Source organism: Petromyzon marinus, unplaced genomic scaffold (assembly GCF_048934315.1).
Source record: "Petromyzon marinus isolate PM22_M1 ecotype Great Lakes invasive population unplaced genomic scaffold, UKy_Petmar_22M1.pri1.0 PM_G_Scaffold_97, whole genome shotgun sequence".
NCBI lineage: Eukaryota > Metazoa > Chordata > Hyperoartia > Petromyzontiformes > Petromyzontidae > Petromyzon > Petromyzon marinus.
In genome coordinates, this window is record NW_027423054.1 from 61,868 (window position 1) to 133,956 (window position 72,089).

At 46.3% G+C, this 72,089-nt stretch overlaps 2 protein-coding genes and 1 long non-coding RNA gene across 3 annotated transcripts; all 3 read right to left on the bottom strand.

Moving 5' to 3' along the window:
- Positions 1-3,505: 3,505 nt before the first annotated feature.
- Positions 3,506-30,330, bottom strand: LOC142922463 (uncharacterized). Its single transcript, XM_076063271.1, has 13 exons — positions 30,245-30,330; positions 26,868-27,037; positions 21,069-21,122; positions 20,612-20,748; positions 19,798-19,854; positions 19,477-19,575; positions 16,382-16,448; positions 11,251-11,424; positions 10,333-10,386; positions 9,796-9,932; positions 8,261-8,317; positions 7,760-7,844; positions 3,506-3,571 (listed from the first exon to the last, which is right to left on the bottom strand). The coding sequence occupies exons 2-13, from the start codon at positions 27,033-27,035 to the stop codon at positions 3,506-3,508; spliced, it is 1,155 nt and encodes a 384-aa protein (XP_075919386.1). The 5' UTR covers positions 27,036-27,037; positions 30,245-30,330.
- A 16,283-nt stretch (positions 30,331-46,613) lies between these two features.
- On the bottom strand, positions 46,614-50,392 carry LOC142922455 (uncharacterized). The gene is made up of 3 exons (XR_012940061.1): positions 49,939-50,392; positions 49,260-49,341; positions 46,614-48,064 (listed from the first exon to the last, which is right to left on the bottom strand). It is a non-coding gene; the product is annotated as an uncharacterized LOC142922455 (long non-coding RNA).
- A 5,927-nt stretch (positions 50,393-56,319) lies between these two features.
- Positions 56,320-62,529, bottom strand: LOC142922464 (gap junction gamma-1 protein-like). The gene is made up of 3 exons (XM_076063272.1): positions 62,122-62,529; positions 61,511-61,972; positions 56,320-56,755 (listed from the first exon to the last, which is right to left on the bottom strand). The coding sequence occupies exons 1-3, from the start codon at positions 62,421-62,423 to the stop codon at positions 56,320-56,322; spliced, it is 1,200 nt and encodes a 399-aa protein (XP_075919387.1). The 5' UTR covers positions 62,424-62,529.
- Between the last annotated feature and the right edge of the window lie 9,560 nt (positions 62,530-72,089).

Consider the following 72,089-nt stretch of genomic DNA (forward strand, 5'->3'; position numbering starts at 1 on the left):
GAGGTGTTGGTCCTACCGTGTTTAAGGTCTGCTTTATGTTCACGAATGCGGTCCAAGATATGGCGTTTGGTTTCTCCAATGTAACTACTACCACAGAGGCAACTTAGTTTGTAGACACCAGGGTATTGTATGTCCGGAATCACATCTTTTACAGACGGAACCAGATCACGGATTTTATGTAATGTGTTGAAACGGACCTGGATCTTGTGTTTATTCAAGATTTTGGAGATCTTTTTTGTGATCCCAGCAATGTAGGGTAAAGTGATGGTTTTGAAAGGCTCCTCAAGAGGGTTCTTCTTCATGGTTTGAGTGATAGCTTTGCGGATTGTATAGTCGGAGTAACCATTAGCCCTAAGAGCTTGGTGTACGTGCTTGAGTTCACTGCTTATGTGTTCCTGGTCGGATATGCATTGGGCTCTATGATACAGAGTCTTGATGAGAGAATTCTTCTGTGATGGATGGTGGTGGGAATCCGGTTTCAGATAAGCATCCGTATGGGTAGCTTTCCTGTAGACAGAGTGGCTCATTGAACCATCAGGTCTCTTTTTAATTAGGACATCCAAAAAAGGTATCTTGCCATCTATTTCGACTTCCATGGTAAATCTGATGGCTGGGTGTATGGAATTGATGTGGTCGAAGAATTGGTCTAGAGCAGGCCGGCCATGTGGCCAGATGACAAAAGTGTCATCCACGTACCTCTTCCATAAGGTTGGGCGCAGAGTGGCAGTCTGGATGGCGTCAGTCTCAAATTTCTCCATGAAAATGTTAGCTATAACTGGAGAAAGGGGGGAGCCCATTGGGGTGCCCTCAGTTTGTTTGTAGAAAGTTCCATTCCAAGTGAAGTATGTATTGGTTAAACAGTGTCTCACCAGGGGGGGTACCTCAGTGTTTAGTCCTTGATGAACCAAGTCTTCAATGATTGCAATGATGTCAGGTACAGGAACCTTGGTGAATAAGGAAACTACATCAAAACTGACAAGCAGGTCGTCTGGGGACAGGGAAATACCCTTGATTGTTGATACCAGGTGAGTAGAATTTTGTACCGCAGAGGTGGTCTTTCCAGTGAAAGGACGCAGGATTTCAGACAAAAAACGAGCTAGTTTGTAGGTGGGGGAGCTGATAGTAGAGACTATGGGACGAAGAGGTGTATCAACTTTATGTATTTTTGGTAAGCCGTATAATCTTGGTGGCCTGGCAGCAGAAGGTTTCAACGAAAACTGTTTAGATTGATCAATTAATGCGGTTGAATCAGAAATTATTTTGTTGGTTTGTGTGACGAGGCTGTTGGTGGGATCTCTTTTTATTTTTGTATAACTACCATCGTCGAGTAATTCTTTAATTTTGTTGTTGTATTCTATTTTATCCATGATTACAGTAGCATTGCCTTTGTCAGCTGAGAGAACTACAATATCATTCCTCTTTTTTAATTTATATAATTCAAAACGCTCATCTTTGCTGAGGTTGCTAGCTGGCATCTTAGCGTTTTTGAGGGTTGCAGCGATTTCAGATCTTGCTACGTCTGCAGCGATGTGACCCAGGCCCCTGAGAGCAACGTCTACTTGGGCAATTATATCATTAACTGGTATGTGTTTAGGTGTGACTGCAAAGTTTAGACCTTTAGCTAAAACGGATTTCAGACCATCGGAAATAGAACTGTTACTGCGATTAATTACGACTTTATTAACGTCTAACTTTTTGGTGTGTGGGTCCGGTCTTTTGTTGAAGAGGAGGTTAAATTTGGAAATCAGGTTTTCCTTACATTTGGTCGACATAGTAGCAGCTGAAGAGGCAGTCATATTGTCTACATGTTCCCAATCCGATGTGGACATTATTGCCGTCAATGATAAGTGTGATTTGTAGAGTGTCTTGTCTAACTGATCTAGTTCTGTGCGTATAAGTCTGATTTTTTCTGAGATAAGAGCTAAGCTAGTTTTGAAAAGAATTCGTTTCGCATTAGAAGAAGTTACAGTAGCAGAGGTGAGTGTAAATGCGATTGGTATTACCCCAGAGTCGCGGCATCTCTTCAGGAAGGTGAGAGACTCGATCAGCTGAGCTTTCTTATCCCGGAGTTTGTTGAAGGATCTTAAAGTTATGTGAAAACCCTCCCCGTAGAGGCGATTAAATTTTGATTTAAAGCTTTCGTGACTGCAGTAATTCATATTCTTAGTTTTTTCGGTAAAGTCACGTTGAAGAGAAACAACAAAATAACAAAATATATATAAAACACCACCGTCCATCACAGAAGAATTCTCTCATCAAGACTCTGTATCATAGAGCCCAATGCATATCCGACCAGGAACACATAAGCAGTGAACTCAAGCACGTACACCAAGCTCTTAGGGCTAATGGTTACTCCGACTATACAATCCGCAAAGCTATCACTCAAACCATGAAGAAGAACCCTCTTGAGGAGCCTTTCAAAACCATCACTTTACCCTACATTGCTGGGATCACAAAAAAGATCTCCAAAATCTTGAATAAACACAAGATCCAGGTCCGTTTCAACACATTACATAAAATCCGTGATCTGGTTCCGTCTGTAAAAGATGTGATTCCGGACATACAATACCCTGGTGTCTACAAACTAAGTTGCCTCTGTGGTAGTAGTTACATTGGAGAAACCAAACGCCATATCTCGGACCGCATTCGTGAACATAAAGCAGACCTTAAACACGGTAGGACCAACACCTCGGCCGTAGCAGATCATTGTTCTAATTCAGTAGGCTCACATGCCATTGACTTTTCCAAGACGGAGGTTCTTTGTAAGCCATCTGGCTTCCATGAGAGATTCGTTCATGAGGCTATCCACATATACAAGCACAGAGACAATTTCAACCGAGAAGATGGATTCTATCTTAGCAATCATTGGAAAGATTTGATAAATCATTTCAGTTCTTGATTGATTGTTCACGCTTACAGTGGCTTTCAGACAGCATACATAAAAACAAATTTCGTCTCCCCCCTCCTCTTTTCAAAAAATAGATGGACTAGTCCTGGGCAAACTGCCAATCGTTGCGCGTGACGCAAACGTTATTATTTTATATATATATATATAAATAAATAAATATGCCGTTTTCGAAATAAATTTATGCAAACCGACACACCTGATGATGACCGTTTGAGTTATGGTCGAAACGTCGTGAGAATTTTTTATTGTTTTATATATATTTTGTTATTTTGTTGTTTCTCTTCAACGTGACTTTACCGAAAAAACTAAGAATATGAATTACTGCAGTCACGAAAGCTTTAAATCAAAATTTAAATTCACGTACAATTTGTCAATCAATTCCATAAAAAAAATACGAAGTATTTTCTTGCTTACATAAAAAGCATCGAGTGACTCTCATCACCAATGCCAGCAACCAAACAAGGTGAAATTTCCACATTCCCATAATGGGGGGCTACGTTTGTTCACAGGATGAAAACTTTTCAATCATCATCTGCAGCAGCAGCTATGCCCAAATAACCCAGAATGTACCCGATCTAGTCAAATCCTGGAAGATAATCAGGTTTTAACTTGGATGTTGCTGGCGCAGTGCTGACCACACGCATAGCAGGTTGGCATGGGCAGCTGCAGGGGTGCAAGGTGGTCAGCTGAAGGATCCATTGTTGTACTGTACTTATATGCTCTACTCGCACTTGTGCCCATCCATTGTGTCCCGCTTTCTGTCTCGCAGCGAAATTCCCAACGTGTGCGATTGTTACATTTGATTTGTCAGTGAGTTCCGTTCCTGATCATTGTTTCAGATCACTCGCAAGACAATTGAGAGATGGACATTGGAAGGCCTTCCAGAAGCGGATAGAGAATGACTTTGATGATAAGTCATTTGACTCTCAATTCTATTTCACATTTGCTTGGTTATGGTATTTACTAAAATGCAAAATAACCCTCGAAGCTTTGTTTATCATTCAAATAATTTGAAACGAGCATGTAACCAAGATTTTGCTGCATATTGTTTTATTTGCATGTTTCATTTATAGGCTGCTATATACTGGTGGGGAGGTGGAAAGGGAGAAGTGGGGGGGGGGATTGGGAGGATTTGTGTGCTGGGGGGTGGGCAGAAGCTTGTGCAAGCTGTTTTTTCTACATAACTCAATTTACTTTCTTTCATTTGTCAAACTTGCAACATTTAAATTGTTGATTTAAAGCTTTCGTGACTGCAGGGATTCATATTCTTGGTTCTTTCGGTAAAGTCACCACCACGTAGAAGGGAAGACAATAAAATAATAGAGAATTTTATTGTTTTATATTTTTATTATTTTATTGTTTCCCTTCTAGCGAGAATTTTATTGTTTTATATTTTTATTATTTGATTGTTTCCCTTCTACGTGACTTTACCGAAAGAACCAAGAATTTGCAACATTTAGTTGATATACTAAGCGACCTCTCGCGGTCTTTACATAACGTCTTGACATGTAACCTACTCCGATCATTTGTCCCCAAGTTAAAATCGCCCTAAATGCATGGAAATAATTTGACACAGCACCCACGACCACTGAAAATAAGAATGCTTGATTAAAGCACTGATGTGCGTTTATTGTTGTAACTGTTGACGATGAAAAAAGAAGCAATCCGAGCACAAAGCAACACATGGATGCACATGCAATCAGGGAATCATGTCGCAGCTCCGATTATAGCACGGTTGGCTACGTACGGTGTGAAAGACGTTCTCCACGCATACTAAATTTAATTTCACATTTGTAACGTATTTGTTGCGCAAGGTGAAAAAAATATTAACAGATGTGCACACGTATGTATTAGAATGTGAATCAATTATTGCATTATCCAGTTCATATCATGTACTCGGCAATGACACACAATGTTTGCTTTGTGATTGTATATTATGGATATTTTTTGGTCTATAATACGGTATCTTCCTCCACATTTTCAATAAGCTAAGCAATGAGAGATCAGCACATATAAATAATTAAAAGATCATTGTTTACCCAAGCTCATATTTAGTGTATCGTGATGTTGATGAAGATATATTATTGTTGTTACATGCAAGTGCTGTTGCTGAACAACTGAGAGATCAAAACAATGTCAATTAGCAAATTAATCTCCTGAACAACACCATATGATGGGACCAGAATTATTTGTAAAGTAACCATTGTTAACAGGCATGGCAGTCAAAGAATGTAACGCATCAGTTGGGAGATGGAGCAATGAAATCAGCTCGTGTGCAGGTCATAGTTGGATTATTACATCATAGCATCGTCAAAGGTGGTGGGTTGGGGAGGCCTCCATTCATTGACCATGGCTGATGATGATGACGATGATGATATATAAAGGTGTCTCAGTTTTATTTTTGTATTATTTTCCATTTAAAAAAGTAAATACTGCATATCAACATTGTCGTCGTCATCATCATCAAGTAACATAGTATTGTATTTCTAAATCATTATGGTGATGTAAAAATAACACTTCTGCTGCACAGGAAAATTGTGTGAATTGCTCAATGCAACCTATGAACAAAAATGCATCTTGGAAAAACGCTTTGAACCTGGTAGAATATAATTAGAGACCAAAGCATCCCACAAGGAAAAATGCATTCTTATAAAATGGGATTAGCAATGATTTTTAGCCAAGGAATTTTATTTCACTCAAGAGCTTACTTATCCGGTGACAGGTACAGTGAGGGAAAAAAGTATTTGATTCCTTGCTGATTTTGTACGTTTGCTCACTGATAAAGAAATTATCAGTCTATAATTTTAATGGTAGGTGTATTTGAACAGTGAGAGACAGAAAAACAACAAAAAAATCCAGAAAAACGCATGTTAATGTTATAAATTAATTTGCATTTTAATGAGGGAAATAAGTATTTGACCCCCTCTCAATTAGAAAGATTTTTGGCTCCCAGGTGTCTTTTATACAGGTAACGAGCTGCGATTAGGAGCACACTCTTAAAGGGAGTGCTCCTAATCCCAGCTTGTTACCTGTATAAAAGACACCTGTCCACAGAAGCAATCAATCAATCAGATTCCAAACTCTCCACCATGGCCAAGACCAAAGAGCTCTCCAAGGATGTCAGGGACAAGATTGTAGACCTACACAAGGCTGGAATGGGCTACAAGACCATTGCCAAGCAGCTTGGTGAGAAGGTGACAACAGTTGGTGCGATTATTCGCAAACGGAAGAAACACAAAAGAACTGTCAATCTCCCTCGGCCTGGGGCTCCATGCAAGTTCTCACCTCGTGGAGTTGCAATGATCATGAGAACGGTGAGGAATCAGCCCAGAACTACACGGGAGGATCTTGTCAATGATCTCAAGGCAGCTGGGACCACAGTCACCAAGAAAACAATTGGTAACACACTATGCCGTGAAGGAAATCCTGCATCGCCCGCAAGTCCCCCTGCTCAAGAAAGCACATATACATGACCATCTGAAGTTTGCCAATGAACGTCTGAATGATTCAGAGGACAACTGGGTGAAAGTGTTGTGGTAAGATGAGACCAAAATGGAGCTCTTTGGCATCAACTCAACTCGCCGTGTTTGGAGGAGGAGGAATGCTGCCTATGACCCCAAGAACACCATCCCCACCGTCAAACATGGAGGTGGAAACATTATGCTTTGGGGGTGTTTTTCTGCTAAGGGGACAGAACAACTTCACTGCATCAAAGGGACGATGGACGGGGCCATGTACCGTCAAATTTTGGGTGAGAACCTCCTTCCCTCAGCCAGGGCATTGAAAATGGGTCGTGGATGGGTATTCCAGCATGACAATGACCCAAAACACACGGCCAAGGCAACAAAGGAGTGGCTCAAGAAGAAGCACATTAAGGTCCTGGAGTGGCCTAGCCAGTCTCCAGACCTTAATCCCATAGAACATCTGTGGAGGGAGCTGAAGGTTCGAGTTGCCAAACGTCAGCCTCGAAACCTTAATGACTTGGAGAAGATCTGCAAAGAGTGGCACAAAATCCCTCCTGAGATGTGTGCAAATCTGGTGGCCAACTACAAGAAACATCTGACCTCTGTGATTGCCAACAAGGGTTTTGCCACCAAGTACTAAGTCATGTTTTGCAGAGGGGTCAAATACTTATTTCCCTCATAAAAATGCAAATACATTTATTACATTTTTGAAATGCTTTTTTTCTGGATTTTGTTGTTGTTATTCTGTCTCTCACTGTTCAAATAAACCTACCATTAAAATTATAGACTGACCATTTTTTTGTCAGTGGGCAAACGTACAAAATCAGCAGGGGATCAAATACTTTTATCCCTCACTGTACATTGTTATTAAAGGCAATGCATCCTATTGTTATAGTTACATTGTTATTGAAGACAATTCATCATATTGTTATAGTTACATTGTTATTTAAGACAATGTATCCTAGTGTTATAGTTACAATGTTATTGAAGACAATGGATCATATTGTTATAGTTACATTGTTATTGAAGACAATTCATCATATTGTAATAGTTACATTGTTATTGAAGACAATGCAACCTATTGTAATAGTTACATTGTTATTGAAGACAATGTATCCTAGTGTTATAGTTACATTGTTATTAAAGGCAATGCATCATATTGTTACAGTTACATTGTTATTAAAGACAATGCATCCTAGTGTAATAGTTACATTGTTATTGAAGACAATGCATCATATTGTTATTATCAGAGCCATGTGTGTTTGCATGTTCACCCATTCACCCACCACTCACCCACGCACTTAGTCACCCACCATCGCCCCACTCTCCCCCCACTCTCCCCCCACCCTCCCCCCACTCTCCCCCCACTCTCCCCCCCCACCCCCACTCTCAGCTTCTTCTCCTTAGCGATTCTCTCCGCCCTGAGCGCTGCCACCTGGACAGGTGACAGCGGCGTCTCGTAGCTGATACCGCTGCAACAACATCAACAACATCAACAACACCATCAATAACATGAACAACATCAAAAACACCATCAACAACACTATCAATACCATCAACAACATCAACAACATCAACACCATAAACAACACTATCAATAGCATCAACACCATCAACACGATCAACAACATCAAAACCATCAACAACACCATCAACAACACCATCAACAACATCAACACCATAAACAACACCATCAATACCATCATCAACACCATCAACACCATCATCAACACCATCAACACCATCATCAACACCATCAACACCATCATCAACACCATCAACACCATCATCAACACCATCATCAACACCATCAACACCATCATCAACACCATCATCAACACCATCAACACCATCACCATCATCACCATCAGCGGTGTGGGGTGCTCACCTCTCCGACGGCACCGACACGTGCTTGGGATTCTTCTGGAAGAGATTTGTCCCCAACCTGAAAAGAGCGCAGCACACACACACACAGTCACACACACACAAAGTCACACACACGCACGCAGACACACACACACACACGCACGCAGACACACACACATGCACAGACACACACACGCACGCACGCAGACGCACACACGCACGCACGCAGACACACACACATGCACAGACACACACGCACACGCACGCAGACACACACACATGCACAGACACACGCACGCAGACACACACACATGCACAGACACACACACACACGCACGCAGACACACACACATGCACAGACACACACGCACGCACGCAGACACACGCACACGCACGCAGACACACACACATGCACAGACACACACGGCACGCAGATTCACAGACATGCACAGACACACGCACGCACGCACGCAGACACACACACACGTAGACACACGCACGCGCACGCACGCACACGTAGACACACGCACGCGCACGCACGCACAGGCGACGTCAGAGGGGGCGGGTGAGTGAGTGGATGAGCGGGTGGGTGGGTGAGTTTGTGGGTGAGTGAGTGGGTGAGTGGGCGAGTGAGTGGGTGAGTGGGTGAGTGAGTGGGTGGGTAGGCGAGTGAGTGGGTGAGTGAGTGGGTGGGTGAGTGGGTGGAAGAGTGTGTGTGTGGGTGGGTGGGCGGGTGAGTGGGCGGGTGAGTGAGTGGATGAGTGAGTGAGTGGGTGGGTGGGTGAGTGGGTGGGTGAGTGGGTGAGTGAGTGGGTGGGTGGGTGAGTGGGTGAGTGAGTGGGTGGGTGGGTGAGTGGGTGGGTGGGTGGGTGAGTGGGTAGGTGAGTGGGTGGGTGAGTGAGTGAGTGGGTGAGTGAGTGGGTGGGTGGGTAGGCGAGTGAGTGGGTGAGTGAGTGGGTGGGTGAGTGGGTGGAAGAGTGTGTGTGTGGGTGGGTGGGCGAGTGGGTGGAAGAGTGTGTGTGTGGGTGGGTGGGCGAGTGAATGGGTGAGTGAGTGGGTGGGTGGGTGAGTGGGCGGGTGAGTGAGTGGATGAGTGATTGAGTGGGTGGATGAGTGGGTGAGTGGATGAGTGAGTGAGTGGGTGGGTGAGTGGGTGAGTGTGTGGGTGGGTGGGCGAGTGAGTGAGTGAGTGGGTGGGTGAGTGGGTGGGTGAGTGGGTGAGTGAGTGGGTGGGTGGGTGAGTGGGTGAGTGAGTGGGTGAGTGGGTGGGTGGGTGAGTGGGTAGGTGAGTGGGTGGGTGAGTTGGTGAGTGAGTGAGTGGGCAGGTGAGTGAGTGGGTGGGTGAGTGAGTGGGTGGGTGGGTGAGTGAGTGGGTGAGTAAGTGAGTGGGTGAGTGAGTGAGTGGGTGGGTGAGTGAGTGGGTGAGTGAGTGGGTGGGTGAGTGAGTGGATGAGTAAGTGAGTGGGTGAGTGAGTGGGTCGGTGAGTGAGTGAGTGAGCGGGTGAGTGAGTGAGTGGGTGAGCGAGTGAGTGGGTGGGTGAGCGTGCGGGCACCCACACGGGTTTGAGTGACATCCTGCGCTTGGCAGCGCTGCTCCGCGCCAGCTCAAACTTGGCAGAGAAGAGCTCCGTCTGAGCCGTGTGCTCGTCCTGCGCGAAGATCTGGCTGGTGCACAGCGGCTGCCTGCTCTTCGTCTACGCGGGGAGGGAGGGGAGGGAGGGGGAGGGAGGGAAGCAGTCAAATGATCATCACCACCACCACCATGAGACCCACTACAGCCATCATCATCGCCGCCATCATCATCACCACCACCATGAGACCCACTACAGCCATCATCATCGCCGCCATCATCATCACCACCACCACCATCACCATGAGACCCCCTTAGCTCACCTGCTCACCCGCTCACTCGCCTACTCACCGGCTCACCCGAGGCTCGCTCGCCCGCTCACCCACCCACCCACCCGCTCACCCACTCACCCACCCACCCGCTTGCCCGCCTGCCCACTCACCCACCCATCCGCTCACCCACCCACTCGCCCACTCACCCACCCGCTCACCCACTCACCAGCGGCTCGCTCACCAGCCACTCACCTTGTAGACGCCTTTGGTCTTCTGCTTCTTCTTGGGGTGGAAGTCGTGGAGGAGCTGGGGGAGACATTGAAGGCACGAAGACGGTCAGCAGCTCACCACCACCGTCACCATGGTGATGGTGAGCTCACCACCACCATGGTGACAGTCAGCTCACCATCACCGTCAGCTCACCATCACCATGGTGACAGTCAGCTCACCATCACCGTCAGCTCACCATCAGTATGGTGACAGTCAGCTCGCCACCACCGTCACCATGGTGACAGTCAGCTCACCATCACCGTCACCATGGTGACAGTCAGCTCACCATCACCGTCACCATGGTGACAGTCAGCTCACCATCACCGTCACCATGGTGACAGTCAGCTCACCATCACCGTCAGCTCACCATCACTATGGTGACAGTCAGCTCACCACCACCGTCACCATGGTAACAGTCAGCTCACCATCACCATCACCACGGTGACAGTCAGCTCGTCACCACCATCACCGTCACCACGGTGACAGCTCACCATCACCGTCACCACCACCACTGTCACCATGGTGATAGTCAGCTCACCCACTCACTCACCCAGCCACCCATTCACCCATTCACCCACCCACCAACCCACTTACCCACCCACCCCCCCACCCAGCCACCCACTCACCCACTCACTAACCCACCCACTCACTCACCCACCCACTCACCAAACCACCCACCCACCCATCCACGCCTCACTCACTCACCCACGCAGCCACCCACCCACCCACCCACTCACCTATGCACCCACTCACTCACCCAGCCACCCACTCACTCACTCACTAACCCACCAACCTACCCACTCACCCATTCACCCACCAACCCACTTACCCACCCACCCCCCCACTAGCCACCCACACACCCACTCACTTACCCACCCACCCCCCCACCCAGCCACCCACCTTGCCCTCCTCGCGTGGCACCACAACGGCCTCGTAGCGCGAGCGGCAGTGCTTGGGTGAGCGGTAGACGCGGCTCACCACGTTCACCACATCGCTCACCAGCTCCCAGTTGGGGGTGTGCGCCGGGGACACCAGGGCCAGGTTCAGCGGCAGCTCCAGCAGCTGCTGGATCGCCTGGTGAGGAGACACGGAGGGAGGGGGGGGTTGGTGGGTGGGTGAGTAGTTGGGTGAGTGCGTGGGTGAGTGGGTGGGTGAGTGGGTGAGTGAGTGGGTGGGTGGGTGAGTGAGTGGGTGGGTGAGTGGGTGGGTGGGTGAGTGGGTGAGTGGGTGGGTGAGTAGTTGGGTGAGTGGGTTGGTGGGTGAGTGAGTGGGTGAGTGGGTGGGTGGGTGAGTGGGTGAGTGGGTTGGTGGATGAGTAGTTGGGTTGGTGGGTGAGTGGGTGGGTGAGTGAGTGGGTGGGTGGGTGAGTGGGTGAGTGGGTGGGTGAGTGGGTGGGTGGGTGAGTGAGTAGTTGGGTGGGTGAGTGGGTGGGTGGGTGAGTGGGTGGGTGGGTGAGTGGGTAAGTTTGTGTGCGTGTGTGTCTGTGGTCCGGCATGCCTAAACAGCTTTTGTTCTGCCGGATAGAGGGGGCTAAACGGGCACGGCCCGGGCCAGAGAAGAGATGGAGTGACATGGTACAGGAGGACGTGGAGCTGAGTGGACTTGCCGATGACTGGTACCAGTAGTTTCAAGATCGGATACGTTGTTGAAAGTGGTTGTGCAATTGGCGGTTTGGAGTGTCCGTCTAAGGCAGTGGTTCTTAACCTGGGTTCGATCGAACCCCAGGGGTTCGGTGAGTCGATCTCAGGGGTTCGGCAGAGCCCCCGCCACGGAGGTCCGGACACACTTGAATTATTGTGTAAATTTGTGATGACACACACGGCCCACTTGGCCATCACTGGCTGCAGATGATCATGCTACACTGCTTGGCCAATCAGCGCTGCGGGGAATTTAGTGCGTACTCAGTAGTCAACGTGTGACTGTTGTTGTCGTACGTCGTGTGATTTCTTTAATATTTTATCCATACTAACTATGTCGGGCAAAAGAAGAAAGTGGTCGGACGAATATGTACAACATGGATTCTCATGTATCACGGAACGTGATGGGAGTGAGCGTCCTATCTGCATGATTTGCAACGCCAAGTTGAGCAACTCTAGTCTTGCACCGGCAAAACTAAAGGAACACTTCTTGAAGCTGCATGGAGACGGGGAATACAAGAACACAACACTTGCTGAATTCAGGGTGAAGAGAGCCAGATTCGATGAAAAGGCCACTCTGCCTGCTCTTGGATTTGTACCTGTTAACAAACCGATCCTAACAGCATCGTACGAAGTTGCTTACCTGATCGCAAAGCAGGGCAATCCACACACCATTGGTGAACCACTTGTGAAACCAGCTGCATTAAAGATGGCGAATCTGATACTCGGAACAGCGGCCGAAGGTAAATTATCCCAAATTCCCCTTTCAAATGACACCGTCAGTGACAGAATAGAAGACATGAGTAAAGACATCTTGGCTCAAGTAGTCGCGGATCTGATTTCAAGCCCGGCAAAATTCAGCCTTCAACTCGACGAAACCACAGACGTTTCTGATCTAAGCCAGCTTGCTGTTTTTGTACGCTATGTGAAAGACGACATGATAAAAGAAGAGTTTTTATTTTGTAAGCCTCTTACAACAACAACGAAGGCAGCCGATGTGAAGAAGCTTGTGGATGACTTCTTCAGAGACAACAATCTTTCATGGGATATGGTTTCTGCAGTTTGTACGGACGGAGCTCCAGTCATGCTGGGAAGAAAGTCTGGTTTTGGTGCGCTAGTAAAGGCCGATGCACCACACATCATTGTGACGCATTGTATTCTGCACAGGCATGCGTTGGCAACAAAAACCTTACCTCCAAAAATGGCAGAAGTATTAAAAACTGTGGTGGAATGTGTGAACTATGTGCGAAAAAGTGCTCTGAGGCACCGCATCTTCAGTGAGCTGTGTAAAGAAATGGGCTCTGAATTTGAGGTACTTCTGCTCCATTCTAATATTCGGTGGTTATCCCGGGGACAGGTGCTGAATCGTGTTTTTGCCATGCGTGTGGAATTAGCCCTGTTTTTGCAAGAGCACCAACACTGCCATGCAGATTGCTTCAAAAATCCTGAGTTCATTCTCATTTTAGCGTACATGGCTGATATATTCGCAGCTCTCAATCATCTCAATCAGCAGATGCAGGGTGGTGGAGTCAATATCATGGAAGCGGAAGAACACCTGAAGGCTTTTCAAAAAAAGCTACCATTATGGAAACGACGAACAGAGAACAATAACTTCGCAAACTTCCCGCTTCTGGACGACTGTGCAAGTAAGATCGAAGATGTGTCTGGAATCGGAAATATTTCTGTATCCACGGAACTGAAGCAAACAATTGCCACGCACTTAGATGAGCTTGCAAAGTCTCTCGACGGATATTTCCCTACAAGAGAGTCATATCCAGCATGGGTGAGACAGCCGTTCACGTTTGCTGTTGAAACAGCAGATGTCAATGATGAATTCCTCGACGAAATCATTGAAATTCAGCAGAGCCAGGTTCAACAGCAACTCTTCAGAACAACAACGCTCTCAACGTTTTGGTGTCGACAAATGAACAAGTATCCAGTTATTGCTAAGAAAGCCCTGGATTTTTTATACCATTTGTTACAACATATCTTTGTGAGCAATCCTTTTCGAGGATGCTGGACATAAAAACGAAGAAAAGGAACAGACTTTGTTGTGAAAATGACATGAGAGTGGCACTTGCCAAGGTGAAGCCACGCATATCTGAACTGATCTCTCAAAGGCAACAGCAGAAGTCACATTGATTTCCAGGTATGTAATTTGTTGTGAGTTTATGCATTGTGTTGGTTTTATTCTTTGAACAAGGTAATGTTCATGCACGGCTCATTTTGTGTACCAGTAAAAAACATATCTACGTCTTGAATTTGAAAAAAATCACATTTTATTTTTCACTAAAGAGGGGTTCGGTGAATGCGCATATGAAACTGGTGGGGTTCGGTACCTCCAACAAGGTTAAGAACCACTGGTCTAAGGCTTTGATGGTCTTCCAAAGTTTTGATGAGTTTTGGTGGTGTTCAAAAGATTCGACAAACTCGTGCCAGCGTTCCCTGTTTTGGCTTGATTGATTAGCGTTGTGATTTCAATATTGAAGGCCGGGAGGATTTGTGGTGATGTAGGATTGTTTGTCCTAATGGTGTTCCGTTGGTTTATTAGCGTTGAGGCTTGTTTAGGGAGGCAGGGAAGGTGTTGCTTGCAGCAACCCCCCAGCGACGGTGTGCTTGGTGGTAGTCGCGATGATGTTTCTGAAATTCTTTTCAGAGTTATTTGGGGATGTGTGGCTATGGTTGATGTTGTCGGTGAATAATTATTCTGAACCATAAGTGAAAAGTGGCCAGTTTCCTTTTTTAAAGTTGTAATACAAGCGGTTTTTAGGATTTAAATGTAGATTTAAAGCTTCCGTGACTGCAGGGATTCATATTCTTGGTTCTCTCGGTAAAGTCACCACCACGTAGAAGGGAAACAATAAAATAATAAAAATATTTTTAAAAAATCATTCTCACAACATTTGCAATCATCATTAAAAAAACGCCACTTTTTTTTTTCAAAATCTTCTCGCTGTGGATTTCACACCTGCCGATGATTGCATGTTTGTTTAGCAATCGAAACGTCGTGAGAATTTTATTGTTTTATTATTTTATTATTTCTCTTCTACGTGACTTTACCGAAAGCATCGAGTGAACGGTTTTTAGGAGTTTGTGAATGTTTGGCGGCATTGAGGGTCAACGCAATAGGTGGGCGGTCGGCTCCAAGGGCCTCAAAAAGACTCGCCAGTCGATTGATGAAAGGAGTTTTCCTGACGCTATTGAAGGGCAAGGTGATGACGGAACTCTGGTTTGATTCTTTTCATCGAGTACCCCATAAGGGGAGCCGTTCAAGATACCAGCAATGAGGTCGCCACGTGCATCGGGGAGGGGAAGACTGCGGCCTTTTTTTGCGGGCGTCGAAATCTCCAATAACAATTGAGTCGTCGTTTGGTAAAAGTCGATATATATTGAACTCATAGTTGCGAGGGCAAGACCTCGTCGCCGAGATGTAGACGTTGATTACGGTGAGCGGGCCCAGACGGGATTTGATACGGTGATATCAGAATGAGGCATTGGGATTTTAATATCTTCAAATTGAATGCTGTCGTGGATGAGGTAAAGGGAGACCGCCACCGGCTGTTGGTCGGTCTCTCTTACGGAGGAAAGTGACATTTTGTAAGTCGGGGCACGCGAGAAGTGGATTTTAATTTTGTTTCTTTGATGGCGGCTACGTCAATGGAGTTATCTTGTAGGAAGGTGCAGAGTTCAAGAGATTTGTCGTTGACGCCGTCGATGTTTTGGTCGAAGGATTTTAAGGTCGTTTTTGTCGTGGACGTTTCGTGTTGTGGTTGTGCAAGGTGGAGTTGTTGGACTGGACAATTTGCAGAACCGGCCGGAATTTGAGCTGGGGATGCGGGCTAAAGCAGCGCAGCGTTTGCGTTACGAAGCTTTGCAAACCGTCGCGTTGGATGGAATTTGCATTGACGTTCATGCCGCAGCCGCCACAAGGGAAAGACGGGGCCTGGATTAAAATCGACGTCCCCGGCAATAATGAGAAGCCAGCTCCAGCATGCGGGGAGGCCTGGGCTGGCTGGCGAAGTTGCCATGTTTCGATTTAAAGCTTTCGTGACTGCAAGGATTCATCTTCTTTGGTTCTTTCGGTAAAGTCACGTAGAATGAGAATAAAATAATAAATTGATAAAATAAATGAGAATTTTATTGTGTTATTTTATTTTACCAAATTTATTATTTTATTCTCATTCTACGTGACTTTACCACAAGAACCCAAGAAGAAGTTGCCATCAGCAAGTGCTTTAGTAGCACTTGGGCGTCTCCACTTGGAACAAGCGACAACACCGCAGTGGTGGTTGTTGTCGAGTGGGTGGGTGGCCTAAACCCCTAAACCTTAACCGTGATGTAAACCCTTAAACCCTCCCCACCTCACCCACCACCCTCACCCCCCACCGCGTCACCTGTAGCAGGGCCCAGTCCTCGTTGACAAGCCACTGCGGCTGGTCGGCGGTGAGATCCGGCGGCGTCCTATTGTCATGGTTACATTGTTATTAAAGACAATGCATCCTATTGTTATGGTTACATTGTTATTAAAGACAATGCATCATATTGTTATAGTTACATTGTTATTGAAGACAATGCATCGTATTGTTATGGTTACATTGTTATTAAAGACAATGCATTCTATTGTTATAGTTACATTGTTATTGAAGACAATGCATCCTATTGTTATAGTTACATTGTTATTAAAGCCAATGCATCCTGTTGTTATGGTTACATTGTTATTAAAGACAATGCATCCTGTTGTTATGGTTACATTGTTATTAAAGAGAATGCATCCTATTGTTATAGTTACATTGTTATTAAAGACAATGTATCATATTGTCGTAGTTACATTGTTATTAAAGACAATGCATCCCGTTATTATAGTTACATTGTTATTAAAGACAGTGCATCCTATTGTTATGGTTACATTGTTATTAAAGACAATGCATCCTATTGTTATAGTTACATTGTTATTAAAGACAATGCATCCTGTTGTTATAGCTACATTGTTATCAAAGACAATGCATCCTATTGTTATGGTTACATTGTTATTAAAGACAATGTATCATATTGTTATGGTTACATTGTTATTAAAGACAATGTATCATATTGTTATAGTTACAATTTATCAATTTATTATTTTATTCTCATTCTACGTGACTTTACCGAAAAATCAAAGAAGATATAGTTACATTGTTATTAAAGACAATGCATCCTGTTTTTATGGTTACATTGTTATCAAAGACAATGTATCATATTTTATGGTTACATTGTTATTAAAGACAATGCATCCTATTGTTACAGTTACATTGCTATTAAAGACAATGCATCCTAGTGTTATAGTTACATTGTTATTAAAGACAATGCATCCTATTGTTATAGTTACATTGTTATTAAAGACAATGCATCCTGTTGTTATAGTTACATTGTTATTAAAGACAATGAATGCATCCTGTTGTTATAGTTACATTGTTATTGAAGACAATGCATCATATTGTTATAGTTACATTGTTATTAAAGACAATGCATATTATTTTTACGGTTACATTGTTATTAAAGACAATGCATCATATCGTTATAGTTACATTGTTAGTGAAGACAATGCATCATATTGTTATAGTTACATTGTTATCAAAGACAATGTATCCTATTGTTATGGTTACATTGTTATTAAAGACAATGTATCATATTGTTATAGTTACAATTTATCAATTTATTATTTTATTCTCATTCTACGTGACTTTACCGAAAGAACCAAAGAAGATATAGTTACATTGTTATTGAAGACAATGCATCCTAGTGTTATAGTTACATTGTTATTAAAGGCAATGCATCCTATTGTTATAGTTACATTGTTATCAAAGACAATGCATCCTATTGTAATAGTTACATTGTTATTAAAGACAATGCATCATATTGTTACAGTTATATTGTTATTAAAGACAATGCATCCTAGTGTTATAGTTACATTGTTATTAAAGACAATGCATCATATTGTTACAGTTACATTGTTATTAAAGACAATGCATCCTATTGTTACAGTTACATTGTTATTGAAGACAATGCATACTATTTTTACGGTTACATTGTTATTGAAGACAATGCATCCTAGTGTTATAGTTACATTGTTATTAAAGGCAATGCATCCTATTGTTATAGTTACATTGTTATTAAAGACAATGTATCCTAGTGTTATAGTTACAATGTTATTAAAGACAATGCATCATATTGTTACAGTTACATTGTTATTAAAGACAATGCATCCTATTGTTAGTTACATTGTTATTAAAGACAATACATCCTATTGTTACAGTTACATTGTTATTAAAGACAATGCATCCTAGTGTTATAGTTACATTGTTATTGAAGACAATGCATACTATTTTTACGGTTACATTGTTATTGAAGACAATGCATCCTAGTGTTATAGTTACATTGTTATTAAAGGCAATGCATCCTATTGTTATAGTTACATTGTTATTAAAGACAATGCATCATATCGTTATAGTTACATTGTTAGTGAAGACAATGCATCATATTGTTATAGTTACATTGTTATCAAAGACAATGTATCCTATTGTTATGGTTACATTGTTATTAAAGACAATGTATCATATTGTTATAGTTACAATTTATCAATTTATTATTTTATTCTCATTCTACGTGACTTTACCGAAAGAACCAAAGAAGATATAGTTACATTGTTATTGAAGACAATGCATCCTAGTGTTATAGTTACATTGTTATTAAAGGCAATGCATCCTATTGTTATAGTTACATTGTTATCAAAGACAATGCATCCTATTGTAATAGTTACATTGTTATTAAAGACAATGCATCATATTGTTACAGTTATATTGTTATTAAAGACAATGCATCCTAGTGTTATAGTTACATTGTTATTAAAGACAATGCATCATATTGTTACAGTTACATTGTTATTAAAGACAATGCATCCTATTGTTACAGTTACATTGTTATTGAAGACAATGCATACTATTTTTACGGTTACATTGTTATTGAAGACAATGCATCCTAGTGTTATAGTTACATTGTTATTAAAGGCAATGCATCCTATTGTTATAGTTACATTGTTATTAAAGACAATGTATCCTAGTGTTATAGTTACAATGTTATTAAAGACAATGCATCATATTGTTACAGTTACATTGTTATTAAAGACAATGCATCCTATTGTTAGTTACATTGTTATTAAAGACAATACATCCTATTGTTACAGTTACATTGTTATTAAAGACAATGCATCCTAGTGTTATAGTTACATTGTTATTGAAGACAATGCATACTATTTTTACGGTTACATTGTTATTAAAGACAATGCATCATATCGTTCAAGTTACATTGTTATTGAAGACAATGCATCATATTGTTATTATCAGAGTCATGTGTGTTTGCATGTTCACCCATTCACCCACCACTCACCCACGCACTCAGTCACCCACCCTCGCCCCACTCTCCCCCCACTCTCCCCCCCCCACTCTCCCCCCACTCTCCCCCCCCCACTCTCACCTTCTTCTCCTTAGCGATTCTCTCCGCCCTGAGCGCTGCCACCTGGACAGGTGACAGCGGCGTCTCGTAGCTGTTACCGCTGCAACAACATCAACAACACCATCAATAACATCAATAACATCAAAAACACCATCAACAACATAAAGAACACCATCAACAACAATCAACAACATCAACAACACCATCAATAACATCAACAACATCAAAAACACCATCAACAACATCAACACCATAAATAACACCATCAACACCACCATCAACACCATCACCATCATCACCATCAGCGGTGCGGGGTGCTCACCTCTCCGACAGCACCGACACGTGTTTGGGATTCTTCTGGAAGAGATTTGTCCCCAACCTGAAAAGAGCGCAGCACACACACACACAGTCACACACACGCACGCAGACACACACACACGCACGCAGACACACACACATGCACAGACACACACACGCACGCACGCAGACGCACACACATGCACAGACACACGCACGCACGCAGACACACACATGCACAGACACACACACGCACACACATGCACAGACACACACATGCACACACATGCACAGACACACACATGCACGCACACGCACGCAGACACACACACATGCACAGACACACGCACGCAGACACACACGTGCACACACATGCACACACATGCACAGACACACACACGCACGCACGCACACACATGCACAGACACACGCACGCACGCAGACACCCACACACGCAGACACACACTCACACACACGCACGTAGACACACGCACACACACGCACACACGCAACGTCAGGGTGGGCGGGTGAGTGAGCGGATGAGTGGGTGGGTGAGTTTGTGGGTGAGTGGGCGAGTGAGTGGGTGAGTGAGTGGGTGAGTGGGTGGGTGGGTGGGTGAGTGAGTGAATGAGTGGGTGGGTGGGTGAGTGGGTGGGTGGGTGAGTGAGTGGGTGAGTGGGTGAGTGAGTGGGTGAGTAGGTGAGTGGGTGGGTGGGTGAGTGAGTGAGTGGGCGGGTGAGTGAGTGGGTGAGTGAGTGAGTGAGTGGGTGAGTGAGTGAGTGGGTGAGTGAGTGAGTGGGTGAGCGAGTGAGTGGGTGGGTGAGCGTGCGGGCACCCACACGGGTTTGAGTGACATCCTGCGCTTGGCAGCGCTGCTCCGCGCCAGCTCAAACTTGGCAGAGAAGAGCTCCGTCTGAGCCGTGTGCTCGTCCTGCGCGAAGATCTGGCTGGTGCACAGCGGCTGCCTGCTCTTCGTCTACGTGGGGAGGGAGGGAAGGGAGGGGGAGGGAGGGAAGCAGTCAAATGATCATCATCACCACCACCATGAGACCCACTACAGCCATCATCATCGCCGCCACCACCATCACCACCACCACCACCACTGAGACCCACTTAGCTCACCTGCTCACCCGCTCACTCGCCTCCTCACCCGCTCACCCGCTCACCCGCGGCTCGCTCGCCCGCTCATCTACCCACCTCCTCGCCCGCCTGCCCACTCACCCACCCGCTCACCCCTCTCACCCACCCACCCACCCGCTCACCTGCTAACCAGCGGCTCGCTCACCAGCCACTCACCTTGTAGACGCATTTGGTCTTCTGCTTCTTCTTGGGGTGGAAGTCGTGGAGGAGCTGGGGGAGACATTAAAGGCACGAAGACGATCAGCAGCTCACCACCACCATCACCATGGTGATGGTGAGCTCACCACCACCATGGTGACAGTCAGCTCACCACCACCATCACCATGGTGACAGTCAGCTCACCACCACCATGGTGACAGTCAGCTCACCATCACCGTCAGCTCACCATCACCATGGTGACAGTCAGCTCACCATCACCGTCAGCTCACCATCAGCATGGTGACAGTCAGCTCACCACCACCGTCACCATGGTGACAGTCAGCTCACCACCACCACCGTCACCACCATCACCATCACCATGGTGACAGTCAGCTTACCATCACCGTCACCACCACCACCGTGACCATGGTGACAGACAACTCACCATCACCGTCACCATGGTGACAGTCACCACCACCGTCACCATGGTGACAGTCAGCTCACCATCACCGTCACCACCACCACCGTCACCATGGTGACAGTCAGCTCACAAACACCGTCACCACCACCACCACCGCAGTGACGGTGATGACGATGATGACGATGAAGATGCCGATAATGCTGATGATTCTGCTGAAGCCGATGATGATGCTGATGATGAAGCTGATGATGATGCTGATGATTCTGATGATGATGCTGATGATTCTGCTGAAGCTGATGGTGTGAGAAACTCATAATCAACATCATTATTGTCACCATCGTCAGCGGCAGCATCACCACCACCCACTCACTCACCCACCCACTCACTCACTCACACACCCACTCACTCACCCACCCACCCACCTACTCACTCCCTCACCCACTCACTCACCCACCCACTCACTCACCCACCCACCCACCCACCCCCCACCCACCCGCTCACCAAACCACCCACCCATCCACGCCTCACTCACTCACCCACGCAGCCACCCACTCACCCACCCACCCACTCACCCATGAGTGGGTGAGTAGGTGGGTGGGTGAGTGGTTTGGTGGGTGAGCGGGTGAGTGAGTGGGTGGGTGGGTGAGTGGGTGGGTGAGTAGTTGGGTGGGTGAGTGGGTTGGTGAGTGAGTGGGTGGGTGGGTGAGTGGGTGGGTGAGTGGGTGGGTGAGTAGGTGGGTGGGTTGATGGGTGAGTGGGTTGGTGGGTGAGTGGGTGGGTGAGTTGGTGGGTGAGTGGGTGGGTGGATGAGTGGGTGAGTAGGTGGGTGGGTGAGTGGGTAAGTGGGTGGGTGAGTGGCTGGCTGGGTGAGTGGCTGGGTGAGTGGCTGGGTGAGTGGCTGGCTGGGTGAGTGGGTGGGTGAGTGGCTGGGTGAGTGGCAGGGTGAGTGGCTGGGTGAGCGGCTGGGTGAGTGGCTGGGTGAGTGGCTGGTTGAGTGAGTGGCTGGCTGAGTGAGCGGCTGTCACCCTGCAGCTGCAGCTGGTGCCGGGCACCACCACCACCGCTGCCCCTGGCGGTGGAGCAGATGAAATAATGGGCACGTTATTTTAATCCCCCCATCCCTCCACTCCTCTGTGCACACCGGCAGTACAAGGGGATTAAGTTAGAAATGTGTGGTTTAAGATGTGGAGCAGAGATCTCAACAAAATCATAATGGTGCATGAATGAACAAATAAAAAAATCGATTTTAATAAAGTATGTAATGATTGCCAGTCAGTAAGACATTCTGATTAAAATTATTAAAATTGTGTTTATTTTTACTTAACAAAGAATGCATTTATAATCACACTTACACTTCAGTCAATGAATTAGATGGACACAAGAGGGTATGTGTGTATGTTGAACGTATTTCGCATTGTACGTAACCAACCGTGCACATTGGAGGTGTGAGGTAGCAGTAGCGTTAAATGGTTTTTAACGCCAAACGGATGGATGGTTAGAAAAATGGGTTGCCATGAATAACAAAAAAAATTTTGAGCAAAAGTTGTGAATGCAACACTTCCAAAAAAGTTTATTTTTTAAAAAAAGATTAACACTTTCATTCTGTACTCTTTGGTTCTATTCGGTAAAGTCACGTAGGTAAAAAATTAAAACAACAAAAATCACGACGTTTCGGCCACAACACAAGCGGCCTTCATCAGCTGAAGGGACCAGACTGTCACCTGATGAAGGCCGCTTGTGTTGTGGCCTGAAACGTTGTGATTTTTGTTTAAATTTTTTTACCTACGTGACTTTACCGAATAGAACCAAAGAGCGTGGATCCTTGCAGTCACGAAAGCTTCAAATCGAGAACTTTCATTCTGTCCTCTTTCGTAACGTTACGAGCACCATCCCCTCCGATGTAACATTATTGTTGTTCACGCTTCTTGACGCGGCGACGACAGCGGCCCACTTCGTGGGGCTGTCATTTGCGGTGGCCAGGGTCGCTTCTAAAACAGCGCTGCACAGCAACTCACCGGGGCCTTGCCTGGTCAAATAAAAGGCAGTTTTAGTTTGCTTTAGTAGAACGCGGTGAACCCCGCGGTGAACCCCGCGGTGAACCCCGCGGTGAACCCCGCGGTGGCCTCGTGTGCACGGTGGGCAGCTGCGGAGGAGGAGGAGTTCACGTCGTCCCTCTTCCACTTCACTCACTCGCTGGTGACGGCCGAGCTGCTGTCCACCCACGCTGCAGGTGAGGCTCACTCACTCACCCACTCACCCACCCGCTCACCCACCCGCTCACCCACTCAACTACTCACTCGCCCACCCGCTCACCCACCCGCTCACCCACTCACTCACCCACCCGCACACCCACTCAACTACTCACTCGCCCACCCGCTCACCCACTAACTCACCCACCCACTCACCCACCACTCACCCACCCGCTCACCCACCCACTCACCCACTTACAGTGAGGGAAAAAAGTATTTGATCCCCTGCTGATTTTGTACGTTTGCCCACTGACAAAAAAATGATCAGTCTATAATTGCAATGGTAGGTTAATTTGAACAGTGAGAGACAGAATAACACCAAAAAATCCATAAAAACGCATGTCAAAAATGTTATAAATTGATTTGCATTTTAATGAAGGAAATAAGTATTTGACCCCTCTCAATTAGAAAGATTTCTGGCTCCCAGGTGTCTTTTATACAGGTAACGAGCTGAGATTAGGAGCACACTCTTAAAGGGAGTGCTCCTAATCTCAGCTTGTTACCTGTATAAAAGACACCTGTCCACAGAAGCAATCAATCAATCAGATTCCAAACTCTCCACCATGGCCAAGACCAAAGAGCTCTCCAAGGATGTCAGGGACAAGATTGTAGACCTACACAAGGCTGGAATGGGCTACAAGACCATTGCCAAGCAGCTTGGTGAGAAGGTGACAACAGTTGGTGCGATTATTCGCAAATGGAAAAACACAAAAGAACTGTCAAACTCCCTCGACCTGGGGCTCCATGCAAGTTCTCACCTCGTGGAGTTTCAATGATCATAAGAACGGTGAGGAATCAGCCCAGAACTACACGGGAGGATCTTGTCAATGATCTCAAGGCAGCTGGGATCATAGTCACCAAGAAAACAATTGGTAACACATTACGCCGTGAAGGACTGAAATCCTGCAGCGCCCGCAAGGTCCCCCTGCTCAAGAAGCACATATACATGACCGTCTGAAGTTTGCCAATGAACATCTGAATGATTCAGAGGACAACTGGGTGAAAGTGTTGTGATCAGATGAGACCAAAATGGAGCTCTTTGGCATCAACTCAACTCGCCGTGTTTGGAGGAGGAGGTGTGAGTGAGCCAGTGTGAGTGAGGAGGTGTGAGTGAGGGTGTGAGTGAGGAGGTGTGAGTGAGGGGGTGTGAGTGAGGAGGTGTGAGTGAGGAGGTGTGAGTGAGGAGGTGTGAGTGAAGGGGTGTGAGTGAGGAGGTGTGAGTGAGGGAGTGTGAGGGAATGTGAGTGAGGGAGTGTGAGTGAGGAGGTGTGAGTGAGGGAGTGTGAGGGGATGTGAGTGAGGGAGTGTGAGTGAGGGGGTGTGAGTGAGGGAGTGTGAGGGGATGTGAGTGAGGGAGTGTGAGTGAGGGGGTGTGAGTGAGGGAGTGTGAGGGGATGTGAGTGAGGGAGTGTGAGTGAGGAGGTGTGAGTGAGGGAGTGTGAGGGGATGTGAGTGAGGGAGTGTGAGTGAGGAGGTGTGAGTGAGATAGTATGAGGGGATGTGAGTGAGGGAGTGTGAGTGAGGGGGTGTGAGTGAGGAGGTGTGAGTGAGGAGGTGTGAATGAGGTGTGAGTGAGAAGGTGTGAGTGAGTGAGGAGGTGTGAGTGAGGAGGTGTGAGTGAGGGGGTGTGAGTGAGGGGGTGTGAGTGTGAGTGAGTGAGGAGGTGTGAGTGTGTGAGGAGGTGTGAGTGAGGGGGTGTGAGTGAGGAGGTGTGAGTGAGTGAGGAGGTGTGAGTGTGAGTGAGTGAGTGTGTGTGTGAGTGTATGAGTGAGTGTGTGTGAGTGTGTGAGTGAGTGTGTGTGAGTGAGTGTGTGAGGAGGTGTGAGTGAGTGAGGAGGTGTGAGTGAGTGAGTGAGGAGGTGTGAGTGAGGGGGTGTGAGTGAGGAGGTGTGAGTGAGTGAGGAGGTGTGAGTGAGTGAGGAGGTGTGAGTGTGAGTGAGTGAGTGAGGAGGTGTGAGTGAGGGGGTGTGAGTGAGGAGGTGTGAGTGTGTGAGTGAGGGGGTGTGAGTGTGTGAGTGAGTGAGGGGGTGTGAGTGAGTGAGTGAGGAGGTGTGAGTGTGTGAGTGAGGAGGTGTGAGTGAGTGTGAGTGAGGAGATGTGAGTGTGAGTGAGGGGGTGTGAGTGAGGGGGTGTGAGTGTGAGTGAGTGTGAGTGAGGAGGTGTGAGTGAGTGAGTGAGTGTGAGTGAGTGAGTGAGGAGGTGTGAGTGAGTGTGAGTGAGTGAGGAGGTGTGAGTGTGAGTGAGTGAGGGGGTGTGACCGTGCGAGTTGCGATCGAGGGCCCCTCACCCAGGCCGTGCAGGAAGCTCCGTGAGTCTGCGTGCCTTCTCCGCCGCGTCCACGCAGCGCCGCCAGCCACGCCAGCCACTCGGCCGACGAGGCCTTCGGCGCTCGCGAGTCCACGGGGCGGCGGCGTAGGCGGCGGTCGCGTTTGGGGCGCGTGCGGGTCGGCGTAGTGGCGAGCGGCAGCGCGGCGGTTCACGCACCGCGTCGACGAGGCCCCCCCCCATGACCCGGGATCGATTCTCGCTTGCGGCCAACCTCGGTGACGACAGACGCGAACCGGTCCCGGGCCTCCCCTCGGCCGACTCTTAGAACGAGCGCCCCGGTGCGGTGCGTGGTAAACGTTTGCCTCGCGCGCCGTGCCGGTCTTCACGGCGCTCGCCCCAAAGGCCCGTCAACGCCACGGGTGGGGTATTTGTCTTTGCGCACGTCACCGTACGTACACACGCGGATGTATTTGTAGCCGGGCGGTTGGAGGCGGTCGCCCTTTGACAACAACGGAGGGCGGAGGAGCGACGCTCACAACGACGAGCGGGAACGACGAGCGGAGCGAGAGGGGCGGCTAAAATGCAGCGAGTTTGGGTACGGTAGGCGGCACGCAGCTGGTGGTGCGTCTACCAATCGCCTCAGTCAGTCAACCCACGGTACCACCTGGGTCTGTTCCGTGAGCTCCCGTCAGCGAGCCTTCGACACTTCACGCGTCCTCAACGTGCACCCGGCCTGGCGCAGGACGCGGTGGTGACATCGCCGCCGCTTGGTGGCGAACGGCGGCTGCTGTTGTTGTAGTGTTCGTGGCTGCGCAGGTGACCAAGTGTGTGTTTACAGTTGTGCGAATGTAGTCGTGGTTTCCCCCGGCGCATCGTCACCTCTGGCGGGTGCAGCACGTCCATCAGCTGCTTGGTATTCCGCTGAGCCATGAGCACGCGCTCACCCGCCGACGGACACCCTCCGCACGGCAGGCAGTCGCTCACCAGCAGGGCCTGCGTCCGCTCCTCACTCCCACACTCACCCCGGCCCGCTTCCTCTTGGAGCATTCCTGCACACAGCGGAGACGGTGAGCCAAGTCTAATGATATCGGTCTAAAATGTACGTGGCGGCGACGCTGCTGCATTGGCAGTGGTGTCACGAATAAACTTCAACATATTCGTCAAGAGGACTGTCACCTTAAAAAGAAAGGGTATATTTACTGGTGACGTTTCAGGCAATGGCCCTTCTTCACAGCACATAGAGAAAGCAGAGAAGTGGGGTTCCAATAGATGGTAAATTACTATACAATATTTATTTAACAAGGTAAATCCCACCGAGCTGTCTTTTTCAGAAGCGACCTGGCCACAAATTATAGCTCAACAAAGTGGCTCATTCACGTGGAAATGTATAGCAGCCAAATACTCTAAACGCACGTTGATTATATAAATGTGGAGGGAAAGCCGGAGCCGGAGAAAAATCTACGTGACCACGGGGAGAGAGAGAGACACCGCAAACTCCAAATACACAGCAGGCATCGTCAGGGTCGGGATCGAACCCACAACTTCCTGTACACCTGGCGAGGTAGTTAACATCTCACCACACAGAGAGAGACACCGCAAACTCCAAATACACAGCAGGCATTGTCAGGGTCGGGATCGAACCCACGACTTCCTGTACACCTGGCGAGGTAGTTAACATCTCACCACACAGAGAGAGACACCGCAAACTCCAAATACACAGCAGGCGTCGTCAGGGTCGGGATCGAACCCACGACTTTCTGTATACCTGGCGAGGTAGTTAACATCTCACCTCCGCAGTGCCCCTTCCAACATCACTCACTACCAATATTCGCAGCATTTCTCCCATCACCATTCACATCATCACGGCACTGCTCACAACATCAAGTCTTACACAATCACTCCCGTCACCTACTCCACTATCACTCGAACCATGACTCCCACCATCCCTCGCAACACTTACACCACCACATCATCATTTCCATATCATCGTCATGTACACCATTACACCACAACCATCACATTATCACTCACATCATTCCCCCCATTATCACACTATCTCTCACACCCCTTACGCTGCATCACCCCCCCCACCCTCCACACACACGAACAACACTCAAACTATCACACCCACACATCACAATCACCTCCACACCATCACCCACCCCTCCACACACACGAACAACACTCAAACTATCACACACACACATCACAATCACCTCCACACCATCACCCCCCACCCTCCACACACACGAACAACACTCAAACTATCACACCCACACATCACAATCACCTCCACACCATCACCCACCCCCCTCCAAACACACGAACAACACTCAAACTATCACACCCACACATCACAATCACCTCCACACCATCACCCCCCACCCTCCACACACATGAACAACACTCAAACTATCACACCCACACATCACAATCACCTCCACACCATCACCCACCCCCCTCCACATACACGAACAACACTCAAACTATCACACCCACACATCACAATCACCTCCACACCATCATCACCTCCACTTCACCGTCACTCACCAACACCAACATCTACACCCGCAGCGCCGTCTTACGCCATCACCACCACGCGTTGTGATCATCTTCCACATCACTCATCATTTTACACGACATCACCAACATCGCCCTCTTCCTGCTCCTCACCGCCTTTGTGCTGTTGGTCACACATCCTCACGTATCCCCCTCACGTATCCCCTCACATATCCTCCTCACGTATCCCCTCACGTATCCCCCTCACGTATCCCCTCACGTATCCCCTCACGTATCCCCCTCACGTATCCCCTCACGTATCCCCTCACGTATCCTCTCACGTATCCCCTCACGTATCCCCCTCACGTATCCCTCTCACGTATCCCCTCACGTATCCCTCACGTATCCCCCTCACGTATCCCTCACGTATCCCCTCACATATCCCCTCACGTATCCCCTCACGTATCCCTCTCACGTATCCCTCACGTATCCCCTCACGTATCCCTCTCACGTATCCCCCTCACGTATCCCTCACGTATCCCCTCACGTATCCCTCTCATGTATCCCCTCACGTATCCCCCTCACGTATCCCTCTCACGTATCCCCTCACGTATCCCCTCACGTATCCCCCTCACGTATCCCTTCACGTATCCTCCTCACGTACCCCTCACGTATCCCCCTCACGTATCCCCTCACGTATCCCTTCACGTATCCCTCACGTATCCCCTCACGTATCCCCCTCACGTATCCCCTCACGTATCCCCCTCACGTACCCCTCACGTATCCCCTCACATATCCCTCACGTATCCCCTCACGTATCCCTCTCACGTATCCCTCACGTATCCCTTCACGTATCCCTCACGTATCCCCTCACGTATCCCCTCACGTATCCCTTCACGTATCCTCCTCACGTATCCCCTCACGTATCCCTCTCACGTATCCCCCTCACGTATCCCTCACGTATCCCCTCACGTATCCCCTTCACGTATCCCCTCACGTATCCCCCTCATGTATCCCTCACGTATCCCCTCACGTATCCCCTCACGTATCCCCCTCACGTATCCCTTCACGTATCCCCCTCACGTATCCCTCACGTATCCCCCTCACGTATCCCCCTCATGTATCCCTCACGTATCCCCTCACGTATCCTCCTCACGTATCCCCTCACGTATCCCCCTCACGTATCCCCCTCACGTATCCCTCACGTATCCCCTCACGTATCCCCCCCACGTATCCCCTCACGTATCCCTCTCACGTATCCCCTCACGTATCCCCCTCGCGTATCCCCTCACGTATCCCCTCACGTATCCCCCTCATGTATCCCCTCGCGTATCCCCTCACGTATCCCCCTCACGTATCCCCTCACGTATCCCCCTCACGTATCCCCTCACGTATCCCCTCACGTATCCCTCACGTATCCCCCTCACGTATCCCCTCGCGTATCCCCCTCATGAATCCCTCTCACGTATCCCCTCACGTATCCCCCCATGTATCCCCCTCACGTATCCCTCACGTATCCCCCTCACGTATCCCCTCATGTATCCCTCACGTACCCCTCACGTATCCCCTCCCTTCAGCCAGGTCACGCTGACCCTGACCCCGTCTCTCTGCTCGAGGTCGTCACCAATATTGAGCAATCCCCACCCCACCACCAGTGAACAAAACAAAATTTTAAAAAAACCCGAGTTAAGCTAAAATACGATAATCGTGAGGTAAATTATGAGGTAAAGTGTTCATTAATTGTGTTAATTAATTACGCTGTAGTATGTAGAGAACAATCGTGTCGAGGAGTTGTTTTTGCGCAGGTCGCTTTTGTTACCTCGCCTGCAAAATACAAACAGTAATCGATTCTTCAATTACTGCCATACAAAATCGGGAATCGTAAATTTTAATCTGTTGCTATGGCCGTCTCTGGAATCGATTCACTGGGTCTTTGCTGAATCGATTACTTTGACTGCTACTGTGAAAACGGCCCTCAAGGCAAAAATTCCTCCCCCAATAATGGCGGCAAATTACTCACCCAAGATGGCTGAAACTACTCACCCAACATGGCTGCAAACGCTCGTCCAAAACAGCGGAACCTACTTACCCAACATGGCGGCCACAGAGGCCGTAAGACGTCAAGAGTCACGTGCTTGCACGGCGGTGGAAATTCCACATTCCTCTGGACGGGGATGAGCGTGGAGCATAGAGGGTGGAGCAGTGGTCGGTGGAACCCGCACCCCTCCCACGTCCACACGGGGAGAGAGAACTTAGAATTTGGTGATTGTGCTTTGGCGGTGACTTTTTATATACAACGAGGACTCCTCGACTTACGAACGAGTTCCGTTCCAGAGGTCTCTGTTCGTAACTTTACTCCAAACCTGTTGTACGGCGTGTACACTAAACACGGGGAATGCGCTTTAAAAGTTGTATAATCTCCTGCAGATGTAGATGCCACTGGCTCTTCACGTTCTGTAGATGTAGATGCCACTGGTTCTTCAAGTTCCGCAGATGTAGATGCCACTGGCTCTTCACGCTCTGCAGATGTAAATGACACTGGCTCTTCACGTTCTGTAGATGTTGATGCCACTGGCTCTTCACGTTCTGTAGATGTAGATGCCACTGGTTCTTCATGCTCTGCAGATGTAGACGGCACTGGTTCTTCACGTTCTGCAGATGTAGATGCCACTGGTTCTTCACGTTCTGTAGATGTAGATGCCACTGGTTCTTTAAGTTCTGCAGATGTAGATGCCACTGGTTCTTTAAGTTCTGCAGATGTAGATGCCACTGGTTCTTCACGTTCTGCAGATGTAGATGCCACTGGTTCTTTACATTCTGCAGATGTAGATGCCACTGGTTCTTCACGTTCTGTAGATGTAGATGCCACTGGTTCTTTAAGTTCTGCAGATGTAGATGCCACTGGTTCTTCACGTTCTACAGATGTAGATGCCACTGGTTCTTCACGTTCTGTAGATGTAGATGCCACTGGTTATTTACGTTTTGCAGATGTAGATGCCACTGGTTCTTCACGTTCTGTAGATGTAGATGCCACTAGTTATTTAAGTTCTGCAGATGTAGATGCCACTGGTTCTTCACGTTCTGCAGATGTAGATGCCACTGGTTCTTCACGTTCTGTAGATGTAGATGCCACTGGTTCTTCATGTAGCATCTACATGACATACGGACAGGTTTTTCGTATCTCTGAAAGTCGAACGTTCGTAAGCAGAGGAGTCCCTGTATAAGGCGACGTTTCGGACAATGGCCCTCCTACACTGCACATAGGCCAGAGAGCGATGTATAAGGGTTGGAGACTGCCCATATAATTATATTTTATTTCAGTTCATTTTTGTGAAGGCAAATCGTTTTTGACTTCCAAAACAAAGTGGTACCCAATTTATCGACCCTCCCCCACCTCCGCTGGAGGCAGAGGATGATGGATTGAGCCAACCCCCCCAAGTCGGATTAAAAACTCGAAATCCTTCAACTCACTGGCAGCTGTGAACATTCTCGCTTGAGAGAGAACACCTGCGGTGTTGTGCATGGGGTCAATAATATCATCAGCCATGTATTTAGAATTCTTTCGCACCAATCCACTGCTGGATGAAGGCCTCCCTGAGCCACTGCCAGCATCTCAACCCAGCAGCATCTACCCACGAAGCTATCCCATCGCTCCAGATCTAAATCAGAACACAGCTACCACGACTCCTTCATGGACTGCAAAACCTCGGCTTAACAAGCAGGCTGACGCGACCAATATAATCCATAGTACAGGGTTATTTTTTTTGGGTGAGTGGGGGGGGGGGTAGATCGCGTAAATAGAGATGTGAAGTTAATACGGTTTATGTAAAGTTTGTTTACGTGACAAACCTTAGTAATTGGCTGTGTCGGGTGGTCAGTGGGTTTAACGACACATGTATATTTACACGATCTAACCCCCCAAAAACCACTCTGTATTATGCCTTCCTGTAGCGTCGTACACTCATATTGTATTTTATACTTGATCATACTTTATATTTAGCCTTTCGTTTAAAGTAATTATATCATCATCATCACCACGATTCATGGACACGTGGCCCCGTTAGGTGTCCACTGCACATTCCATCATTTGTCATTTCCACTTTTCTCTCTCTCTGCTTTGTATTACGCTCAAGTAGTGCACCACATCACACTGACACCCAATCTCTTCCGCTGTCGTCAACCCATTCTCTGTTAGGTCCTTCCTCTGCTTAAAGCAATGGTCACAAATCCAAAGTTCGAGATATCGAACGTACGCATATCGAGGTGTTCACTTCAAAGCCTCACTCACGTGTCTCAAGACTTTTCCTGCCAAAGTTGTCCGCGGTAGGGAGAGCGATTTTGCTGTTGCTGCCGCTGCTGCTGCGTGTAATCTCGAATGAGTAATCGTCCGGTACTTTTTTTAGCCACTGGGATATTTATTAAATCAATTACAGTTTGCACTTGTGTTTGTGTTTAACTGCGGGAGGAGGAATGATGGAAAATCTAGAGGAAACAGATGCAGAACTGGGGGAGATAATCTACAAACGCCACTATCACTCTGCAGAACAGGAGGTCATACAAACTCCACTCACACTCACTCTGCAGAACAGCAGGAGGTCATACAAACTCCACTCACTATCACTCTGCAGAACAGCAGGAGATCATACAAACTCCACTCACTCACTCTCACTCTGCAGAACAGGAGGAGGTCATACAAACTCCACTCACTCTCAGTCTGCAGAACAGCAGGAGATCATACAAACTCCACTCACTATCACTCTGCAGAACAGCAGCAGATCATACAAACTCCACTCACTCTCAATCTGCAGAACAGCAGGAGATCATACAAACTCCACTCACTCACTCTCACTCTGCAGAACAGGAGGAGGTCATACAAACTCCACTCACTCTGCAGAACAACAGTAGATCATACAAACTCCACTCACTCACTCTCACTCTGCAGAACACGAGGAGGTCATACAAACTCCACTCACTCTCACTCTGCAGAACAGCAGCATATCATACAAACTCCACTCACTCACTCTCACTCTTCAGAACAGGAGGAGGCCATACAAACTCCACTCACTCTGCAGAACAGCAGGAGATCATACAAACTCCACTCACTCACTCTCACTCTGCAGAACAGGAGGAGGTCATACAAACTCCACTCACTCTCACTCTGCAGAACAGCAGCAGATCATACAAACTCCCCTCACTCTCACTCTGCAGAACAGCAGGAGATCATACAAACTCCACTCACTCTCACTCTGCAGAACAGGAGGAGGTCATACAAACTTCACTCACTCACTCTCACTCTGTCGAACACGAGGAGGTCATACAAACTCCACTCACTCTGCAGAACAGCAGCAGATCATACAAACTCCACTCACTCTCACTCTGCAGAACAGCAGGAGATCATACAAACTCCACTCACTCTCACTCTGCAGAACAGGAGGAGATCATACAAACTCCACTCACTCACTCTCACTCTGCAGAACAGGAGGAGGTCATACAAACTCCACTCACTCTCACTCTGCAGAACAGCAGCAGATCATACAAACTCCACTCACTCTCACTCTGCAGAACAGCAGGAGATCATACAAACTCCACTCACTATCACTCTGCAGAACAGCAGGAGATCATACAAACTCCACTCACTCTGCAGAACAGCAGCAGATCATACAAACTCCACTCACTCTCACTCTGCAGAACAGGAGGAGATCATACAAACTCCACTCACTCTCACTCTGCAGAACAGGAGGAGGTCATACAAACTCCTCTCACTCTGCAGAACAGGAGGAGTTCATACAAACTCCTGCTCATTCAGATATTAATTCAAAGCATTGCCACAATGGCTGAATAGAAATTAACAGAATAACTAACTAGATGTCAAAGTTGATCTGTGACATTAATAATGAATGGTTATGATCACTTACGGGGGGAACAGTGCCGTAGTAGTTAGAGTACCGCAGTTCAATTCCTTGCCACAGCTCAAATCAATAGTGAGTGACATCTGATCCGGTCCTGGGCACTTCCTTTCACAAACTTGCTCTGGCCAGCGTGGTGATACACGGCTAAAACCCCCATGACCGACAAGGCATCAGGGAGGAATCAATCCATCCATCCATAGGTAGACTGAGAATGGCCAACATGTTAATTTGATTCGAGCATTCATACGATTAGTCACAAGCCAAGTGTTCATTGGCATAGCTTCAGTGGAAATGCGAGAGAGAGAGAGAACCTATAGTATTTGCAAGTAGAGGGAACAAATCTTGCATAGTGTCCAATCTGTAGAACGGCACACGGTATTCAGGAAGGGATTCCATTTCAAACACTAACGCTCGTGACCCAGTGGCTGATGCCCTGACATGTAACTTGAGTAGCACATCTATTTAATAATCCTTTGATCTATCCGTATGTATACGTATGGTGGTTCAGAGAATATAACCGAAACCGCTCTGCCAATTTCAATACATGGGGAGTCCTAGGCTAGGCCTACGACATGCAGATCCTGCCCGAATGATTTAAATAATTATACAAGAATTACCACAGATTTTATAATTCGACTGATTCGTCGGCTTAATGGCCACGACGGAGGTCATCCGGACCTACCATATGCGATAGTCTGGCCTGTTGGTGTGACCCCCTTTCCGAAATCATACGTCCTCTCCCCATTGCGCTGTCAGCCCCCCCCCCCCTCCCCCACAACTTGTAAAACTTGTAAAACGATGGCACCACCAGTGCCAGTTTGCACGGTCAACGACGCTGTGGCTGGCAAGCCTTGGCAAGGTGGCGCCTCGCATACGCAACGTCTACCCGCGTGCTGTGTTCACGTGCTGTGTGTCACGTGCTGTGTTCACGTGCTGTGTTCACGTGCTGTGTTCACGTGCTGTGTTCACGCGCTGTGTGTCACGTGCTGTGTTCACGTGCTGTGTTCACGTGCTGTGTTCACGCGCCGCTTGTGCACTGGATCTTTACAAAAATAGTTCTGGCCGCGCTGACAATTTCGGCAGGCTCCTCGAGAAGTTGCGACTCCCTGGCGAGCGTGCGTAAAAACTGTCAGAAAATAAATAAGTGGACTTTTATTTCCACCCCCCTCCCCCCCCACCGTACTTTTTGGAAAATGTAACTTAGAATTGGCACGAGTCGTAAGCTGTTGTTTTGGTGTCAAATTTCTCGTGACAGCCGACACGGCAGCAACCAACTCGGGGGGGTGTTCGTGTGCCTGTGCCTCTGTGGCGATGGCTCAGTCAGCGAGTGGACACTTGCCTGCTCGGTTGGACTGGTCAATCATGGGCTGCACTATCCCGACGGCGAGCGTTGATGAACCTGCACAGGAACACAAACGGCAACGGCAAAAAACAACAACAGCAACAACAACAACAGCAAGGGCGATGACGACGACGTGAGTTGAGACAGAGAAAGATGAATGAAGCAAATATTTTTGATTTAAAGCTTTCGTGACTGCAGTAATTCATATTCTTAGTTCTTTCGGTAAAGTCACGTTGAAGGGAAACAATAAAATAATAAAATATCTATAAAACAATAAAATAAATTCTCACGACGTTTCGACACGCGCAGCGATTTGGCAGTTTATTTAGAAGGACTAGTCCATCTATGTTCTGAAAAGAGGAGGGGGGAGACGGAAAATTTAATGTATGCTGTCTGAAAGCCACTGTAAGCGTGAACAATCAATGAAGACCTGAAATGGTTTATCAAATAAGGTCTTAATTGATTGTTCACGCTTACAGTGGCTTTCAGACAGCATACATTAAATTTTTCGTCTCCCCCCTCCTCTTTTCAGAACATAGATGGACTATATTCTTAGTTTTTTCGGTAAAGTCACGTTGAAGAGAAACAACAAAATAGTAAAATATATATAAAACAATAAAAAAAATTCTCACGACGTTTCGACCATAACTCAAACGGTCATCTTCAGGTGTGTTGGTTTGCATAAATGTATTTTTAAACGGCGCATTTATTTATTTATAAAAACGTTAGCGTCACGCGCAGCGATTTGGCAGTTTACCCTGGACTAGTCCATCTATATTTTGAAAAGAGGAGGGGGGAGACGAAATTTTTTATAATGTATGCTGTCTGAAAGCCAATGTAAGCGTGAACAATCAATTAAGAACTGAAATGGTTTATCAAATCTTTCCAATGATTGCTAAGATAGAATCCATCTTCTCGGTTGAAATTGTCTCTGTGCTTGTATATGTGGATAGCCTCATGAACGAATCTCTCATGGAAGCCAGATGGCTTACAAAGAACCTCTGTCTTGGAAAAGTCAATGGCATGTGAGCCTACTGAATTAGAACAATGATCTGCTACGGCCGAGGTGTTGGTTCTACCGTGTTTAAGGTCTGCTTTGTGTTCACGAATGCGGTCCGAAGCTATCACTCAAACCATGAAGAAGAACCCTCTTGAGGAGCCTTTCAAAACCATCACTTTACCCTACATTTCTGGGATCACAAAAAAGATCTCCAAAATCTTGAATAAACACAAGATCCAGGTCCGTTTCAACACATTACATAAAATCCGTGATCTGGTTCCGTCTGTAAAAGATGTGATTCCGGACATACAATATCCTGGTGTCTACAAACTAAGTTGCCTCTGTGGTAGTAGTTACATTGGAGAAACCAAACGCCATGTCTCGGACCGCATTCGTGAACACAAAGCAGACCTTAAACACGGTAGGACCAACACCTCGGCCGTAGCAGATCATTGTTCTAATTCAGTAGGCTCACATGCCATTGACTTTTCCAAGACAGAGGTTCTTTGTAAGCCATCTGGCTTCCATGAGAGATTCGTTCATGAGGCTATCCACATATACAAGCACAGAGACAATTTCAACCGAGAAGATGGATTCTATCTTAGCAATCATTGGAAAGATTTGATAAACCATTTCAGTTCTTAATTGATTGTTCACGCTTACATTGGCTTTCAGACAGCATACATTATAAAAAATTTCGTCTCCCCCCTCCTCTTTTCAAAATATAGATGGACTAGTCCAGGGTAAACTGCCAAATCGCTGCGCGTGACGCTAACGTTTTTATAAATAAATAAATGCGCCGTTTAAAAATACATTTATGCAAACCAACACACCTGAAGATGACCGTTTGAGTTATGGTCGAAACGTCGTGAGAATTTTTTATTGTTTTATATATATTTTATTATTTTGTTGTTTCTCTTCAACGTGACTTTACCGAAAAAACTAAGAATATGAATTACTGCAGTAACGAAAGCTTTAAATCAAAATAGATGGACTAGTCCTTCTAAATAAACTGCCAAATCGCTGCGCGTGGCGCTGACGTTTTTTATAAATAAATACACCGTTTAAAAATAAATAAATTAATGCAAACCGACACACCTGATGACGACCGTTTGTGTTATGGCCGAAACGTCGTGATAATTTTTATTGTTTTATATATATTTTATTATTTTATTGTTTCCCTTCAACGTGACTTTACCGAAAGAACTAAGAATATGAAGCAAATATTATGGTACGCAAAGGGTTGAGACTGGATAGTGTTTTAATGGGTCATCACAAAGCTGAGCATCGGTGTCAGTTCATTACGTTTTTGATCCAGCTGGCGATGATTGGGCAAAAACTTAGCCCCACTGTTGACCCAAGCAACTGAAGGGCGCACAGACCAAGTGCTTCGAACCGAACGTCGTGTGTTGTGGGCTACGTCGAGCCTGTTAGAAGCAGTACGGTACGCTGTTGTACTCTACTCCTATGTTCCCCGCCTCATAATACTCGCACAGATCGGCGTGGTCAAATGACCTCCACAACCCGCACGGCAAGGGGGAAGTCCTCATCCAGACGTGGCCTGTGACAAGGGCTGTTCACGTTGTACGAAGAATGTTATAAAAATAAAACACGTTACGTTCCAAGATAACGGAAGAACGTTTTTGGTAATGGAATGTTAAATGAATACATAAACCAACAGTTTTCATGCCATTCCTCTATAGCATAACTCTGTACATCGATGCCTTCACCCCACGTTGCAACAGCATAAGTGCATAAACAGTGGGCCTTAAACATTGTCATGACCCATCATCATTTGTACGGCCCTGCAAACCACATTCTCCGCGTTACATTTGATCTTGGCACACCATATCAAAACAGCCATTCTGATGCCTAACATGATGCTTGTCATTGTGTTTATTTTATAGATTCTGGGGGGGGGGGGGGGGGGGTGGGATGAAAATGCTCTTAAATAAAATTTTCACCGCCCCCCACCCTCCACAAAATTAGCTCAATCGCCTCTTCTTCTGAGTCTCCTTTCATTTTCTAACCGCTTCAAACACCGACAGTGCCGCGCTCACTTCACGTTCACGCGTGCGACGCAGCCGGTATTCGCCCGCACTTATCTCTGTGTCACACGCAGATTACCACGTAGGCCTACGATGCCACACCAGCGGGGCGTTGTTCTCAAGCCTTTTGCCATAATAGAGAGGGACGTTACGGGTCTGAAATAGGTAGGGCGTGAAAGAACAACAGGGAAATAACGTTGGTTGTGTGTCCACCTATTCCCCGTTGTGTCCATACATTCCTGGTTGTGTGTCCACCCGTTCCCCGGTTGTGTGTCCACCCATTCCCCGTTGTGTCCATCCAGTCCTCGTTGTGTGTCTATCCATTCCCAGTTGTGTGTCTATCCATTCCCAGTTGTGTGTCTATCCATTCCTTGTTGTGTGTCTATCCATTTCCCATTGTGTGTCTATCCATTCCCAGTTGTGTGTCTATCCATTCCCAGTTGTGTGTCTATCCATTCCCAGTTGTGTGTCTATCCATTTCCCGTTGTGTGTCTATCCATTCCCAGTTATGTGTCTATCCATTCCCAGTTGTGTGTCTATCCATTCCCAGTTGTGTGTCTATCCATTCCCAGTTGTGTGTCTATCCATTCCCAGTTGTGTGTCTATCCATTCCCAGTTGTGTGTCTATCCATTCCTCGTTGTGTGTCCATCCATTCCTTGTTGTGTGTCTATCCATTCCCAGTTGTGTGTCTATCCATTCCCAGTTGTGTGTCTATCCATTCCTTGTTGTGTGTCTATCTATTCCCAGTTGTGTGTCTATCCATTCCCGGTTGTGTGTCCATCCATTCCCAGTTGTGTGTCTATCCATTCCCAGTTGTGTGTCCATCCATTCCCCATTATGTGTCCATCCATTCCTGGTTGGGTGTCTATCCATTCCTTGTTGTGTGTCTGTCCATTCCCAGTTGTGTGTCTATCCATTCCCAGTTGTGTGTCCATCCATTCCCCATTATGTGTCCATCCATTCCTGGTTGTGTGTCTATCCATTCCTTGTTGTGTGTCTGTCCATTCCCAGTTGTGTGTCTATCCATTCCCAGTTGTGTGTCTATCCATTCCCAGTTCTGTGTCTATCCATTCCCAGTTGTGTGTCCATCCATTCCCCATTATGTGTCCATCCATTCCTGGTTGTCTGTCTATCCATTCCCGTTTCTCGACCTACTTCACCGCCAAACAACACAACGTGGCAACTGAACTCCCCTCCACACCGCAACCTCTTTCTCTCTCTCTCCCCACCACCACCACGAGCCTCATCCCTCTAATTCCCAGCTCCCCATCACTACATCCCCTCACCCCCACCTCCCCATCACTACATCTCCCCAGCACCCCCGCCCCCCCCACAACTCACCCCCACAAATAGTACCGCAGCCGCTTTCTCCCATACAGCCAGCCCTGCTGCAATGGGAACTCGTGGGGTTACCGCGAGGTCAGGCTGGGTGGCAGAGTAACCTTTCTCAATCCAGAAACGTTTCACTACAAGCTCTATCGGAGGCTGGCTTGGAGAATTTGCGATATTTAAGGCGGGCTTCGTGCCACAATATTTACTGCAAAGACGTCTCGAGGAATCACCTCTGGAATGGTTGTACGCCCCAACCAGATTGATATTTTGATTTAAAGCTTTGGTGACTGCAGTAATTCATATTCTTAGCTCTTTCGGTAAAGTCACGTTGAAGGGAAACAATAAAATAATAAAATATATATAAAACAATAAAAATTCTCACGACGTTTCGACCATAACACAAACGATCGTCACCTGATGACGTTTCGACCATAACACAAACGGTCGTCACCTGATGACGACCGTTTGTGTTATGGTCGAAACGTCGTGAGAATTTTTATTGTTTTATATATATTTTATTATTTTATTGTTTCCCTTCAACGTGACTTTACCGAAAGAGCTAAGAATACAGATTGATATCATTCCAATTTATATCACCTCTGGCACACGGAATAGTGCAAAATGATTAAAATGCGTTGTGTATAAATGGTTTTCAAAATAAAATGTCTAATTCCAGAGATTTGACAGGGTGAACGACAGTGCGTTTGCTCTCATATTTGATCCATTTTTAAAGCGCAATATTACATTTTTTGGACAAGCAGTTCCACCGTATAAACCTGGGATAAAGTCAGAGGTAAATAATATCCTCTATCCCACCCCATCATTGTGGACTCTTCCAAGCTACAAGCAGTGCATCCGTCTTAATCATGATGCAGGGGCTTCGGTACACTGTTTATATTGAGGCAAATCAAAAGTACGGGGAGTTCTGAATCTCTGGCAATTGCATTTTCGAACAGTTTAACCCCTGTGTAGAATAATACAGCCAACTTATTCCGTTGGTTTATTATTATTTTTATTTTGCACACCGTTAAGACAACACACGAGAGCAGGATTGGAGTGCTTTTGGAAAACCGACAACGAAAAGCAACCGTAATCGACGCGTGTCTCCGAAGAAGAAACCATTCAATCGGCGAACGTTGCCCACTACAATGAAGGGCCCTGCCTCACGTGCCGGAGTGAGACGCGTTGCGGCGTCGTCGCAACGACGACGGCACAGGGAAGAGACCTTCATCTTCTTTGGTTCTTTCGGTAAAGTCACGTAGAATGAGAATAAAATAATAAATTGATAAAATACAATAACACAATAATATTCTCACGACGTTTCGCCCACAACGCAAGCAGCCTTCAGCACTGTCCTACCAGACATTCTCGTCCCCTTCACCTGATGAAGGCCGCTTGTGTTGTGGCCGAAACGTCGTGAGAATATTATTGTGTTATTTTATTTTATCAATTTATTATTTTATTCTCATTCTACGTGACTTTACCGAAAGAACCAAAGAAGATGAATCATTGCAGTCACGAAAGCTTTAAATCGAAATTTAAGAGACCTTCAACCCAGCGGTGGATAGACGCCAATGCGTAAACCGCGGCATCGACGGAGCAGGTTGTACGGTCACAGGTTAAATTTCGATTTAAAGCTTTCGTGACTGCAAGGATTCATCTTCTTTGGTTCTTTCGGTAAAGTCACCACGTAGAATGAGAATAAAATAATAAATTGATAAAATAAAATAACACAGTAATATTCTCACGACGATGAAGGCCGCTTGTGTTGGTTTTATTATTTTATTCTCATTCTATGTGACTTTACCGAAGGTCACAGGTTACTCATCAAGCAGTCTTTTTTGTTTGCACTTTGACTGCTTGTGTTGTGTTTATTGCAGACACGATGCCTTGAATAAAGGTGTCAGTTTTTGTGCCAGTTAAAAGGGTAAAACCTGTTCCTAATGGCAGCGGCCTTTGCAAACAAAAGGGCATTTTGCTACTCTTTGCATGGCAACAAGTTGGGACGCGTCTGGCGGAGTGGGTTAAGTGTTTTTTTTTTTAAGCTGCGCCACCGTTCACGCTGCTGCGGGGTCAACTCTCGACCTCTGAACTTCTGAGTCGAAAAGCAGGCCCTTCATAAAACATCGCCATCGTGGCCTGTTCTCGGTTGTAGTTGATGCGTGAAGATCACCGAATCCGTTCAAGAGGCTTCTGACCCATCCTGCGCATATCGAAGCCACCTATGGAGGCCCGCCACTTCCCCCACAATCCCCCTGGGTCTTTCCACACGGCGTCAGCCACAGAAAAAAACGAGGATTTGCTCCTGCAATTACAAACGGCATGGTTAGTTGGCACACTGTGTTATAAACCTGGCGATCCGAGTTCGATTCATAGCTATATCTGACATCAGCGGTGGTCGGGTGATATATGAAACCAGTCTTGGACACGGCCCCCACTTCCTTCACCAACCCGCACTGCCCAGCGTGGTGAAGTATGTTCATGAACAACCTCCCTCACGACCGACACAGTCGCGGGCTGACAAAGGTAAAACATGAATTCGGATTAAGGCTCCGCTATTTGATGTGTCCACAAACGAGACAGACTCGATGAGCATTCGGTAATATTCCTCAGTTGGTGTTTGACCAGCAGCGACCGATTGCCGCTGTGATTGACAAAGAATGCGGTACATTTCTTTTAGAGACCTTTCTCAATCCGCTGCTGGACAGAGACCTTCCCACTCTCGTGTTCCCTGCTACACTTACGAACGTGCCTCATCAGTGTTGTACCATGTAAATGCCAGAAGCGTAGACATCTCTGGGACACATGCATCCAATCCATCCACCTTCTTAAACCATTTTCACCACTCAAGCACTCGTTTGTACAAGACGCAAGCACCGCTGAAGTGTACACCCTAACCTCCCCATACATTTCAGCTCCCTTCAAAGTTTTATTCACCAGAACCATAATCGCACAACGCTGCTATCTCAACGATGCAAGACACTGCTATTGCCGCCATATTGCAATTACCCAGACTGTTTTGCGCAGCTGTGATGCCACTCCACCAAGGATTTGCCAAATTTTGGCCACTGCCACTTACACACAAATTTGAAGCAGTGATCTATCGACCGTTATTTTAAGACTGTCTACGCCCAAAGTGTACGGGTTAACCTTGAAAGAACATTGTTGGTTATGTTACCATTAAAGTTCCCACATTTCTAATTAAGTAAAAAGAGGCATGAAAAGCACATCAAAACATAACAATTGAGCGTCTAAGAGTCCGTACGGGACCTATCAGCAATGCGGAACATTAATGGGCCCACCACGGAAGTCTTTGATGGAGTGTAAAGGTGTTAACCTTTTGCCGAGAAATCTTTTGCGGGTCAACCTTGGCCAACAATCCCCGCAAATGCTGTTGCAAACATGAATTATCCTGGTTATTGGCACACACGCACGTAATCCGCAACGTAAAGTTCTCCTTATTTTAAATACGTTGCAATATTTACTCCCCGAAAAACAATTTGAGAGGAATTTTTTGTTAAGTTGGTTTGGGTTAATGAGTCAACTCCTGCTTGGCGCACTGAGCCACTGCATGACCTCCACTTCCGCTTTGTAATGAGCGTAAGTACGTGGCTGGAACGCGTAAAAATATATGATAATAATTACAACAGAGGAACAAAAAATGTAATTGAAAAAAATTCCAGGATTTGAAATTTAAACTTTTTCTGACCTTTTAAATATTCGTGCTCGAGCTAATTTGCACTGCCACAAAAACCAAGATGACCGATTGGTGGGATTATAAGCTGTGTTGTAATAAGAGCAAACTTTTTCTCTACCCCCCTCTTCTTCCACTCCACCCTTTTCAAACAAATTCAATGTCACTGCAGAAGCACTCGAAGCCTGTCTGTAAATAGTAATGGTACCGGGTTACTTTTGTACACAATGTTCCCGCTGTCACCTGCAGCGCAAACACACCTAATATAACTCCATGTTAATAGACACACGGTATGTAACTATGTTCGCAGTACGTAACTGCAGTGCGTTTGTATACACATACACAAACAGCGGGGGGGAAAAAACGCATCTGCGTAATCACTTACACGAGTTATTTTATTTTTTTACCATCAGAATTGACCCTGAATGCAGGTCAGCTGTAACAAAAAGGCAACCTGTGACCTGCACGGTTGGCGTTATTTATTTACTTTAAAAAAATGTTCTCTTTAAACATTCGGTGAGCGTGGAGGGAATGGTTTGGGTGGTGGTGTAAGAAATAGCGGTAGTTATTTCGCTCAGCGATGGAAATCTGCGCGAGCACCTTGGCGTTTCCGTGGCAGCATCAAAACCTCACCACTTCGATTTGTCAAAGTGATCCCGGCAGTCTGACTGCGGTTACCATGAAAATGTGGAAACGTGCGCCTCCGATCTGGGACGCAATGACTGCGATGCCGTGGGGAATTCGTGTTTAAAATTTGCAACATCAAACCCCTACTCTCCTCTCTTCCTAGCCCGCCCACCCCCACCTCCACCTCAATTCCTTGACTCGCTATTCCCGTGCAAGCCCCCGCATAGCAAATTCCACCAAGTAGGGCGCTGAATCGCAAAATTGCCACAAATTGAGATGCGCCCCTGCAGGTTACAAAAGCAACAAATATTTATGAATACATGGGAATTATTTACTTGGCCGCTATTTGTCAGTTAAGCGGAGGTTGTTTGAACATACTTCACCACGCTGGTCATTGTGGGTAGGTGAAGAGAAGGGCCTAGCAGCGGTTCAGACATCGAATGCCACCGATTTTAACTATTTTTTTTTTTTACAATATACTAAATATCAGAGCGCTGCACTGCAAATTCTATTGTTTTATTTAACTTCCATATTCTCACAGCTATGCTTCCTGCCTTCAACAACCTGTACTGACCAGTGTGGTGAAGTATGGTCAAACGACCCCACCCACGGCCGACCGAAACATAAAAAAGGTGTGGATTTATTTTCTCGGCTCCGATGCCACCGCCGCCCGAGCGCCCCGTCTGAATGAGCATCTGTGGACTCGTTCCGGCGTCTTCGCCGATCTTGAGCTGTGTGTAGGCGAGCTCTCGGCTCTCTCGTCCATCCACTGCACAAAGATCCCCCCCCCCCCCCGTATAGCCTTAACAGACAGGTGGGACAAGTGCTGTTAGCGAGCAGCACACGCGAGGGGGTGGGTGGCCAGCACCACACCTGGCCGCTTTAGTCTCTTCAGTGCTGATTTATATACAGTGAGGAAAAAAGTATTTGATCCCCTGCTGATTTTGTACGTTTGCCCACTGACAAGGAAATGATCAGTCTAAAATTTGAATGGTAGGTTTATTTGAACAGTGAGAGACAGAATAACAACAACAAAAATCCAGAAAAAACACATGTCAAAAATGTTATAATTTGCATTTTAATGAGGGAAATAATTATTTGACCCCTCTGCAAAACATGACTTAGTACTTGGTGGCAAAATCCTTGTTGGCAATCACAGAGGTCAGACGTTTCTTGTAGTTGGCCACCAGGTTTGCACACATCTCAGGAGGGATTCTGTCCCACTCCTCTTTGCAGATCTTCTCCAAGTCATGAAGGTTTCGAGGCTGACGTTTGGCAACTCGAACCTTCAGCTCCCTCCACAGATTTTCTATGGGATTAAGGTCTGGAGACTGGCTAGGCCACTCCAGAACCTTTGATGTGCTTCTTCTTGAGCCACTCCTTTGTTGCCTTGGCCATGTGTTTTGGGTCCTTGTCATGCTGGAATACCCATCCACGACCCATTTTCAATGCCCTGGCTGAGGGAAGGAGGTTCTCACCCAAGATTTGACGGTACATGGCGCCGTCCATCGTCCCTTTGATGCAGTGAAGTTGTTCTGTCCCCTTAGCAGAAAAACACCCCCAAAGCATGTTCCAACCTCCATGTTTGACGGTGGGGATGGTGTTCTTGGGGTCATAGGCAGCATTCTTCCTCCTCCAAACACGGCGAGTTGAGTTGATGCCAAAGAGCTCTATTTTGGTCTCATCTGACCACAACACTTTCACCCAGTTGTCCTCTGAATCATTCAGATGTTCATTGGCAAACTTCAGACGGGCATGTATATGTGCTTTCTTGAGCAGGGGGACCTTGCGGGCGCTGCAGGATTTCAGTCCTTTACGGCGTAGTGTGTTACCAATTGTTCTCTTGGTGACTATGGTCCCAGCTGCCTTGAGATCATTGACAAGATCCTCCCGTGTAGTTCTGGGCTGATTCCTCACCGTTCTCATGATCATTGTAACTCCACGAAGTATGGTCAAACTAGCCACGCGACTGAAAAGAACGAGAAGGCCTCCATCGTAGCAGTGGATTGACAAAGAGCTTCAAATTATAATTATTACCAATACACTTATATTTATATAACTCCATGTTAATAGACATACGGGTGAACTCTGGTTATCCGTCTCTCATTTGGGGAATGCTGAGTTTATCCACTTCTAATTTGGGGAATGTGGCATTGCAACACCAAGCCCTGAACAGAGACGGCTAATTTATTGTCACGCACAGCGATGTTAGTGTACAAATTACCGTGAAAAAACACGGCGACAGTCAGAGGAACAGTGGCAACACAAGCCAACAATCTTGTCAGAACTATAAAATTGTACATTTACACGCGATAACAAGTGCATGTTCAAAACTTTGTGACGTAGGGGTTGGAATTCAAGCATACTTTCATGGTGACACTGCAACACACATGCTAACAGACTATACAATTGTTTAAAATGCAAACGTAATTGCAATACTCAGGCATGTTTTTTTAACAGTTTGAATGTGTCTCAGGGGAAACATTCAAACTGAGGCCATTCGATATCGCAACGAAATCCACGCAAACATATTACTGGAATTGAGTAAAATTGCCTTTCAATTTCGATTTAAAGCTTTCGTGACTGCAAGGATTCATCTTCTATGGTTCTTTCGGTAAAGTCACGTAGAATGAGAATAAAATAATAAATTAATAAAATATTATTGTGTTATTTTATTTTATCAATTTATTATTTTATTCTCATTCTATGTGACTTTACTGAAAGAACCAAAGAAGATGCCTTAGAATTATTACGTAGAGAACACAATCATCTCCACGCTCGTACTCCAATGTGGGAATCACAGCCTTAGGGCAAAGGTATTGCCTCAGGGATTTTACCACGGGGCCTAGGGGATTTTACCACGGGGTCTAGGGGATTTTACCACGGGGCCTCGGGGATTTTACCGCTGGGCCAAGGGGATTTTACCGCTGGGCCTCGGGGATTTTACCGCTGGGCCAAGGGGATTTTACCGCTGGGCCAAGTGGATTTTACCACGGGGCCTCGGGGATTTTACCACGGGGCCAAGGGGATTTTACCACGGGGCCAAGTGGATTTTACCACGGGGCCTCGGGGATTTTACCACTGGGCCTTAGGGATTTTACCACGGGGCCTCGGGGATTTTACCACGGGGCCTAGGGGATTTTACCACGGGGCCTAGGGGATTTTTTGCGCGGTTTCTGCTCCGATGGCAGCCAATGGTATGGGCCCCCGCTCAGGGTGATCCTACATCACTCCCTGAGGGGGACCCTTCGCCGTCTCTCTCTGGGTTCCAGCGCCGCCATCGTGCCAACCGCGGAGCCTTCAACGGAGCCCCCCCACCACCACCGCCGCCGCCGCCGCCGACCCGGCGAAGATGAAGCCCGCGTTGATCGCCGTGCCCGGGGACTCGGCGCCCGTCAGCGGCGCCGGCTCTTCCGGCGGCGTCCCCAAAGCGTGGGGGCGCTTCCTGGTCGGGTGAGAGGAGACGCCTCTGCAGACGCCGCCATGGGCGTCCGGACTGGCGGCCACCTTGTACTCGCTCGACTGCCACGGGAGTGTAGCGTGACAACCTCCGTCAGCTGGGCGTCCTGGCCCACCCGAGGCCTCCTCCTCCTCCTCTCACGGGAGTCATGGGCTCTCTCGGACCTGTGGGTGGGTGAGTGGGTGAGTGAGTGGGTGAGTGGGTGGGTGAGTGGGTGGGTGAGTGAGTGGGTGAGTGGGTGAGTGGGTGGGTGAGTGAGTGGGTGAGTGAGTGGTTGGGTGAGTGGGTGAGTGAGTGGTGGTTGAGTGGGTGGGTGAGTGAGTGGTTGAGTGGTTGAGTGGGTGAGTGAGTGGGTGAGTGTTTGAGTGAGTGGGTGAGTGGGTGGGTGAGTGGGTGAGTGGGTGAGTGAGTGCGTGGTTGACTGAGTGAGTGAGTGGGTGATTGTGGGTGTGTGGATAAGTGGGTGGGTGATTGGATGAGTGGGTGAGTGGTTGAGTGGGTGGTTGACTGGGTGGGTGTGTGGATGAGTGGGTGGGTGAGTGAGTGGGTGAGTGGTTGAGTGAGTGGGTGAGTGGTTGAGTGAGTGGGTGAGTGAGTGGTTGACTGGGTGAGTAAGTGAGTGAGTGGGTGAGTGAGTGGGTGAGTGGGTGAGTGGGTGGGTGAGTGGGTGAGTGAGTGGGTGGTTGACTGGGTGAGTGAGTGGGTGATTGTGGGTGTGTGGATAAGTGGGTGGGTGAGTGGATGAGTGGGTGAGTGGTTGAGTGGGTGGTTGACTGGGTGAGTGGGTGGGTGTGTGGATGAGTGGGTGGGTGAGTGAGTGGGTGAGTGGTTGAGTGAGTGGGTGAGTGGTTGAGTGAGTGGGTGAGTGAGTGGTTGACTGGGTGAGTAAGTGGGTGAGTGAGTGAGTGGGTGAGTGAGTGGGTGAGTGGTTGAGTGAGTGGGTGAGTGGTTGGGTGAGTGGTTGAGTGGTTGAGTGAGTGAGTGAGTGGTTGACTGGGTGAGTAAGTGGGTGAGAGAGCGAGTGGGTGAGTGGTTGAGTGAGTGGGTGAGTGGTTGAGTGAGTGGGTGAGTGAGTGGGTGAGTGGTTGACTGGGTGAGTAAGTGGGTGAGTGGTTGAGTGAGTGGGTGAGTGGGTGGGTGAGTGAGTGGGTGAGTGAGTGGGTGAGTGGTTGAGTGAGTGGTTGACTGGGTGAGTAAGTGGGTGAGTGGGTGAGTGAGTGGGTGAGTGAGTGGTTGACTGGGTGAGTGAGTGGTTGACTGGGTGAGTGGGTGAGTGCGTGGTTGACTGGGTGAGTAAGTGGGTGAGTGGGTGAGTGAGTGGGTGAGTGAGTGGTTGACTGGGTGAGTGGGTGAGTGAACCAGAGAATCAACCCCCTCCTACGGGGGGAGGGCGTTCCGACGGCGTCTGCAGGCCGCCTCTACCGGTGACTCCACCTGCACACTAGAACATTGGATCATGGTGTAAGTATTTGTACTACAATACTCAACACTGCACCATAGACTCAACACTGCACCATAGACTCAACACTGCACCATAGACTCAACACTGCACCATAGACTCAACACTGCCCATAGACTCAACATTGCACCATAGACTCAACACTGCACCATAGACTCAACACTGCCCATTGACTCAACACTGCACCATAGACTCAACACTGCCCATTGACTCAACACTGCACCATAGACTCAACACTGCACCATAGACTCAACACTGCACCATAGACTCAACACTGCACCATAGACTCAACACTGCACCATAGACTCAACACTGCACCACAGACTCAACACTGCCCATAGACCCAACACTGCACCATAGACTCAACATTGCACCATAGACTCAACACTGCACCACAGACTCAACACTGCCCATAGACCCAACACTGCACCATAGACTCAACACTGCACCATAGACTCAACACTGCACCACAGACTCAACATTGCACCATAAACTCAACACTGCACCATAGACTCGACACTGCCCACAGACTCAAAACTACCCATATGCTCAACATTGCCCATAGACTCAAGACCTCACCTCCGATTGAGTTGTAGTGGTAGTAGTAGTAATTGACGAGTAGTCATAGTGGTAGTAGTATTTTTCGTAGATATAGTGGCAGTAGTAGCAGTGGTAGTTGTAGTCGTAGTAGTACCGGTGCTAATGGTTGTAGTAGTACTGGTAGTAGCGGTAGTAGTACCAGTAGTAGTACTGGTAGTAGTAGTACTGGTAGTAGTACTGGTAGTAGTAGTACTGGTAGTAGTACTAGTAGTACTGGTAGTAGTAGTAGTTGTAGTACTGGTAGTAGTACTGGTAGAAGTAGTAGTACTGGTAGTAGTAGTAGTACCGGTGCTACTGGTTGTAGTAGTACTGGTAGTAGCTGTAGTAGTACCAGTAGTACTGGTAGTAGTAGTACTGGTAGTAGTAGTACTGGTAGTAGTAGCAGTGGTAGTAGTAGACCCGGTGCTACTGGTTGTAGTAGTACTGGTAGTAGCGGTAGTAGTACCAGTAGTAGTACTGGTAGTAGCAGTAGTAGTACCAGGTGTAGTACTGGTAGTAGTACTGGTAGTAGCGGTAGTAGTACCAGTAGTAGTACTGGTAGTAGTACTGGTAGTAGTAGTTGTAGTACTGGTAGTAGTAGTACTGGTAGTAGTACTGGTAGTAGTAGCAGTGGTAGTAGTAGTACCGGTGCTACTGGTTGTAGTAGTACTGGTAGTAGCGGTAGTAGTACCAGTAGTACCAGTACTGGTAGCAGTAGTACTGGTAGTGGTAATAGTGGTAATAGTATTAGTAGTACTGGTAGTAGTACTGGTAGTAGTAGTACTGGTAGTAGTAGTACCGGTGCTACTGGTTGTAGTAGTACTGGTAGTAGCGGTAGTAGTACCAGTAGTAGTACTGGTAGTAGTACTGGTAGTAGTAGTACTGGTAGTAGTACTGGTAGTAGTAGCAGTGGTAGTAGTAGTACCGGTGCTACTGGTTGTAGTAGTACTGGTAGTAGCGGTAGTAGTACCAGTAGTACCAGTACTGGTAGCAGCAGTACTGGTAGTGGTAATAGTGGTAGTAGTATTAGTAGTACTGGTAGTAGTACTGGTAGTAGTAGTACTGGTAGTAGTAGTACCGGTGCTACTGGTTGTAGTAGTACTGGTAGTAGCGGTAGTAGTACTGGTAGTAGTACTGGTAGTAGTAGCAGTAGTACTGGTAGTAGAAGTACTGGTAGTAGTACTGGTAGTAGTACTGGTAGTAGTAGCAGTGGTAGTAGTAGTACCGGTGCTACTGGTTGTAGTAGTACTGGTAGTAGCGGTAGTAGTACCAGTAGTACCAGTACTGGTAGCAGTAGTACTGGTAGTGGTAATAGTGGTAGTAGTAGTTGTAGTACTGGTAGTAGTACTGGTAGTAGTAGTACTGGTAGTAGTAGTACTGGTAGTAATACTGGTAGTGGTAGTACAGTAGTAGTACTAGTTGTCGTAGGCCTTGTAGTAGTACCGCTAGTACTAATACCACAACTAGTAGTATTAGTGGTACTACTACTAGTACTACTAGTAGTAGTACCAGTACTAGTAGCACTGGTACTACTACTACTCGTGGTAGTAGTAGTACCAGTACTAGTAGTACTGGTACTACTACTACTCGTGGTACGAGTAGTAGTAGTACCGCTAGTACTAATACAACTAGTAGTATTAGTGGTACTACTACTACTACCAGTACTAGTAGTACTGGTACTAGTAGTACTGGTACTAGTAGCCGCATCTTCACTGCCCTACTGGAGGTGATCAGTCTGCAGCTGGAGACGTCAACGTGGGCACAGGAGCAGCGCCGCCATTGTGGATCGCGAATCGTGGTTTTTATCGTCGATTCCTTCTTGTCAAGTCGATCCGGAAAAGTGCCGCAGACATTAAACGTCGATTCTTTGGCTGGAGAATCGTTTGGTAAAAGATTCCTTCGACAAGCGATTCCTTAGTTCACGTGACACGCACACCCCCTGATTGGCTCACATCGCCTCCCTCTTCAAAGCCCCCTCAGCACGAGACAGCCCCTCCCCCCCACCCATAGCAGAGTGTATAGTAGTGTATAGTGGTGTAGTGTATAGTGTAGTGTATAGTAGTGTATATTACTATAGTGTATAGTAGTGTAGTGTATAGTAGTGTATAGTGGTGTAGTGTATAGTGTAGTGTATATTACTATAATGTATAGTCATGTATAGTAGTGTATAGTGTAGTGTATAGTGGTGAAGTGTATAGTAGTGTATAGTGGTGTAGTGTATAGTAGTGTATAGTGATGTATAGTGGTGTAGTGTATAGTGTAGTGTATAGTAGTGTATAGTGTAGTGTATAGTGGTCTAGTGTATAGCAGCATATAGTGTAGTGCATAGTAGTGTATATTACTATAGTGTATAGTCATGTATAGTAGTGTATAGTGTAGTGTATAGTGGCGTAGTGTATAGTGTGCATAGTGGTGTATAGTGGTGTTGTGTATAGAAGTGTATAGTAGTGTATATTACTATAGTGTATAGTGATGTATAGTGGTGTAGTGTAGTGTAATGTATAGCAGTGTATATTACTATAGTGTATAGTGATGTATAGTGGTGTAGTGTATAGTAGTGTATAGTGTAGTGTATAGTAGTGTATAGTGTAGTGTATAGTGGTCTAGTGTATAGCAGCATATAGTGTAGTGCATAGTAGTGTATATTACTATAGTGTATAGTCATGTATAGTAGTGTATAGTGTAGTGTATAGTGGCGTAGTGTATAGTGTGCATAGTGGTGTATAGTGGTGTTGTGTATAGAAGTGTATAGTAGTGTATATTACTATAGTGTATAGTGATGTATAGTGGTGTAGTGTATAGTGTAGTGTATAGCAGTGTATATTGCTATAGTGTATAGTGATGTATAGTGGTGTAGTGTATAGTGGTGTATGGTAGTGTAGTATACAGTATTGTGTGTAGTGTGTAGTAGTGTAGCCTATATTACTGTGGTGTATAGCTGGGTATAGTGTAGTGTATAGTAGTGTATATTACTAGTGTATAGTGATGTATAGTAGTGTAGTGTATATTGGTGTATGGTAGTGTAGTGTACAGTATTGTGTGTAGTGTATAGTGCAGTGTATAGTAGTGTAGCCTATATTACTGTGTATAGCAGCGTATAGTGTAGTGTATATCAAGGTATATTCCTATAGTGTATAGTGATGTATAGTAGTGTATAGTGCAGTGTAGTGTATAGTAGTGTATAGTGCAGTGTATAGTGTAGTGTATAGTAGTGTAGCCTATATTACTGTGGTGTATAGCAGCGTATAGTGTAGTGTATAGCAGTGTATATTACTATAGTGTATAGTGATGTATAGTAGTGTATAGTGTAGTGTATAGTAGGGTAGCCTATATTACTGTGGTGTATAGCCGCGTATAGTGTAGTGTATAGTAGTGAATATTACCATAGTGACCAGTGGTTCTTAACCTGGGTTCAATCGAACCCCAGGGGTTCGGTGAGTCGATCTCAGGGGTTCGGCAGAGCCCCCGCCACGGAGGTCCGGACACACTTGAATTATTGTGTAAATTTGTGATGACACACACGGCCCGCTTGGCCATCACTGGCTGCAGATGATCATGCTACACTGCTTGGCCAATCAGCGCTGCGGGGAATTTAGTGCGTACTCAGTAGTCAACGTGTGACTGTTGTTGTCGTACGTCGTATGATTTCTTTAATATTTTATCCATACTATGTCGGGCAAAAGAAGAAAGTGGTCGGACGAATATGTACAACATGGATTCTCATGTATCACGGAACGTGATGGGAGTGAGCGTCCTATCTGCATGATTTGCAACGCCAAGTTGAGCAACTCTAGTCTTGCACCGGCAAAACTAAAGGAACACTTCTTGAAGCTGCATGGAGACGGGGAATACAAGAACACAACACTTGCTGAATTCAGGGTGAAGAGAGCCAGATTCGATGAAAGGGCCACTCTGCCTGCTCTTGGATTTGTACCTGTTAACAAACCGATCCTGACAGCATCGTACGAAGTTGCTTACCTGATCGCAAAGCAGGGCAAGCCACACACCATTGGTGAAACACTTGTGAAACCAGCTGCATTAAAGATGGCGAATCTGATACTCGGAACAGCGGCCGAAGGTAAATTATCCCAAATTCCCCTTTCAAATGACACCGTCAGTGACAGAATAGAAGACATGAGTAAAGACATCTTGGCTCAAGTAGTCGCGGATCTTATTTCAAGCCCGGCAAAATTCAGCCTTCAACTCGACGAAACCACAGACGTTTCTGATCTAAGCCAGCTTGCTGTTTTTGTACGCTATGTGAAAGACGACATGATAAAAGAAGAGTTTTTATTTTGTAAGCCTCTTACAACAACAACGAAGGCAGCCGATGTGAAGAAGCTTGTGGATGACTTCTTCAGAGACAACAATCTTTCATGGGATATGGTTTCTGCAGTTTGTACGGACGGAGCTCCAGTCATGCTGGGAAGAAAGTCTGGTTTTGGTGTGCTAGTAAAGGCCGATGCACCACACATCATTGTGACGCATTGTATTCTGCACAGGCATGCGTTGGCAACACAAACCTTACCTCCAAAAATGGCAGAAGTATTAAAAACTGTGGTGGAATGTGTGAACTATGTGCGAAAAAGTGCTCTGAGGCACCGCATCTTCAGTGAGCTGTGTAAAGAAATGGGCTCTGAATTTGAGGTACTTCTGCTCCATTCTAATATTCGGTGGTTATCCCGGGGACAGGTGCTGAATCGTGTTTTTGCCATGCGTGTGGAATTAGCCCTGTTTTTGCAAGAGCACCAACACTGCCATGCAGATTGCTTCAAAAATCCTGAGTTCATTCTCATTTTAGCGTACATGGCTGATATATTCGCAGCTCTCAATCATCTCAATCAGCAGATGCAGGGTGGTGGATTCAATATCATGGAAGCGGAAGAACACCTGAAGGCTTTTCAAAAAAAGCTACCGTTATGGAAACGACGAACAGAGAACAATAACTTCGGAAACTTCCCGCTTCTGGACGACTGTGCAAGTAAGATCGAAGATGTGTCTGGAATCGGAGATATTTCTGTATCCACGGAACTGAAGCAAACAATTGCCACGCACTTAGATGAGCTTGCAAAGTCTCTCGACGGATATTTCCCTACAAGAGAGTCATATCCAGCATGGGTGAGACAGCCGTTCACGTTTGCTGTTGAAACAGCAGATGTCAATGATGAATTCCTCGACGAAATCATTGAAATTCAGCAGAGCCAGGTTCAACAGCAACTCTTCAGAACAACAACGCTCTCAACGTTTTGGTGTCGACAAATGAACAAGTATCCAGTTATTGCTAAGAAAGCCCTGGATTTTTTTTATACCATTTGTTACAACATATCTTTGTGAGCAATCCTTTTCGAGGATGCTGGACATAAAAACGAAGAAAAGGAACAGACTTTGCTGTGAAAATGACATGAGAGTGGCACTTGCCAAGGTGAAGCCACGCATATCTGAACTGATCTCTCAAAGGCAACAGCAGAAGTCACATTGATTTCCAGGTATGTAATTTGTTGTGAGTTTATGCATTGTGTTGGTTTTATTCTTTGAACAAGGTAATGTTCATGCACGGCTCATTTTGTGTACCAGTAAAAAACATATCTATGTCTTGAATTTGAAAAAAATCACATTTTATTTTTCACTAAAGAGGGGTTCGGTGAATGCGCATATGAAACTGGTGGGGTTCGGTACCTCCAACAAGGTTAAGAACCACTGCTATAGTGTATAGTGATGTATAGTAGTGTATAATAGTGTAGTGTATAGTGATGTATGGTAGTGTAGTGTACAGTATTGTGTGTAGTGTATAGTAGTGTAATGTATAGTAGTGATGTGTATAGTAGTATAGTGTATAGTCGGGTATAGCATAGTGCCGTGCGTAGTGTATAGTGTAGTGTATAGTAGTGCAGTGTATAGTGTTGGGAGAATAAATCCACGCTCACAATTGTTCTCTCAAACACACTGGTGGGCTGCAGTAGTAACCACCCGGCACGAGGTTTCGTCTACGTGACACAACCTTGCTGGCTGATGCCGGGTGGTGGAGTGCTCAACGACATATCTACAACTCACAAGCGAGATCTGACCCCCCCAAAAGAGAAAACCTTTATTCGTGAATAACTCGGCGTTCAACTCAAAACAGGAAACTTAAATCTCGACTTGAAGCTTTCGCGACTGCAGGGATTCACACTCTTTGGTTCTTTTGGTAAAGTCACCACGTAGAAGGGAAACAATAAAATAAAAAATAAAATATAACAATAAGATAATTCTATTGCTTTATATTTTTATTATTTCATAGTTTCCCTTCTACGTGGTGCCTTTACCGAAAGAACCAAGAATAAAAAGTAAAATGTTTATTTCTACCGACGTGACTTTACCGAAAGGACCAAAGAGTAAGGAAACTCAAACTGAGATGGTTGGATATTTCTTCGTTCGGACGGCCCTTCCCTTCCTAGAGGCGACCTTGACCTCTCCTTGTTCTTCTCCGGAATCTCCTACTTCGTCTGCCGCCGCCGCCACTTCGTATTTCTTGCCGAGCTGCACTTGGGGGTTTTTGCTCACGGCCACCGCGGCCGAGCTTAAGGCCGGAGTCTCCCGCCGTCCTCCCTCTCCGCCTCCCCCACCTCTCCCTGCTCCGCTCTCCCCGTATCCCCGCGCTGCCCTGGCCCGTCGGGGTGGTGGGGAAACCGTCAGCTCCAGCCGCCGCTGTATCGCGCGCAGGTAACCTTGCAGCTGTGACGCAGCCGCCGGCGTTATCGCCACCTGCCGGGGGGCGGCCTCCTCCGTCTCGGCCGCACGACGAGGAGGAGGCGGAGGAGGAGGATCGCCGTTCGCAATCCTGTTCATGGCAACGACAGTAGCAGCGGGAACGGCACGTTTTGAGTGTCAGGGAGGAAGCCCGTACCCTTTCTGGCAATAAAGCACAAGTAGTGTTAAGATGTTGGAACGCCAAATAGAAACCTTTTGCATGGAATCAAGTTCACATTAACCACACACAGCACTTGTGTGGTGGGTTCCATTTAGGCGCACACTAGAACTGGAGGCAACAGGTAGCTCTCAACAGGATGACGACATAGGGCGGTAACCACCGCTCCCAACTTAGCTAACACGCGGGAAGATACTATATTACCGGACCAGGACAGCTCAACACGCTGCCTGGTCCACTAGCGGAGACCGGAGACCGAGGACCTTAGATGGCGGCTTCATTCCCAGAGTTGACCCAGCAGCCCCGCTCCCACCCGGGACTTGGTTTATAACTGTGTGGCCGGCTCTGCCCTTGGCCACGCCCCCTTCAAGATCCTTCCGGGAGGGGGCGTGGCCGGCTCTGCCCTTGGCCACGCCCTCTTCCAGATCCTTCCGGGAGGGGGTGTGGCCGGCTCTGCCCTTGGCCACGCCCCTTCCAGATCCTTCCGGGAGGGACCCTGGGTCCTTATCACGTGACCCTCACGTCCCCCCTTGCCCCCTCGTCCAGTCATGTGCCCTCTCGGGTTCACCCAGGATATCATGTCCTGACCCGACCTCAGCGACACCCGGACCCTGCCCTCTAGTGAGCCATTCCGTGCCGTGCTCACTCTGGTACCATAGAGCGGCACCACGCGTACAGCACCACTCTTCACTCGGTACTGTCGCTACAGAGTAATGACACCATTTATGTGGCTACACTTGTGGTGAACATGCAAACAAACATGCTCTGGTAGTATATGATGCATTGTCTTTGAAACTGATTGGTCCACACCAGGGAGAGCTATCTTTAGAGCCTAGTCTCAAACAGTGTTAGACCAGAGGATGCCAAAAGGCGAACAGCACAGAGACAATGCCACTATCAGCACATTGAGAGCTCGTTGTGAGCAGCTACATCACGTGCAGCTACATCATGGGGGGTCCCATGGTGACGTTGAATTTGTTATCGGTGAAAACAAACGGCATCCCACGCAATAGCCGTGGTCAAAAAATATATAGCGGAAGACATTTCCGCGTTCGATATTTTGAGGCTTACCTCGCGTGATATATTTTTTTTCCTCTCCCCAATAACTTCAAGTAGGAATCTTCCGAAGTGCGGGCACGCAGCACGCCCTCCCGTAGAACGAGGGCACTGGCTAAGTAATGAACGTGTCAGCAGCGACGACGTACGTCCAGTTTCAAGTACCGCGCGAGAGAAGCCGAGTGACAGCGGAGGGAGTTAGTGACACGGGTTAGGAGCAGTAGCAGCTGTAGAACATTACCACTGAAGGCCTACGAGATATAAGTGTCTAGGGCCTACAAGAACCTTAATCTGGCCCTGACTGAAGGCCTACGAGATAGAAGTGTCAAGGCCCTACAAGAACCTTAATCTGGCCCTGACTGAAGGCCTACGAGATATAAGTGTCTAGGGCCTACAAGAACCTTAATCCAGCTCTGACTGAAGGCCTACGAGATAGAAGTGTCAAGGCCCTACAAGAACCTTAATCTGGCCCTGACTGAAGGCCTACGAGATATAAGTGTCTAGGGCCTACAAGAACCTTCATCTGGCCCTGACTGAAGGCCTACGAGAAAGAAGTGTCAAGGCCGTACAAGAACATTAATCTGGCCCTGACTGAAGGCCTACGAGATAGAAGTGTCAAGGCCCTACAAGAACCTTAATCTGGCCCTGACTGAAGGCCTACGAGATAGAAGTGTCTAGGGCCTACAAGAACCTTAATCCAGCCCTAACTGAAGGCCTACGAGATAGAAGTGTCAAGGCCCTACAAGAACCTTAATCTAGCCCTGACTGAAGGCCTACGAGACAGAAGTGTCTAGGCCCTACAAGAACATTAATCCAGCCCTTACTGAAGGCCTACGAGATAGAAGTGTCAAGGCCCTACAAGAACCTTAATCTGGCCCTGACTGAAGGCCTACGAGATGGAAGTGTCTAGGGCCTACAAGAACCTTAATCCAGCCCTGACTGAAGGCCTACGAGATAGAAGTGTCTAGGGCCTACAAGAACCTTAATCCAGCCCTGACTGAAGGCCTACGAGATAGAAGTGTCAAGGCCCTACAAGAACCTTAATCTGGCCCTGACTGAAGGCCTACGAGATAGAAGTGTCTAGGCCCTACAAGAACCTTAATCTGGCCCTGACTGAAGGCCTACGAGATGGAAGTGTCTAGGGCCTACAAGAACATTAATCCAGCCCTGACTGAAGGCCTACGAGATAGAAGTGTCTAGGGCCTACAATAAACCTCAATCCAGCCCTGACTGAAGGCCTACGAGATAGAAGTGTCTAGGGCCTACAATAAACCTCAATCCAGCCCTGACTGAAGGCCTACGAGATAGAAGTGTCTACGCCCTACAAGAACCTTAATCTGGCCCTGACTGAAGGCCTACGAGACAGAAATGTCAAGGCCCTACAAGAACCTTAATCTGGCCCTGACTGAAGGCCTACGAGATAGAAGTGTCTAGGGCCTACAAGAAACTTAATCCAGCCCTGACTGAAGGCCTACGAGATAGAAGTGTCAAGGCCCTACAAGAACCTTAATCTAGCCCTGACTGAAGACCTACGAGACAGAAGTGTCTAGGCCCTACAAGAACATTAATCCAGCCCTTACTGAAGGCCTACGAGATAGAAGTGTCAAGGCCCTACAAGAACCTTAATCTAGCCCTGACTGAAGGCCTACGAGATAAAAGTGTCAAGGCCCTACAAGAACCTTAATCCGGCCCTGACTGAAGGCCTACGAGATAGAAGTGTCAAGGCCCTACAAGAACCTTAATCCAGCCGTGACTGAAGGCCTACGAGATAGAAGTGTCTAGGGCCTACAAGAACCTTAATCCGGCCCTGACTGAAGGCCTACGAGACAGAAGTGTCTAGGCCCTACAAGAACATTAATCCAGCCCTTACTGAAGGCCTACGAGATAGAAGTGTCAAGGCCCTACAAGAACCTTAATCTGGCCCTGACTGAAGGCCTACGAGATGGAAGTGTCTAGGGCCTACAAGAACCTTAATCCAGCCCTGACTGAAGGCCTACGAGATAGAAGTGTCTAGGGCCTACAAGAACCTTAATCCAGCCCTGACTGAAGGCCTACGAGATAGAAGTGTCAAGGCCCTACAAGAACCTTAATCTGGCCCTGACTGAAGGCCTACGAGATAGAAGTGTCTAGGCCCTACAAGAACCTTAATCTGGCCCTGACTGAAGGCCTACGAGATGGAAGTGTCTAGGGCCTACAAGAACATTAATCCAGCCCTGACTGAAGGCCTACGAGATAGAAGTGTCTAGGGCCTACAATAAACCTCAATCCAGCCCTGACTGAAGGCCTACGAGATAGAAGTGTCTACGCCCTACAAGAACCTTAATCTGGCCCTGACTGAAGGCCTACGAGACAGAAGTGTCAAGGCCCTACAAGAACCTTAACCTGGCCCTGACTGAAGGCCTACGAGATAGAAGTGTCTAGGGCCTACAAGAACCTTAATCCAGCCCTGACTGAAGGCCTACGAGATAGAAGTGTCAAGGCCCTACAAGAACCTTAATCTAGCCCTGACTGAAGACCTAAGAGACAGAAGTGTCTAGGCCCTACAAGAACATTAATCCAGCCCTTACTGAAGGCCTACGAGATAGAAGTGTCAAGGCCCTACAAGAACCTTAATCCAGCCCTGACTGAAGGCCTACGAGATAAAAGTGTCAAGGCCCTACAAGAACCTTAATCCGGCCCTGACTGAAGGCCCGCGAGATAGAAGTGTTAAGGCCCTACAAGAACCTTAATCCAGCCGTGACTGAAGGCCTACGAGATAGAAGTGTCTAGGGCCTACAAGAACCTTAATCCGGCCCTGACTGAAGGCCTACGAGACAGAAGTGTCTAGGCCCTACAAGAACATTAATCCAGCCCTTACTGAAGGCCTACGAGATAGAAGTGTCAAGGCCCTACAAGAACCTTAATCTGGCCCTGACTGAAGGCCTACGAGATGGAAGTGTCTAGGGCCTACAAGAACCTTAATCCAGCCCTGACTGAAGGCCTACGAGATAGAAGTGTCTAGGGCCTACAAGAACCTTAATCCAGCCCTGACTGAAGGCCTACGAGATAGAAGTGTCAAGGCCCTACAAGAACCTTAATCTGGCCCTGACTGAAGGCCTACGAGATAGAAGTGTCTAGGCCCTACAAGAACCTTAATCTGGCCCTAACTGAAGGCCTACGAGATGGAAGTGTCTAGGGCCTACAAGAACATTAATCCAGCCCTGACTGAAGGCCTACGGGATAGAAGTGTCTAGGGCCTACAATAAACCTCAATCCAGCCCTGACTGAAGGCCTACGAGATAGAAGTGTCTACGCCCTACAAGAACCTTAATCTGGCCCTGACTGAAGGCCTACGAGACAGAAGTGTCAAGGCCCTACAAGAACCTTAATCTGGCCCTGACTGAAGGCCTACGAGATAGAAGTGTCTAGGGCCTACAAGAACCTTAATCCAGCCCTGACTGAAGGCCTACGAGATAGAAGTGTCAAGGCCCTACAAGAACCTTAATCCAGCCGTGACTGAAGGCCTACGAGATAGAAGTGTCTAGGGCCTACAAGAACCTTAATCCGGCCCTGACTGAAAGCCTACGAGACAGAAGTGTCTAGGGCCTACAAGAACCTTAATCCAGCCCTGACCGTTGCTGGCGCTTGGCTTGGCTGCCTGGCAGCAAGTCCCCGAGGGCGCCCATCCCCAGGTGCCACAGCTCGGCCAGGTCGAGAGCCAGGCTGAGGCCGCCCACGGCGTACATCACATACAGGAAGACGGTCTTCTCCGTGGGCCTCGACACGAAGCAGTCGACGCGGTGGCGGCAAGGGTGGCGGCGGGGGCACTCGAAGCGGGGGATCACCTCCAAGCCGTACATCACGTACTGGCCCAGAAGGAAGCCCACTTCGGCCACCGTGCGCAGGACGAGCTGCAGCGTGTACGCCCACATGAGGCCGTCGGACCGGATCGCGCGGCGCCCGTCGTGCCATCTGTGGTCGTTCTTCTTGACCTCGCCGGCCTCGTCGGCAAACTCCCCTCCTTTCTCCGCTTGGACATTCTCCTCGGCTTGCTCGGTCCGTCGGTGCTTTTTGTGGCCGGTCGAGCCTTCTGACCTGCGGATAACGACGCAGGAATGAAAGTTTAAAAATATCCTTCTCACCAAAACAAAGAGTGGAATTAAGGTTTTTTTTTGGGGGGGGGGGGGGGGGCCTTCATCGTCATTATTATCATCACGATTATCGTCGTCGTAACTCTACTAGACCTCTGTATCCTGTGCATGGCGAAGGCGAGGCAGAGAATGCTGGGCGCCGCCACGGTGATAATCTGAAAAATCCAGAAGCGCACGTAGGAGAGGGGAGCGAAGGAGTCGTAGCAGACGTTTGTGCAGCCCGGCTGTTGCGAGTTGCACATGAACGAGCTCTGCTCGTCGTGGTAGATGGATTCGCCCGCCGCGATAGTCAGCATGATGCGCAAGATCAGGAACGTGGTGAGCCAGAGCTTGCCCAGGTACGTCGAGTGCAGAGATATCTCCTCCAACAGACGGGTCAGGAAGCTCCAGCTCATTGTGACCGCCGGCTCACCAAAAGCGTTGCCCGCCTGAGAATTCCAGAAGAGAGACGCGGATTTAGACGGCGCGTTGGCCGGCCGCGCGTCAACCAATGTCGCACGTTGGGCACCGCATTCAGCTCGAGACACCGTCGATCGTCATCGATTATCCGTCACCACACGATTATCATCCGACATTATCCAGCGGTCCTGGGCCGATCTGGCGAAACTGGCAAAGCCGCTCCAAAGGCCGTAGTAAACCAGTCCCGGCGATCGGCACCATTGTGCAGCGTGACCAAAAAAAAGCGTAGCCGCACTTGTGTTAGAGGATGTCTCACCCGTCCTCACACACTCTGGTGTTAAACCGGAGCCGGTCATGAGCACACTGGGCAGATGTGAGAAACTCTGCACTCTCTCCACAACTGAGCACTATTAATTCAGCAGTGCATAGTGACTGTGGTGGTCCGTGCTATTACTACAGCAGTGCATAGTGTGGTGGTACCTGCTTTCCCTGCAGCAGTGCATGCATACCGTGGTGTAAGCTGCTATGATTAGAGCAGGGCAAGCGACAGTGGTGGTACCTGCTATGATTAGAGTAGTACATGCTGACTCTATAGCAGTATTAATGGACTGTACAGTAGTACATGCTGACTCTATAGCATTAGATATCGACTCTACAGTAGTACATGCTGACTGTATAGCAGTATTAATGGACTGTACAGTAGTACATGCTGACTGTATAGCAGTAGATATCGACTCTACAGTATTAATAGTGATTCTATAGCAATATTAATAGTGACTCTATAGCAGTATTAATAGTGACTCTATAGCAGTATTAATAGTAACTCGATAACAGTATTAATAGTCACTCTATCGCATTATTAATAGTGACTCTATAACAGTATTAATAGTCACTCTATAGCAGTATTAATAGTCCCTCTATAGCAGTATTTATAGTGACTCTATAACAGTATTAATAGTGACTCTATAGCAGTATCAATAGTCACTCTACAGCAGTATTAATAGTGACTCTATAGCAGTATTAATAGTGACTCTATAGCAGTATTAATAGTCACTTTATAGCAGTATTAATAGTCACTCTATAGCAGTATCAATAGTCACTCTATAGCAGTATTAATAGTGACTCTATAGCAGTATTAATAGTGACTCTATAGCAGTATTAATAGTGACTCTATAGCAGTATTAATAGTGACTATTGCAGTATTAATAGTGACTCTATAACAGTATTAATAGTGACTCTATATCAGTATTAATAGTGACTCTATAACAGTATTAATAGTGACTCTATAGCAGTATTAATAGTGACTCTATAGCAGTATTAATAGTGACTCTATAGCAGTATTAAAAGTCACTCTATAGCAGTATTAATAGTCACTCTATAGCAGTATCAATAGTGACTCTATAGCAGTATTAATAGTGACTCTATAGTAGTATTAATAGTCACTCTATAGCAGTATTAATAGTCCCTCTATAGCAGTATTAATAGTGACTCTATAGCAGTATTAATAGTGACTCTATAACAGTATCAATAGTCACTCTATAGCAGTATTAAGTCACTCTATAGCAGTATTAATAGTGACTCTATAACATCATTAATAGCGACTCTATAGCAGTATTAATAGTGACTCTATAGCAGTATTAATAGTGACTCTATAACAGTATTAATAGTGACTCTATAACAGTATTAATAGTGACTCTATAGCAGTATTAATAGTGACTCTATAACAGTATTAATAGTGACTCTATAACAGTATTAATAGTGACTCTATAACAGTATTAATAGTGACTCTATAACAGTATTAATAGTGACTCTATAACAGTATTAATAGTGACTCTATAGCAGTATTAATAGTGACTCTATAACAGTATTAATAGTGACTCTATAACAGTATTAATAGTGACTCTATAACAGTATTAATAGTGACTCTATAGCAGTATTAATAGTGACTCTATAACAGTATTAATAGTCACTCTATAACAGTATTATTAGTGACTCTATAACAGTATTAATAGTGACTCTATAGCAGTATTAATAGTGACTCTATAACAGTATTAATAGTGACTCTATAGCAGTATTAATAGTGACTCCATAGCAGTATTAATAGTGACTCTATAACAGTATTAATAGTGACTCTATAGCAGTATTAATAGTGACTCTATAACAGTATTAATAGTGACTCTATAACAGTATTAATAGTGACTCTATAACAGTATTAATAGTGACTCTATAACAGTATTAATAGTGACTCTATAACAGTATTAATAGTGACTCTATAGCAGTATTAATAGTGACTCTATAACAGTATTAATAGTCACTCTATAACAGTATTAATAGTGACTCTATATCAGTATTAATAGTGACTCTATAACAGTATTAATAGTCACTCTATAGCAGTATTAATAGTGACTCTATAGCAGTATTAATAGTGACTCTATAGCAGTATTAAAAGTCACTCTATAGCAGTATTAATAGTCACTCTATAGCAGTATCAATAGTGACTCTATAGCAGTATTAATAGTGACTCTATAGTAGTATTAATAGTCACTCTATAGCAGTATTAATAGTCCCTCTATAGCAGTATTAATAGTGACTCTATAGCAGTATTAATAGTGACTCTATAGCAGTATCAATAGTCACTCTATAGCAGTATTAAGTCACTCTATAGCAGTATTAATAGTGACTCTATAACATCATTAATAGCGACTCTATAGCAGTATTAATAGTGACTCTATAGCAGTATTAATAGTGACTCTATAACAGTATTAATAGTGACTCTATAACAGTATTAATAGTGACTCTATAGCAGTATTAATAGTGACTCTATAACAGTATTAATAGTGACTCTATAACAGTATTAATAGTGACTCTATAACAGTATTAATAGTGACTCTATAACAGTATTAATAGTGACTCTATAACAGTATTAATAGTGACTCTATAGCAGTATTAATAGTGACTCTATAACAGTATTAATAGTGACTCTATAACAGTATTAATAGTGACTCTATAACAGTATTAATAGTGACTCTATAGCAGTATTAATAGTGACTCTATAACAGTATTAATAGTCACTCTATAACAGTATTATTAGTGACTCTATAACAGTATTAATAGTGACTCTATAGCAGTATTAATAGTGACTCTATAACAGTATTAATAGTGACTCTATAGCAGTATTAATAGTGACTCCATAGCAGTATTAATAGTGACTCTATAACAGTATTAATAGTGACTCTATAGCAGTATTAATAGTGACTCTATAACAGTATTAATAGTGACTCTATAACAGTATTAATAGTGACTCTATAACAGTATTAATAGTGACTCTATAACAGTATTAATAGTGACTCTATAACAGTATTAATAGTGACTCTATAGCAGTATTAATAGTGACTCTATAACAGTATTAATAGTCACTCTATAACAGTATTAATAGTGACTCTATAGCAGTATTAATAGTGACTCTATAACAGTATTAATAGTGACTCTATAACAGTATTAATAGTGACTCTATAACAGTATTAATAGTGACTCTATAGCAGTATTAATAGTGACTCTATAACAGTATTAATAGTCACTCTATAACAGTATTATTAGTGACTCTATAACAGTATTAATAGTGACTCTATAGCAGTATTAATAGTGACTCTATAGCAGTATTAATAGTGACTCTATATCAGTATTAATAGTGACTCTATAACAGTATTAATAGTGACTCTATAGCAGTATTAATAGTGACTCCATAGCAGTATTAATAGTGACTCTATAACAGTATTAATAGTGACTCTATAGCAGTATTAATAGTGACTCTATAACAGTATTAATAGTGACTCTATAACAGTATTAATAGTGACTCTATAACAGTATTAATAGTGACTCTATAACAGTATTAATAGTGACTCTATAGCAGTATTAATAGTGACTCTATAACAGTATTAATAGTCACTCTATAACAGTATTAATAGTGACTCTATAGCAGTATTAATAGTGACTCTATAACAGTATTAATAGTGACTCTATAACAGTATTAATAGTGACTCTATAACAGTATTAATAGTGACTCTATAACAGTATTAATAGTGACTCTATAACAGTATTAATAGTGACTCTATAACAGTATTAATAGTGACTCTATAGCAGTATTAATAGTGACTCTATAACAGCATTAATAGTGACTCTATAGCAGTATTAATAGTCACTCTATAACAGTATTAATAGTGACTCTATCACAGTATTAATAGTCACTCTATAGCAGTAATAATAGTAACTCTATAACAGTATTAATAGTGACTATAACAGCATTAAAAGTGACTCTATAACAGTATTAATAGTGACTCTATAACAGTATTATTAGTGACTATAGCAGTATTAATAGTGACTCTATAACAGTATTAATAGTGACTCTATAGCAGTATTAATAGTGACTCTATAACAGTATTATTAGTGACTATAGCAGTATTAATAGTGACTCTATAACAGTATTAATAGTGACTCTATAGCAGTATTAATAGTGACTCTATAACAGTATTAATAGGGACTCTATAGCAGTATTAATAGTGACTCTATAACAGTATTAATAGTGACTCTATAACAGTATATTTAGTGACTCTATAGCACAAAGTACTCACGTGACACAGTGACGCGATGTGGCCGTGAGGTCGACCGAACGCGCATCACGTGGCAGGGTCCGCCCCCCCCCCCACGTGACAGGGTCCGCCCCCACGTGGCAGGGTCCGCCCCCACGTGGCAGGGTCCGCCCCCACGTAGCAGGGTCCGCCCCCCCCACGTGACAGGGTCGTGTGCCCATAGGTGGTAGTGGATGTGAAAGACCCAACGCAGAAGATCTCCGGGTTTGATCATCCATGGAGTCACTCGCCCCCCACCATAGTAATGTGGAGTTTCCACCACTGGTTCAGGGCTGTAAACAGCCCCCCCCCCGCCTCGCCCATACCTCCCCCCCCCCCACAAAACCAAGACCCCATTGAACCCCTCCCCCACACTGTCCACTCGCTCCAATTCCCACCTCCCCGTCCTACCAGACCCATCCTCACTACCTCCCTGTGATCCTTCCTAATGACCCCACAATCTTTTCATTAATCAGTCGCGACCCAGTCGCTAGGGTCCACGGTGTCCGCTCGCCACGAGCTACAATTTGCCCGGGGCTTCGATTCTCTCTGCATGCGTCGATGATCCGGCATCATAATTGTTCACCCGGCATAAAACATCCAGCCCGCATCTTTCTGTGCGCCCTGGTGGCTACAAGTCACGTGCCACCTAACTGGTACCTATTTTATCGACCACTCCCACCGAGGGATGATGATAGGCTGAGTCAACACCACCCCCTCTCCAGAGCAGGACTTGAACCTGGCCGGGCTTACGATTTTAATGACGCAGCAGAGTGGCGGCAGTCGACCTGGGCACTGAGTCACTTAGCCAGGAGCTGAACTCACCGTATCCGATACAAAGTGGAGGGGGTGCGGCGGTGGGCGGTGGGGGGTGGGGGGGAAGCCGAACTTGGCCGATCCCATCTCTAAATGTAAATTGTGACCACCGAGACCCATTGTCGGGCAGGGCACTGCCAGCCCCCCCCCCCCACAACGTCCAGCGGGGTGGTACAGTCCGGGTGGGTCACCAAGCCCCGCCCACGCGCCGCCAGTCGCTCGCTCCGACCGCGCGCGCGGTCGGTAATTGTCGCGGGGCGCTCCACCTGGAGTTGCCACCTGTCCCGGTTTCTCTTCCTGGTAAGTTCGCGTTTGCCGACGTCCGGGGAAGTCTCGAATCCTTTCCCGGGATATTGAAAGTCCAGGGTCAGCTGTATCAGCAACAATAATAATAATCTCGACTTGAAGTTTTCGTGACTGCAGGGATCCACACTCTTAGTTTCTTTCGGTAAAGTTACGTAGTAGGTATAAGATAAAATGTTGTTTTACTTTAAATTATTTTATTACCTACTTGACTTTACCGAGATACCCATAGAGCGGCTCTCTGTTGATTGGTTGATGAACACGATTGTACTGTTCAAAATAAAACCTCAACCAAAATCTTCAAAAATTTTAACTACAGTATTCAACCAACCTTCACTTGATGTACTTGCAGTGTATAATAGTTTAAAACTTACAGGAATTGTAACTATTGATATATTGATAGATTTGAGCCGATTTCATAACTAAACATTAAATGTATCAGAGACCGAATGGTTAAACACTGTGTTTTGATCTTTTTTCCTTTGCATTCATTAACATTAAAAGGCATTAATCTTATAATTTGTTTTATGCAGTGTTTAAATTGGCCATACTATATATACTTCAAAATGTATTTGTACAAAAAAACGCCTTTGCACTGGCTGCTGTGTGCATTTAATCCACGTAAAACCAAATCAGCATTAGCCACTCATAACAGATTTGTAACTCGTACAGCAAGCGTAGTCATTACCTGGACCTTAATGAACCACATTAAACCAATCTATTTCGAGCAATATTAAATCACCGAGGGAGTACTCCCAAAGAAATTAAGATGCCTGGCAATGTCATTATTATTCTTGGTTCTTTCGGTAAAAGTCACGTAGAAGGGAAACACCTGATGATGACTGCTTGTGTTGCAGTCGAAACTTCGTGAGAATTTTATTGTTTTATATTTTTATTATTTTATTGTTTCCCTTCTACGTGCAGGTGACTTTACCGAAAGAACCAAGAATATAAATCCCTGCAGTCACGAAAGCTTTAAATCAAAATGTCATTATTGTTAAGTACTCACCTTTAACCTTTGCGAGTGGCGTGGCATAGCGCTGCCTGCGACGCCACTACTGACGCCTGCAGGCCACGGTAGAAACTTGAGAGGGGGACATCTCGGATAAAAGTCAAAGAGGGAGCCAATCGGGAAGGGCGCTCGCAGGTTCCAGAAGGAGGGCGTGGCCGGGGAGGGGCGTGGCCTCGCTGAGAGTCCAGGAGGGGCCCCTGTGTGGGACCTCGTGGCTGTTGCTGGGAAGTGGGATGATTGCCCGTCGTGCTACTCACGTCCATCGTCGGCACCATCTCGTCGTCGCCTCCGAGAGAGAGACACAGGGATAGAGAAAGGGACAGAGAGAGAGAGAGACACAGGGATAGAGAAAGAGACAGACAGAGAGAGAGACACAGGGATAGAGAAAGGGACAGACAGAGACACAGAGAGACACAGGGATAGAGAAAGAGACAGAGAGAGAGAGAGACACAGAGAGAGACACAGGGATAGAGAAAGAGAGAGAGAGAGACAGGGATAGAGAAAGGGACAGACAGAGAGAGAGAGAGAGACACAGGGATAGAGAAAGGGACAGACAGAGAGAGAGACACAGAGAGAGACACAGGGATAGAGAAAAGGACAGACAGAGAGAGACACAGAGAGAGACAGGGATAGAGAAAGAGACAGACAGAGAGACACAGGGATACAGAAAGAGACAGACAGAGAGAGACACAGGGATAGAGAAAGAGACAGACAGAGAGAGACACAGGGATAGAGAAAGAGACAGACAGAGAGAGAGACACAGAGAGAGACACAGGGATAGAGAAAGAGACAGAGAGAGACACAGAGAGAGACACAGGGATAGAGAAAGAGACAGACAGAGAGACACAGAGAGAGAGGCAGACACAGAGAGAGACAGAGAGAGACAGAAACAGAGACTCAGCAGGCCAAGTGTTACTAAGTAGACGTCACGAGCTGGCGTGTGTAGTAGATGTAGTACTGTGTAGTAGTAGTACTGTGTAGTAGTGCTGGGTAGTAGTACTGTGTAGTAATAGTACTGTGTAGTAATACTGTGTAATAACACTGTGTAGTAGTACTGTGTAGTAGTAGTACTGTGTAGTAGTAGTACTTTGTAGTAGTACTGTGTAATAGTACTGTGTAGTAGTACTGTGTAGTAGTAGTACTGTGTAGTAGTACTGTGTAATAGTACTGTGTAGTAGTACTGTGTAGTAGTAGTACTGTGTAGTAGTACTGTGTAGTAATGGTACTGTGTAGTACTAGTACTGTGTAGTAGTAGTACTGTGTAGTAGTACTGTGTAGTAGTACTGTGTAGTAATAGTACTGTGTAATAGTACTGTGTAGTAGTACTGTGTAGTAGTACTGTGTAGTAGTAATACTGTGTAGTAGTACTGTGTAGTAGTAGTACTGTGTAGTAGTACTCTGTAGTAATAGTACTGTGTAGTAGTACTGTGTGGTAGTAGTACTGTGTAGTAATAGTACTGTGTAGTAGTAGTACTGGGTAGTAGCACTGTGTAGTAGTAGTACTGTGTAGTAGTACTGTGTAGTAGTAGTACTGTGTAGTAATAGTACTGTGTAGTAGTAGTACTGTGTAGTAGTAGTACTGTGTAGTAGTACTGTGTAGTAGTACTGTGTAGTAGTGCTGTGTAGTAATAGTACTGTGTAGTAGTAGTACTGTATAGTAGTAGTAGTACTGTTTAATAGTAGTACTGTGTAGTAGTACTGTGTAGTAGTACTGTGTAGTAGTAGTACTGTGTAGTAGTAGTACTGTGTAGTAATAGTACTGTGTAGTAGTACTGTGTGGTAGCAGTACTGTGTAGTAGTAGTACTGTGTAGTAGTGATGTGTAGTAGTACTGTGTAGTAGTAGTACTGTGTAATAGTACTGTGTGGTAGTAGTACTGTGTAATAGTACTGTGTAGTAGTAGTACTGTGTAGTAGTACTGTGTAATAGTACTGTGTAGTAGTAGTACTGTGTAGTAGTACTGTGTAGTAGTAGTACTGTGTCCTACTACCACTATAATGTGTAGTCTCCTGTATGAGTTTAAGGGGAGACGCAGCAAAAGTAGCAGCAGGAGATGTTTCATCTCTCTCTTTCGATGTCCCTCTCTCATCTCTCCCCATCTCACCCCCTCCCTCCCCACGGCTCTCCGTCGCTGAATCAACGCCAAGAAGGCCCCAGCGTGCTCCTCACTCCTCGCTTGGAGCTGTCCCTGGTGCGGACAGTTTATATACACGTAATATACAGTTTATATATACATAATATACAGTTCATATATACATGATATACAGTTTATGTACACACACAAAAAACAGTTTAGATTACGCATAATCATACATCGCCTCACGATAATTTTTATTTCACCACGTAAGGCCCCACACCCATGCTCACACATGCCCACACTCACAGAGACCCATACTTACAAAGACCCACAGAGACCCATACCCACAGAGACGCACACTCATAGAGACCCACTGCTACCCACAGAGACCCATACCCACAGAAACCCACAGTCATAGAGACCCACTGCTACCCACAGACACCCATACCCACAGAAACCCACACTCATAGAGACCCACTGCTACCCACAGAGACCCATGGTCACAAATGCCCACACTCATAGAGACCCACTGCTACCCACAGAGGCCCATACCCACAGAAACCCACACTCATAGAGACCCACTGCTACCCACAGAGACCCATACCCACAGAAACCCACACTCATAGAGACCCACTGCTACCCACAGAGACCCATACCCACAGAAACCCACTCTCATAGAGACCCACTGCTACCCACAGAGACCCATGCTCACAAATGCCCACACTCATAGAGACCCACTGCTACCCACAGAGGCCCATACCCACAGAAACCCACACTCATAGAGACCCACTGCTACCCACAGAGACCCATACCCACAGAAACCCACACTC

Bases quoted from the DNA above. Each gene is read 5' to 3' on its own strand.
- LOC142922463 (XM_076063271.1), bottom strand. From the start codon at position 27,035: ATGCTCCAAGAGGAAGCGGGCCGGGGTGAGTGTGGGAGTGAGGAGCGG. The intron at 20,749-21,068 runs GTGAGTGGCTGG...CTCCCCACGTAG, and splicing joins AGACCAAATGCGTCTACAAG to ACGAAGAGCAGGCAGCCGCT. The intron at 8,318-9,795 runs GTGGGTGCCCGC...CGCTCTTTTCAG, and splicing joins AGGATGTCACTCAAACCCGT to GTTGGGGACAAATCTCTTCC.
- LOC142922464 (XM_076063272.1), bottom strand. From the start codon at position 62,423: ATGAGCTGGAGCTTCCTGACCCGTCTGTTGGAGGAGATATCTCTGCAC. The intron at 61,973-62,121 runs GTCTAGTAGAGT...CGTTATCCGCAG, and splicing joins GCCATGCACAGGATACAGAG to GTCAGAAGGCTCGACCGGCC. The intron at 56,756-61,510 runs GTCAGGGCTGGA...TGCCATGAACAG, and splicing joins CAAGCCAAGCGCCAGCAACG to GATTGCGAACGGCGATCCTC.